At 36.2% G+C, this 72,089-nt stretch overlaps 5 protein-coding genes across 12 annotated transcripts in view; 2 read left to right on the top strand and 3 right to left on the bottom strand.

Moving 5' to 3' along the window:
* Nucleotides 1-1,399, top strand: part of LOC103717796 (cytokinin dehydrogenase 5-like) — a 4,074-nt gene extending 2,675 nt beyond the window's left edge. Inside the window, exon 5 of the mRNA XM_008806315.5 lies at nucleotides 598-1,399. Coding sequence (XP_008804537.2) covers nucleotides 598-958 — 361 coding nt within the window. The 3' untranslated portion in view covers nucleotides 959-1,399. The remainder of the gene's footprint in view (nucleotides 1-597) is intronic.
* An 11,365-nt stretch (nucleotides 1,400-12,764) lies between these two features.
* LOC103717808 (large ribosomal subunit protein eL34-like) lies at nucleotides 12,765-17,582 on the top strand. The gene is made up of 4 exons (XM_088720879.1): nucleotides 12,765-12,922; nucleotides 13,184-13,263; nucleotides 17,039-17,148; nucleotides 17,245-17,582. The coding sequence occupies exons 1-4, from the start codon at nucleotides 12,844-12,846 to the stop codon at nucleotides 17,336-17,338; spliced, it is 363 nt and encodes a 120-aa protein (XP_088577005.1). The 5' UTR covers nucleotides 12,765-12,843; the 3' UTR covers nucleotides 17,339-17,582.
* Nucleotides 17,583-19,280: 1,698 nt separating this feature from the next.
* D2HGDH (FAD-linked oxidases family protein) lies at nucleotides 19,281-53,105 on the bottom strand. Of its 6 annotated transcripts, none has more exons than XR_015978614.2 (15): nucleotides 52,927-53,105; nucleotides 50,525-50,868; nucleotides 39,395-39,496; nucleotides 36,788-36,835; nucleotides 35,236-35,306; nucleotides 34,450-34,568; nucleotides 32,802-32,897; nucleotides 32,596-32,705; nucleotides 28,793-28,873; nucleotides 25,648-25,748; nucleotides 23,405-23,513; nucleotides 22,051-22,124; nucleotides 21,728-21,813; nucleotides 21,515-21,640; nucleotides 19,281-19,523 (listed from the first exon to the last, which is right to left on the bottom strand). XR_015978614.2 is itself a non-coding variant. In XM_088720875.1 (15 exons), the coding sequence occupies exons 1-15, from the start codon at nucleotides 53,030-53,032 to the stop codon at nucleotides 19,434-19,436; spliced, it is 1,728 nt and encodes a 575-aa protein (XP_088577001.1). In that variant the 5' UTR covers nucleotides 53,033-53,105; the 3' UTR covers nucleotides 19,281-19,433. The 6 variants fall into 6 exon arrangements, 4 of the variants coding, with proteins under 4 accessions (XP_088577001.1, XP_088577002.1, XP_088577003.1 ...); XR_015978620.1 differs by having other exon boundaries at nucleotides 22,051-22,091; XM_088720875.1 differs by having other exon boundaries at nucleotides 21,986-22,124.
* A 2,185-nt stretch (nucleotides 53,106-55,290) lies between these two features.
* Nucleotides 55,291-62,749, bottom strand: LOC103717794 (chromatin remodeling protein EBS-like). Of its 2 annotated transcripts, none has more exons than XR_015978563.1 (5): nucleotides 62,568-62,749; nucleotides 62,103-62,448; nucleotides 61,020-61,088; nucleotides 57,740-60,702; nucleotides 55,291-55,706 (listed from the first exon to the last, which is right to left on the bottom strand). XR_015978563.1 is itself a non-coding variant. In XM_008806310.4 (5 exons), exons 1-5 carry the CDS (start codon nucleotides 62,638-62,640, stop codon nucleotides 55,665-55,667), a joined length of 663 nt encoding a protein of 220 aa, XP_008804532.1. In that variant the 5' UTR covers nucleotides 62,641-62,746; the 3' UTR covers nucleotides 55,291-55,664. The 2 variants fall into 2 exon arrangements, 1 of the variants encoding a protein (XP_008804532.1); XM_008806310.4 differs by having other exon boundaries at nucleotides 57,740-57,872; nucleotides 62,568-62,746.
* Nucleotides 62,750-67,767: 5,018 nt separating this feature from the next.
* Nucleotides 67,768-72,089, bottom strand: part of LOC103717793 (protein RTE1-HOMOLOG) — a 5,085-nt gene continuing 763 nt past the window's right edge. Inside the window, exons 2-4 of one of the 2 annotated variants that reach the window (XM_039134556.2) lie at nucleotides 71,864-71,967; nucleotides 68,562-68,846; nucleotides 67,768-68,279 (exon numbers count right to left, since the gene is read on the bottom strand). In XM_039134556.2, the coding sequence (XP_038990484.1) occupies nucleotides 67,899-68,279; nucleotides 68,562-68,846; nucleotides 71,864-71,872 (675 nt within the window). In that variant the 5' untranslated portion in view covers nucleotides 71,873-71,967 and the 3' untranslated portion in view covers nucleotides 67,768-67,898. The remainder of the gene's footprint in view (nucleotides 68,280-68,561; nucleotides 68,847-71,863; nucleotides 71,968-72,089) is intronic. The other variant, XM_039134557.2, reaches the window with a different exon arrangement.

The following is a 72,089-nucleotide window of genomic DNA, read 5'->3' as shown; positions in this document are numbered from 1 at the left end:
ATTAAACGGCCACTGCATATGATTGCAACCTCCTCTAGTGCCTTGCCGACCTATAAATCACAGCGTTCCTGTGGATGATGACCAGCTCTAATAGCTCCGACCAACTCATCCTCTGAGTCGTTTATCATGTCATGCTAAACCTGCTTCAAGAATTCCACTAAACGTAGCGTTTCGTGCCTCTCCTTCCTCTTTAAAAAAACATGGTGTTAGATCACTTTAAAACACTAGTTAATTCACTTGGATTTGTCCATATATGTTAATCCACCATGATTTGTTAATACCAAAGGTGTTGCTTTCATCAAAACCTAAAAAGAGTTAGGGAGAAGGAATCTCGAAAGAGATAGATTCTATTTAAAATTTGGTTGCTTTAGCTTCTTTGTATCTCACTCCAATCGATGCTCATTGAAGCCTTCCATGACATTGTCCTTCAACATTAAAAGAAGCATACATGTCTATACATATAACTTTTTTATTACCCACACTTAAAACTGTGACCTCTTCATTCTTCAATATGATCAGAGCTTATCATTGGTGGACATATATATTTGTATACGTATACATATATTAACGTTTTTGATATGGGGAAAAAAAATGTAGGTGGGACGAGAGGAGCTCGGCGGTAACACCGGACGAGGAGGTGTTCTACCTGGTGGGCTTTTTGAGGTCAGCCCTGCCTGACTCGGGCGAGTCGACTCAGAGTCTGGAGTACCTGAGCCAACAAAACGAGAGGATTCTAGCGTTCTGCGACGCGGCGGGCATCGAGGTGAAGCAGTACCTGCCGCACCACTTGACTCGGGCCGAGTGGGCTCGGCACTTTGGGGCCAAATGGGACCGATTCATTAGGCTTAAGGCCGAGTTCGACCCCAAGGGCATCCTTGGCTCGGGCCAAGGGATCTTCCCACCACCTTCCTCTCCTTTCTCCTCTTTGTCCCCAGATGAGCATTCCATGACTCGCTAAGGCAGGCATCAAGAGAATGGAAATGGAAATGTCACTACTATGCTGCTTGCATTTTTTTGATGACTTGCTATCGCTCCTTGCTTGGGGTTTTGGGTTGAGGGAAATTGTTGGGTGGTTGCTTTTTGTGTATTTAATACACAAGACAAAGGAAAGGAGGAAGGAACAGAGCTGGATGCTAGAGAGAGATAAGTGGTGGGGACCCACGGAGATTGGACCACTGACCTATGAGGACTTGGTAGCTATAGGGTGCTGGTCTTCCACTATGGAAAAGCAGCCTCCAATCAGAGAGGGTTCGTAAGGTAGGACCGTCCTATTATTTGTCTCCTATAGAAAACAATGCTTAGCCATAGATATATATATTACTTTTTGATGTCCATATATAGGTTTCTTGTACATGAAAATTTATTTGACATTATATAAAGCTCATGGATTTATTGTGGATGCCGACTGCCAAGAAATTAGAGTCTGAAGAATGTTTATTTTGATAATTTTCTTCCTATATCTCCTTCGAGAGTGAAATGGTGTTGTGGACTGTCAGACTGAGACTGCATGCAGACGTCAGCTGTTACGTATCTAATTGAAGAATGAAAAGATTTATCTTCTTCTCTGGAAGAAAACATAATTTCATATAATTTCCCCTATGCTTTATCTTCCTTTTTTTCTGGAAACCATCCATTCATCACTTCTCAAAAATAAATAAATAAATGACAGAACACTAATACCTAATCTAACGTAATAACAATATTTTAATATTTTTTTAAAAAAAAAAGTATATGACATCAACAAATTTGTAGCGGACATGAACACTATTGAGGGTGCTAGTTCTTTTTCCAAGGAAGTAGGTAGCTTCTATTTTGTGTGACAGAATTAGAAATGGATGAGTTGAGAGTACTCAAGAGAGAGGTCCATCCTGCTCCTATTTACAGGACATGAGGAAGAAACGAAAGAAAACCTAGCAAGAAAGCTCTGCAGCACAAAATAGAAATCAGACAAAATTAACCAAAAGAAATCAAAAGATCCAGCCAGCATGCAGAAAAAGAACAAGCACATGAGAGGTTGCTAGTGTTAAATCAAAATCCAAAACAAACCAATAAAGTTTGAGAAGAAAGCTTGGCATTACTACGATCGAGGAAGATTCTAAGTGCGATCATGACGGCAATCATGTTGACATCTAATGCTTTCTCCATTGTAAACAGCCACATCACTTGAGATGACGCTGCCATTGTTTTCATGCCGCGCTTTGCTCATGCCTGGATGTTGGAAGGTGGGTTCTAGTATGTGCCGACCAAAGTTAGGCCCAGAGTTGGAAGCTGTTTCCTGGTTGATTCCATGGACCAATGGAAAAATGGTCAATTTTCCCACTTGAGATGGTTGAGAAGGTAAGTCCAAAAGAATATTGCTAGGTGGACCTAACATATCTCGTACTAGTGGACCCCGAATGTGACACAAATTTGGACAACTGTTTTTTGTTTTTTCAGATAGATACAGAGAATGGGCCACCCAAGATTTACCAGAGATAATCATACAGTAGAAGGGAGTTAAACGATCAACATAGTCGAAGAAGTAGGAGAGTCGAAAATAAAACAACAGAACATCTGGATAGGTAACAGGGGTCGAAGGTAGAGTTTGAAATGAGTCATAGCCTGCAGCTATCATACGTAGTCTGGAGTTATTGAAGAGAAGGCATTTGACCTCTGAAGTTAAGGGGTCTTTAGGATGCTTATCTCCATATTTTGTGTATATCTGCAAGTCAGCAGCAAGTGTTGCATCGATTCATAATGAAAACCACAGAGACAACCAGTATGTGATGCAGCCAGCCCCTTTTAATTTGATCATCAACTTCTCCTTCGAATTTAGACTTTATCAACAAAGGCCAACCAGGAAAATATTCAGAACTTCTCATAGTATTCTACATGTCCAGAGTTTTGTAGAAATTTTGGACAGCTTAGTCATCAGCTCCATCTTCCTCTTCATCATCAGCATGACATTCGATCTACGACTTGCAAGAAAATGATATTTAAGATATATGCAAAGTAAAGATAATAAATAATTCAGAGCCCCATGACTTGGTTGCTGTATTATTGTGATCCATCTAGTATTCTTCAAGTCATTGGATGGAAACGCATTTTCGTTTCAGAATCGACAGCAGTTGGGTGTTCTGAGATTGATGGAAGGGCATGACTTATATTTGGCTGCTAACTTAAACCAGCAATATCCTTGTGAATACCTAAATGACGTGAGCAGTTGGGTTTGGATGGTGGTTGGCTGTCTTTGTGCGCCCCAGATTTTCCATTATAAGACAAAATTTGTTGCAAAACTTGGTCGTAATTTATACGGAAAGAAACTTTTATATTTCCATAAAAAAAATTATTCTTCAAGCTGGTTGGATTCTATATCTGCAACCCAACATCCTTATAATAATAGGAGTGATATAAGGAGAAATTTTTTATGTAGTTAGGACATGCAAGTTAACCCGTGCCCATGGGAATTAATTAACATATCCCTATATTTTAGTGAATTCAATAGCAAGAATCTTGACATTAGGTAAGTTTGATGGTGCAGCTAGATGATGATGCAGGTTGGTGATTTTATTAAGTTATTCTTTCCCTTTGGACTTCCAGGCTAGCCCCTAGTAAACAAATTTAGGCTCAGTGTGGCAAAATTTTTGAAGGGCCAGAAAGCATTTTCTAACTCTTCAAAAGTATTTTTGGAAGATATAATAATATTTGGTAAACAAATCGAAAAGTAGTTTTGTCTTTGTGAGAAAGCTGAAAAGATCTACTTAAGAAAAATTCTATTTTGAAGCTTCTCCCCAAAAGTATTTTCTGACCAATGTCGGAAAGCTGTTTTGATTCTAATAAAATTTTCTAATGACCAAAATACCCACTAATAAATCTCATGATTACATCTTATATTATATCATATCATATTATAATATATTATTATACTATAAATATAATATAATATATTAATATATTAATAATATATTAGTCATATTATATTATATTATTACATTATAGTAGTATAATATATCATATTATTGTAGTAATACATAATTATAATATAATATATTCTATTATTATATTATAAGAATAATATAACATATTATTACAATCATAATATTATATTATTATAATAATAATAGTTATAGTATGATAATATAATATATTATTATTATAGATTATATTATATTCTATTATATGATTATATTATAATATTATTATATTGGTATATATATTAATATTTAATAACAATATAATATTATTATAGTATGCTAAATATAATCTATTGTTAGACTTGATTTTAATCCGTTATATTATACTATATTATACTATATTATTATAATATATTATATTGTAGTAATATTGTACTATTAATAATACATTATTATATCATATCATATTATGTTATATTGTTATGCTATAGTATTCAATATTATATTATACTATATTATTATAATATTGTGTATAATAATAATATTTTAATAGATAATAATATGTAATAGTATATTGTATTATACTATACTATGCATAAATATGTAATATTTTTTATTCTTATTTTAGTTATCAAATATATGTTAAAATTTCGCAGCACTTTAAAAATATAGTTACTAAACAACAAATAGTTTTTTTGTAATACTCTACTACCAAAATCTCTATTTTTTGAAATTTCTACTTCTAAAAGGTATGGTGAATACATAACATACTGGAACGTGAGTTAAAACAAACCGGATTTGTGTTTTGCAATTGGCGCAAAAAAAAAATAAAAAAATAAAAAAATCAGAAGATGCACCAATTGGCCCTTTTCTAAAAGAATAGCCAAGAGGGACATCGATGCAAGATCCTCCATGACGCGGATCTCTTGAACGAAAAAGAGGAGCCCACTTACCTCTCTCCTGCAGAGCTAGATACAAGGGAGGATTTTGAAGTGGTCGCTAAATGAATTATTTGAAAAAGGAGAAAATTTATTGGTGTAACTATTTGGCTGATGGAGGGAGATCGAAGTACATCCTTCTTTCACAAAATTGCATCCGGAAGGGAAAGAAGAAACCCCCTTTGCCTCACTCATGTATGATGGAATTGAATGCACCAATCAAGGGGACATTGCCTCTAAGCTTCATGCCTTCTGCAAGAATTTATTCGGTAACCCTTGCAACTCGGCCATCTCTATTAATTGGAGCTTGCTTCATGACTCTACTATAGCTGACCTTTAGATTTTCACGGCTGCCTTCTCTATTGATGCAATTAAACATGTTGTCTTCTCCCTTTGCATTCTCACAGATGCTGGAATCTAATTAAAGTTGACTTGTTTGCTCTTCCTGAAATTTTTCACGTAGGTGAGTTGGATATGGCAAGGCTGAATTTTGCTAATATTACTCTCGTTCCCAAAAGGGATGGGTAGCTTGTTAACTGGGAGACCGGCTCCCATCCTAAGGAAGAGGGGAATTAAGATTAAAGAATATTAGAAGCATGAAGCTCACGCTACTTGCAGAATGTCCTTGGCAATTGTTACAAGATCCTAGGGTTCCTTGAATGCATTAGTTTTGGAAGCCTATTATTCCAGAAGAAAGGTTGGAAGAAGGTTTAAAAGATCTTCACCCACCTTTTTTCTTTAGTTGGAGAGAGATTTGCAGAGAGGTCGATGCCTTTTGGAATTGCACCTTATTCAAAGTGGGCAATGGCGATGGTGTGGATTGGTTCAGTTCCCCTATCATACCTCAGAGGTTTTCCACAGAGCTACTAAACCAAATACTTATATCATCTCACAATGGAATTGGAGAATGGTGAGCTGGAATATTAAATTTTTCGGCCCATTCTCCCCGTATGAATCAAGACAACTTGAATCTTTATAGGATTTTATTTCTACGATCAGACCCTCAAAGATTTGGATGTACCAGTGTTGGAATTTATAAATAATGGTGGTATTGTCCATCCCTACTATAATATAAAAAATTTGGAAAACCAAGGTACTTGAGAAAGTTAATGTGTTCAAAATAGGTTGCACATAGGAAAAATCCTAGCCAAAAAGAGTTAGAATGGTAAGCACAAGTTGTCCATTATGTGGTTCAAGGATGGAATCAACTCTTCATTTGTTTATAAGATGACCGTTCACCAGAAATATTTGGTCAACATTGAAAAGTCTTCTTAATGTGAAAAGATTGGCCTTCCAACATCCATGATCTCTGAAGTTTATGGAGACTGGTAGTAACAAACTATTTGTTTGATTTTCAACTTTTTATATAAAATCTTTTCTTATTTCTTTTCTCCTTTCCATGTACGTTACACTTTCTTAATTTTTTATTAAAATCAGAAAAAAAAGTTCTCGTATCCTTCGGCTGATTCGACTGAATAAAAATGATAATTTAATAAAAAATTTAAATAAATAAATAAAATGATTCACCGAGTTAAAGGTCTGTCATAGATGGTTATAATCAGACAGATTCTTTAAGAGAACAGTTGGGCGTGCATGTTTTTCATGCACACGATTTATTTTTTTTTCCGTTCTTGGCTTGGCATAGTTTTTGCACGTAACTTTTTTTCTTTTGTTTTTTTTTTTTTTTTTTTTTTTTTTTTTTTTGCTTAGGCGGGCGCCTCATAGCACACGAGTACAGACACATCCAATAAAAGCTAAAAATAAAATATTGCAGAGGTAGAAAGTTTTGGACAACTCTCCACCCTGCGTCTATAGAGTACCGCCTGAATGACTAGCCACGTAAAAGACCATCCAATTTGCGGCCTCATTGACTTTTCTATAAATATGTTTGGCCTAAAAGGTCTCTCCATTTCTGCCCATGGCCCAAATGTCTCGGACCAAGAATTTGCATATAACTTTTTAAGAAGCACATTGAGTCCATGTATATTTTGACTTTTTATTTTAGATACAGAAATAAGAAAGTATATCTAATGCATGGTCACAATCCTACTAATTATGAAATATGTAAAACTGAAGAAAAAAAATTATTATATTGTATTACTAGATATTTCGCCATGCATGATGCAGGCGTGCTAGAGGCCTTAGAACAGCTAAGAACCAATAAAATAAATGGGCTTACGGAGTGCATTAATGGACTATTTGGGAGTAAACAAAACAAGGACACGGTTCTCCAAAGTCTCATGCATGTCCCAACTTTTGATTTTTTTTATTTCTTTGGGTACATAAACTTTTGGTTTTAATAATATTAGGTCTGACAAGCTGTCAGCTTGATTGAACATGGGCCGAATAAATAGATTTGGGTGGATATCTTTTAAAGCCGGTTCGATTTTGGCTAATCCCCACTCAAAGGGCTCCCTAAAGGTGACTGGTTGGGAACATGCCGGCTTCTAGACCTAACATAGTTGAATTTTACCCAGTTGTCGTTTCATATGATTTGATTCACTTAAAAAAGAAAAAATAAAAACAGTCTAGAGAGAGTGACCGACGGAAGTCATGGGCTTTTGGGATGTAGGCTGCATTTTAGCTAGTTTCATTCTTTATTAATTTATTGCTGTCGTATATCTTAATTTTTTTCTAAATTTATGATGATTATCATAATATCTTTGAAGTTAAATTTATTTGTATTGGCTCTGATCATGTTTTCCTTTTTTTTCAGTTATAGGTGAGGTTAATGAATGAAAAGTTAAATTGGTTGGTGAGTGATTATGGATTTATGTTAAATAAATGCATTAGTATATGACAATATTTTCAACGCTCGACTAGACTAGAGGCAAATCTAACCCAATCTAACTCATTGCTACTTCTAATCCACATGAATTCCTTAACTGAAAGAAATTTATGATAGAGGGTCATGATCATTGATAAAGGAAATTAACCAAATATCTAGTGAAAGCATTTGTAGAAAGAATGCTTGCAAGTCCTTTAAAAATATTAATCTTTTAAATACCTTTTAGAACATTGTGTACAAATAAACAAATCGATAAAGCATATTCCAATTGGAATTTAAAATTAGCAATGTAATGCCATCTTTTGAACATTTTAATTGAAATTAAAAATAAATTTTGAAAGAGTGAGGATAACTCAGTTAGGAAAGCGTTGGATTGAAAAATCAATACAACATTGGACTGAAGAAATGAAGGTCACGTGTCTTCTTTATATCCATTGTAAATTTTAGATTTTGTTTCGTTTCTTCTTGTTGCCATTTTTGTTGACTGTGTAGCACCATTGATGATGTGACAAAGATCATTTAGACTGTTTAATGAAAATCATTATACACATTAACAATTCTGTGAAAGCCAAATGCTTTTCATTTTCTGCTATTATTCTTCATCCACTTTCTCATATCTACGAGAGAGTTAACATAAAAAAAATTAGCTCATCACAAAGAACATGAAATTTACAAAACTCTTACTATAGAAAGATTAGCTTTATTTGAAAAGTTATATAATGCCATACCTGCTAATGCTACTTTATTGGTCATATCCAATATCCCATTTTTTAAAGGTATTAAATAGCCTAATCCTATCCAAAAAAAAATGTCATGCCCTAAGATCCTATCCAAAAAAATGTCATGGTGGATCTATAGATTAAATTTGAAAAAAAAAAAGTTTGACAATGAGTAATGCATCTTCAATTTTTTTTTTTTGTATTAATGTCATTAAAGTGCTGAAAAAAGAATTTGATATCATGAGATTAAGAGAAAACGCAATAATTATGAATTCTTAACTTTATTTCTACTATAAGTTATAACTCTTATGAAATCATGTCATAAGTGCTCCACATATATCATGTTATAACTATTTTACAAACATCTTTATCATCATGGATGCATGTACAAGTCTTATTTCCCCTTTTAAAGTGGTAGAAAAATCAATCCTAAATTGCCTATATTAGTGTTTGTACAAGTTTAAAGAGAAGATAAATCCTACAAACAAGATTTAAGCCAATATTACTATTAGGCACATAAATCGAGAATACAAACCAATAATTGTGATGAACATATCTAGAATTCCGAATGACCCAAAATTAATCAAGTATGAATAGTTTAATCTTAAGGTTGCATTTTAAAGAACTATGTTTGGTTCATGTCAAGACTAATCAAAAACTTTTTAATTGTAAAAAATTTATAGACTCAGATGATGTGAAATTAAACCACTATGTTATAATATCAAGCTAAATAGTTATACATCTGTGTGTAACAATATGAACCAATTTTTAATTGTGTGCAGAATCTCAATTCAGTCGTAATGGAAGCTACTCCAAAAAGGGGTGATCTTGATTGAAGCAAATCTCCTCACAAACTATAGTTGCATCAAAATAATGTACTGTAAAAATATTTTGAGATGGGCCAGTGCAGATATATATATAGTACTCTATGCCTCACATATGCTTCTTGCTCCTGTTAAAACTAAAATTTTGTTCTAACTGAAAGGCAAATTTTAAATGCACTAACTACTATAGATGTTGCTTAACTACAAAAACAAACTCATCATGCTCCATCGTGGTTTATCTCGATTGACAATACGATCCATTTTGTTTGAATCAGAGATAGATTTCTATACATCGCATGCCGTCAATTCTGTTTGAATTGGAGGAAGATTTTTATGCACCACAATTGTGTACTTGTTTTCCTACTACCATAAACTCCAACGAAGGAAAGGATGTGAATTTTGAGTACGATATCCAACTCTTTCTTTCCTCCTCATGATTTTGTATGTGTTTAAGAGAACAACTTTTAGTTTTAACTGGTGATTGAAGTCTGAAAAGAGATTTTGTGATGCCATAGAGGTTTTGGATATGCAGCAACTTGCTAATCTTGTATCTATTATGATTTTTTGCAAATAGATTTTGCTTTTGCTCTCTCCTTATATTTTAGTGCAAGAAAAATCGAGGAATAAGAGACATAATGTGGCATGAAAGTTGGATCTGCAGGACAGCAAGGCTAGCATTTATATGGCTCCTGTCACATTAGATAATGCCAATCATGGATCCATACATTCTAAATCCAAAACATACTTATCAAACTATACTGAAAATTGATGACACATAAAAAATCCAATAAACTATCAAAATAGTTAGCCAATCTTCAAGCAAATGTTACATGTATGTGTATGCATGAATGGTTAACTTTTAAAGGATGTATGTGAGCTTTATCGGTCTAAAATGAGTTGGAATTTGTAGCACTCTTCTTTTTTTTTCAATTAAATTCCTCGTCGTAGCCTAATTCAAGCCAAAAAAGACAAGTAAATCCACAGTCAGGTTCTCACTTGATGGATTAGTCAAACCTAACTAATTTCATCTTGTTCACACTACATCTAACTGATTGTGATCTAAAAACCAACAAAGTAAGGAAGGTATAGACTGAAACACCTAGGGTGCAGACCAAATGGATGTGGTCTAGGTCTAAAAGAGTAAAAATTATTGGCCTATAACGAGACCTTTATGGATTGGAATCCAAGGAGGATAGCTACACCCATATTCCTACTATCCATAATGTGAGAGGAGGAATAGCATTACTTATCATGTATAGTAGTAGTTAGCCATATTGCAAATAATAGCAAGAACATATGTTCAAGAGAAGTAGTTGCACCCATCTTACCAATTACAGGAAGCAAATATCAAATTATAATGTCGAGAAAAAGGCCTTTCGATCCAGAACATATAAATAAATCCTAATTTATCTTTATTATCTTTGCATTAGTTTTACTTTATCTTACACTTTATTTACCAATATGACTCTATCTTAGAAATAGTGTTAACTTAGATCTCTTCTATCATAGCCTAGGCTACACACTATTTCTATCTAAAACTATCTTTTCTCATTAGTGATATGATGATTGTGAAAATCCTTAAAGATCGAGGTATCTAGACTCATACTACTCTTGTATCCTCCTTTTGATTACTTTCTTGCCAACTATTCTAATGCTAATATATACTTGTGGATCTATCTATTCCTTACTATTAGACTTGTCATGCAGCTTCTCTGATAGACCCGCCAAGAAACAAGTTTCTTTGGCTATCTGGAGAGACAGCAGGCAAACACATCTATAAAGGTGTCATTTCATTTATGGCTGAAGTTAGATCAATAACTAATTTAGTATCTACATAATTGATAAATTATGTACAATAATACATTGGTACACAATGCGCGCACACATAAAAAAAAGACAAACAATGCCCATCAATGTTATTAAGCCCATTGATGCACATCACATGTAAGTTGTAATAAAGAAGAAAATTATAATAAGACGAATGAGAAGTGATGATAACATAAAAACTAAAATTAACTTCAGGCATTGCAATTGATCTTGTTGATAATTGTTAATTGAGCGTTCTGCACATGCTTTCTTGTTGAACACAAACCTTGTCCCAAAATTGTTCTTAAAATTATGTAACTAATGAAATTATAAAAAGATGTAGCAAATGAACAATGAGATGATTTGTGATAGGTGAGGTTTAGATATCAACCAAATAACACCATCATGATATTACCTCTCCTTTAAATATAGGATATTATCGATTTTCAACTATTAATTAATTTTCTAGATTTTAGCAGAAACATGTCATGAATCAAAAAGAAAGCATGTCTAGTTGATAAGATTTGCAAAGTTGGCAATATCTAATCATGCTACCTAGATTATATATAACACATATCTAATTTCTGAATAGGGGTAAGATATATTTATCTACTATCTAGATATAACTAAAAGACTTGCATTATCTTTTAAAAAGACAATAACCATTAGTTATATCATTTATCCCCAAGTCTAATTTGGATCATGAACACTGGGTGGGATAGAATAATTATCATGTCATATCCTTGAACATGTCCATAGTGGATCAAATTATGGGGTGGAGTTGCTAATCCCTGGCATGGGAATCGATGGTTCCTAAGATTCTCAAAATTCCACCTTTTTCCATATTTTATCCCCTGTAATTAAGGAAATAGCAAAATGGTTTCTCCTTTGTTGAGGAAGAGTCTCAGATGTGATAGGTTAGGGATTTAATTGATCTTATATGTTTATGGACCTATCCAACTATTGGTACAAGATTTTGGGTTAGGTTAATTTGAACATGGTATCAGGATTTTTTTATGCTCCTATGTATTAATCGTCATGTCACTCCTATTCAACTCATAGGGTAAAGATTCTAATTAATCTTATATACACTTTTGGGTTGGATTTGAACATCAGTAGCAAAAATAAATTAAAAAACTAAAGGCATGCTTATCTTTTTATCCAAAAAAAAATACTCCTATGTCAAATGCATATTGAATAATTAAATCGGCATACAAATATTTAACCTAAACAAATTTTTTTTTCTATTTATCTCATGTTATCTCTATAGTAGTCATGCCTATTTATAAATATATCAAATAGTTCACTGAATGACTTACATGCATTTGAACCAGGCTCTCCAGTTTAAAAGAGTGACACATATTTTATCGAAATACTTAAAACAATGAAAATATTGACAATATATATTAATCAAATTTCATGGAAAAATGATGTATAATGGTTAATGAATTAATAAGTTAAATAAAAGCTCTAGAAAAATTAAAAAAAAGGAGGGCTTTTGACAGAAACAATAGCTGTGATATTAAGGGCAATATATATTCAGGCTGGACCAGTTCGGCGGCCACAACTCGAGCCGGAACGCAGCGAACGGGTTCAAGGATCGCCCAACCCAAAGTAATCCTGATCTAACTTCAATTCGAAACGATGGCACCGGTCTAGCATGAACCGGACCTAAACCGGTCCAATTAAATTCCAACTTCTTATTCCACATAAAAATGAAATCACGGGCACGGGATCAAATAAACGTTAACCGTCGGATCTAGGTCATTTGAGGACCCCTCTTTTTATAGTCATCCGGTGACGAGCTTCCTCCTCCTCTCGGGTTTAGTCTCCAGCTTCGAAGAAGAGAGGAGGGGAGAGAGAAGGGAGTGGAAGATGGTGCAGCGATTGACGTATCGAAAGAGGCATAGCTATGCCACCAAATCGAACCAGACCAGGGTAGTCAAAACCCCAGGTGAAGATCAGATTGCGGCGCTCTTTAATTGTTCGAGGGTTTATGAGATCTTTTAGGTTTTTCACTGTTGATTGATTGAATCTTTTTTCTCTTTGTTCCGTTTCCATTCGAATCGGAATTTGTGGATTTGTCGAATATTTCGTTTAGATCTCATCATCTGAGATGCTGGGGTTTGAGGTGTTGTGATTTTTTTTCCCGAGTGGGTGATTGTCATGCTTTATTTTTGTTTAACATTGAATGGACGTTGCTTCGATACCGCAGGTGGCAAGCTTGTGTATCAGTACACTAAGAAGAGGGCAAGTGGCCCGAAATGCCCTGTGACTGGCAAGAGAATCCAAGGGGTATGTGGTTCTTGTTTAACCATCTCTTTTCCAAAACCTTTGTGAATGCTTAATATTGAGCTTTTCCTTACGCGTATCTTTTCCCTCTCACTATTAGTTGATAGAATTTTAAGGTTTAGATGGTTGCTTTATAATTATTCAGTTTATGAGCTGGATTTTTGTGGTCTAAGATAATACATTTGTCTCGAGATGGTTAGCATGTAGCATCCCATTGACAGTGCTTCATCATTGTATATAAATTTCTGCTGCTTGTTCATATAAAAAGGAAGGCATGGATGTCACCAATTGAATGTATATACAACACGTACTGTCAATATGGTTTGGGATGTTGGAATCATTAAACATCAAGAAATTATACTATATGGGCTAAAAGAGAAAGTTATGTTAGTGTTTTGGATATAGGATGTTGGATTTTATCATTCATTTGAGATCTTAAATGTTTGAGTAACAATAATGGTTATGGTGCATTGTGGATGTGGATAAGAGATATGGACATGGTATTACAGATTTTTTTGTTATGGTGTATTTGAAAAGGAAAAGGACAATTGATAAGTTATATTACATTTTTATATGGGCGGTCAAGGGACCACTTAGTGCATATGCAATATGTAGGCTGCACAACAGGTGCTTGTGCAGCTGCTTTTTTAACTATATATAAATAAATTAAATATATGAAGTATAACAAAAGCAAAATTAATTGTAGTAATCTATTTTTGATAAATAGTAGCCATATTAGTAACAATAACAACTAAATTCTAGTGCTTATTTGTTGATACTTTATACCTAATAGTTATATTTATAACTTAATCACCATATAACCTTATTAACACTGTATGGGCCCATGTAAACCCATATGAAACCTGACCATCATTCTTAACCTAATTCATTTTCATTGTTCCGCATATATGCGGTGTGTTGTATATCACAACCACATTTAGGCAATACAGTGCAGTCGACACACCACATTTGCTTATGCAGATTCATATGCAACCCCATGAACCATGTTTTAAAAAAACAAAGGTATTTCTATGTATTTTCATGTATGTATGTATGTATATACTAGTGTATGCATATAGGGGCAGCAAAAATTGCCCCACCCTGGGGTCAAGACTTTTAGCTAGGATCAGCTACAGCTCAGATTTTCTACCGGAATTTCAATGTGTCAGATATTGGCCCAAGCTTTGACCTGGCTTGAGTCATAAGGATACAGTTCTATTTGGATAGAAATAGTTTAGGTTTGGTTGAGTCATGATCTTGGATAAGAATTTTAGAAGTAAGTAGTCTTTTTTTGGATTCCAGTTGTGAAATGATTTTCAAATTAAGCGGTAAGAACTGTAAATGTTGGATTTGATAGGTCAGCATAGATTTTTTACGAACTTGAGTACAAAATAGATTAAGTTAGGTTTAAATGGGTAAACCGAAATGACCTGTTGGTGAGTATACGTCAAGAGATCTCAACCCGATGTTGGGTTGAGTCAAGGTTTTGTATGTTCTTGTCTTTACTTGATCGAACTCAAGCATGTTCTGACCCATTGCCATCCCTATGTGCGTCTATAAACAACAAGTTGGGGTTATGTAGTTTGTATAATTTTCCTTTAGGTGAATAACTAATTAAAATTCTTGTGATAATCCTTATTCAGAATGATTATAGACAGGGTATTTTGGAAAGGAAGATCACATCACATAGATTCTATCTCCGTCTCTTTGCTTATCTTTTCCTCATTGCTCAACACATGTAACACCTAAAATCTCGTATGTTCATCTGATCCAGTCTTGACTGAATCTTTCTGCATGTGTGTGTCTACTGTGAACACAACCCACAAGTCGGCTATGTCAGAAAAGAAAACAGGTTCAAGACATTCTCTACCCTCCACTCTGATCGTGGAACATATTATAACGCAATATGAATGTTGAACATGTATCTAAGTAAAAGCAAAATCTTTGCAGATAAATCTTTGACTATACCCCCTTCTATCTATTAAAAAAATCTCAACCAAAATTTGCCGTACCGTTGGGACCATATTGTACCAGGCGTACCATACAATATCGATACGGAACCGGTATGGAGTACCATATCCTACCAATACTCGGTATATTGAATCTTACCATACCGTACCGCATACTGAAACTATAATAGAATGGTACTGGTATGGGGTCCAGTACTAAGACAACGAATCTTGATCTCAACTATGAAGAGATTCAAAGATCCTATATCTAATACATATAGCTGTTATTTTCCTTAAAAACATAAAAAGAAGGAAAATGTGGTGATCATAATGGGATTTGTCCATGATGATACCCCCCCTTCCCCTTTTATAAAAAAAATGAATCGATTTTGATTGGAAGTATTCAACATGTCCATGTCCAAGGTGTACTATCATTCTTTACATGCAGGAAATGGCCTCAGCTAGACTACAAAGACCTGTTTTGGATTTTAATGTCATGGATACTGTCTTTATTAGCATTATATTTCATATATTCATTGAAACCCTGCACTTTAACTGAGGTTACCATACATATTGTAGGAATCCGTTTTGACATGCCTTCTTGGAATATACTTTGCATTTTGTTTGTCGTTTAGGAAAACATTTTGGTTTCCATATTACATTCTTATAATGCAGTTAGTGTACTGTATTATTTGATCTTGCTTGGCAGCATTAGAGTTCAACTTTTTTGTTCTATTACCAGACGCAGATAAACTTAACAATTTCTTTGAATTTGATCAACAAACTTTCTGCTCTTGGTGTTTTGAATATGATGTGCCAGATATTTTTAACTGGTTTATATTTCTCAACAATTGCTTCTACTGGATGACCAAAGAAACGTAATTGAAAATTGAGTAGAGTGGAAATTGGTTGATGTGACATTTTGATTTTTCTTAAACGGTATAGAGGAAGAATTGTTTCCCCATTTGGAAATTGTGGAACACCTTATGACTCGCAAGTTAAGGTGATTAAGATTCTTTTTGAATCATGGCATATGGGGAACCTGGTTGGTGTTTGAAAAATTTTAAATTTCAGAAATATGATTTTCTAAAGTTGCTTTGTTGTTTATCTTTTCTCAGATAGTTCTCTGCCCTTTTTTGAATATATCATATCTAGTTCTGAAATCTAGTCATACTCCTTCCATTGGATCATATACTTAAATGAAGGATGAGTGCCTGTTATCAGGATCCTTTCTTGTACTCGAATCATGGATTGAAATTCCATTCTGTGGGTTACTTTTTTGATTCTTTGAACTTCATTAATCTAGTTACTTTTTGCAGTCTTGGTGATGAAGAGAAGAATGCATGAGAATGTGAATAGTGGTCAAGTGTGCAACTGTTTAAAATTTATAAAATATTTTTAGACCTTTTTGAGAGTGGGCTTTATGCATTAAATACCATATTAAAATAATGTGCATGGTAGGCCAATAGTCAGTTGCCTATCAAAATGCATTTCCGATGCGACAGTTTTGCAACAAATGTGCAATTGCTTAGGTTGGTGGACATTGACTTGAGCTTGTTTATCACTGTTGTCTGCCTGGGGTTTGTCTTGATCTCAACAGTGCCAATTGACTAGTACTATATAGTTTCCGCCTATAGCCTATTTAGTATGTGTATTATCTGTTGCTCTGATTTGTCATATTGTTGCATGATGTATTTTGGAAACTTTGGAAGTTTTTGAGGTTTTAATATTTGAGTGGATAACTTAAGATGTTGCTTCTGTAGCATTAATTTCTCTTCTTAATTGTTGCCTACATACGAGGAAGCATGATGTCTATTTTGTACTTTTAGATTCCTCACCTAAGACCTGCTGAGTACAAGAGGTCTAGATTGTCTAGAAACCAGAGGACCGTGAACCGTGCTTACGGTGGGGTTTTATCAGGCAGTGCTGTCAGGGAAAGGTCAGTAACCACTTCATTTGCCAGGCTTGTATCGAGTTTGATTATTTACATTGCTCTAGTCTTGTATATGTTCTAATACACTAGTTGGTTTTGTAGGATCATTCGAGCTTTTTTGGTTGAAGAGCAGAAGATTGTTAAGAAAGTTTTGAAAATCCAGAAGGCCAAAGAAAAGCAAGCCTCTAAGAGCTAAAACAAGAGAGCAGCAAAATGCTTGAATTTTGGGTACATAGAAAATTTTGACTAGCACGATGATGATTATGAGGACTTTGGCATGGAGTTTGGTTGAGATAATTGTTCAATTTACAGGGCTATGGATTTGTTCGGGAAGTTCAGGGATATCGATCCGATCGTAGACTTGGTTTGACTATTTGTTGGTTTGTACTAGCACTCGAATATTTGTTAAATCATCGGTTCGTGGTACTGGTTACTGTGCTCCTGATACTTGTTACACTGCTTTTTAAAATCAATAATTTTGCATTAGTAGGCCAAGATTGCTCTCTCTCTCTCTCTCTCTCTCTCTCTCTCTCTCTCTCTATATATATATATATATATATATATATATATATATATGTATGTATGTATGTATGTATGTATGTATGTGTGTGTGTATATATATATATATATATGCGCGCTCGTAAACCAATGTCACCTTTTCACTGGTATGTTGAGTCTGGACTCACTGGATTTGGGAGTCTGCCTTTATGAGGTATATGAAGTAACTTCTTTTCTTGACTGGGCTGTGTTCAACCTTATAATCCTGCCACTTAACACTTGGTCAGCCAATGCTTGGTTACATTTCCTGATGAATGGGCTGGTATGCTTTCTGTTTTCTCCTAAATGGTTTGGTGTTCCATTTCCTTTATATAACTTTTTCTAACCTTTATTTAAGATTATTTTACGTTTAAAGACGGACCTCTTTATTGGCGACACATGGCTTGAGCTATTCTGTGCTCCTCTTCAGTTTACAGGGTTGCAAGGAGGAAGGGAGAGAGGGGGGACCTGTTTCAAATAATTGATGAAAGGGTATAATATTTACCAGTTAATTGGATGGATGGTGTCAGCTTCGACATTTGCAAAGCACATATTATCAGCTTCGACTTTCATGAAACCCTCTGAGAGCTTTCTCCATGCCTGTTGCAGCCGTACCTACTGCCTTCCTGAATCGCTTGCGGTGCCCTGCCCTTTATCGAATTCTACGCGGGTGATCCATACCGGAGCTACTCCTTGCTGTTGGGATTAGAAATTAGAGACCCTATCCTCCCCTTGCATGCTCTGCCATTACCATATCCCGTACTGCTGGTTAGCCCATTTCCAAACATTGGAAGCTTGTGTTAATTACCCTACTCGTCGCATCTAAATTTTCTCAACCTGCAATCGCAGTTTACCAATCCTGATCATTTCTAAATTTGTGCGTGCCATTCATTTAACCACCCTTTGGATAAATCAAATTCAAGAACTGGCGTGCTACAGTCTCATCCAACCACGTCCTCTAGCCGTATCTGAGAAGTTCAAATGACAGCATATATTTGAGATGCATATGTTTGTTCGCGGCGAAAAGTTTCGAATGACAGCTTGAAAGCTCTTGGCTTACACAAGGATCAGAATCAGATGCGACTGTTACGCAACGAAGTATTGCTAGGAGCTGCCTGTCTGCAAGTGCTATATCCACAGTGGATAAGGGAGCCAGCAGGTGAAGCATTTTCCTATGCGATTCTATCTATATGCATTAATTCAAAAGGAAAGGATTCAATCATGGATTGCTGGCTGTAAACAAAATTATCCAACTGTCTAAATGTCCAATTGATTTGGTTCAACATTGAAAAAAAATAATAATCATTTAGTAAGAATGACAATGCAAATTCTAATAAAACATCCTAGATTTTTCTTTAAAAAAATAAAAAAAGGCATCAAGCAATAAGAAAATCATCCAAAAATTTTATTGATTCATTTCATTTTGTAGTATATTCATTCTTACCTTCAGTTTGCAACTTCTATTCTACCCGTTGTGGGAGCTGGTAGGATTATAACATAATAACAAATACATATCTACCATGGCTGCAGATTGTTGTGAAGAAAGTGAACAAGAACAAAACATGTTTGGCTGAAATGATCAAGAGTCTATACATAAAATGTAGTGAAACTTTGTAAAATTTCATCATTGTATTATGAACCATTTGTTTGATGACACATGACAGTAACCACTGGTAGCACATAATTAAACATATATCTTGAAAAGTCAGCATGAACCAACAAGAATCTTTCAGACAGATTTTTACTGAAGAATATTATTGAAGCAGGGATTGAGGGAGGACTTTGTAAGGGTTCAATATTCCATTGGGGTCCAATAGCTTCTTGATAGATGCCATTAGTTGCACCTGTTCGCATAGCATATACAATTGACAAATAAGAACCTCAACATTATATAATTATTAATGAAAACCTAAAATGCACTAAATAGCATCAGGCAGCAGAGGCGATTTCAAAATTCAAACTCATAAATTCATCATCATATATGCTGAAATAAAAGAAGCACATTTATACAGCTTCATAAATTCACCTTCAGGCAAGAGCACAATGGCATCGCCCTGTGGGATCAGCTGCTTACATCATTCTAATTCTAGATGAACTATCAACTGAGTCATGTATAAGATTGTATTATATTTACCAATCTATCATACTTAAGTTATGTAAAAGAAAAGGTATCAAATTCCCTAGTTTTTTCAAAGATCTTCCGGTCATCTTGAGGCATTTCAAATTTGATTAGAAGGCAAGAAAAAGTGTACACATCTTACTTTTTTTTTATAGAATTCTTCCAACACAACTAAAAAGGTTTGAACCCTCTAGATCTTCCCCAAGGGCAAGCCTATATCAGAGGGGTGCCAACCAACTGAGCTAACAACTTTTGGCTATATACCTCTTAGTTTTATAGTATAACAAATATTTCTTTTGGTTCATGATCAAATTACACTTGGTGTAACACTTATGGAGTTGCAACCGGCGTAACAAGTTGCACCTTTTTTTGGAATAGATGATGGAGGCCCTACATTGATCATTTGAGCTATTGGATGTGATCAATTACCTCTAAACTACTTATATACAAAAATTATGTGATTTTGAGACCCTTAGCCTATGTATCAAGTGGTCACAAAAAACATACACTGCACATATTATTTGAACTGCCTAATTTTTGATTATGCATAGGTTAGGAATCTCCAAATCACATAGTTTTTAGTATGTAAGCAGTTTAGAGGTACTAATTCACATCCAATGGCTTGGATCATCAATATGGCACCCCTGTCGTCCAACTCAAAAAAAAGTGTAACTCTATAATAGTTACACCAGGTGCAACTTTACCATAAACATTAAGTTCTATTAAAGTTAACATACTATGTATCTTACAATGATATCAAGATAATATGAACATTTAAATGTTCAAGTTATTCGTCTAGTCCATTAACTTGATAAATGCACAATTGTAGCAGGTATCTGTATAATCTCAGTTAAAATTTTTTCATATAAAATATGAGACAAACCAAAATCTTCAAGATTTCTAGAGATAAAAACCAATGAAAGAATTATGTTACTACACATTTAGCAGTTTCCAATTTGGTTTATCCAGCATTCAACAGTAGTTAAAATCCTACATATTGATATTCAAGGTAAGGTATTTTCAATGTCAGTAATTTTAGGAGACTTAATATAGGAGTACACAAAAGCACTCTATTCACAAAAGAAATAGTATAAATTATATATATGATAATATCAAGGTTGGCGGAACCGTTCCGAACCAGGCGGTTCCGCCCGTTCAGAGCCTTCGGACCGTAAAAACGAGACGCGTGCCGGAGCTAGAGAAGGAGAAGGAAAGAGAGAGCGAACGTGGGAGGGAGGGAGAGGGAGAGGTGGCGGAAGCCAGCGGAGGGCCGCAGAGGGCGAGGTCGCGGCCGGTTCCCATGTTTCTAACGAAACAGGGGTTCGACTGTGGCCTCACCCCCCACAGCCCTCTACCGGCATCCGCCAACCTCTGTCCCCCTCTCCCCCTTCTCTCTCTCTCTATTTTTCTCTCTCCCACGGTACCGTGCCCTCGTCGGTACAGGCCCGACACGGCCCGTACCAACTCGAGCTGCCGGAAAACCAGTATGGTACCCGGTACCGGTTCCTCCGACCTTGGATAATATGAATTGCACTATTATGGTTTTAGGAACCTAATATAGTTCAAGAAAAACAAATTTTGTTTAAGAAACTGACATATTCACAGGTTAAAGTAATTAATACCACTGAAGACAGCAATGAATTTTGAGACCGGAGTAAGAACTGCAGCAACTCAACAAATAACAATAAATTTTACAGGCAAGCTTAAGTTATTTACAGTTTCTGGGGACTTGCTGTAATGAATCTTATCTGCCTTCATCAATCCTAAACCATGTTCTGCACTGATACTTCCTCTATGTGTTGAGGTCCACTCATAGACAAAAGGTTCAATTTGCGCAAGAATCTGCAAAATTTACTGCACGTGAGACCACTGATATAGTAACTAAATATCATTCTGATATGAGCTGTTAACCACAATGAGGAGATTTACATTATCGTCATAGTGAGTTGTTGAGATATTTAAGTGCAGATTTCCATCTCCAAGATGGCCATACCCCACTACCTTAACTGTCTCGCCTGAGATGTGAAAATGAACACATACTAGGTCAAATAATTACCAAGAACTACAAATTCGTACAGCAACATTGGTTGAATTATGAAACATAAGAGAGACTAAATTACAAAAGACAGTGACAGTTTGCAAGCTACATTCACAATACTAAATTGAAGTAATAGTGAGGTTAACTACCAAGCCGTGCACGCATTTCTTCAACAATATCATAGAGATTTTCAACAGGTAGTGATAAGTCATACTTGTAGACTGCTCCTGCTTTCACCATTGCTTCTGATAAACCCTGCCAACACAAGGCTTTTCTGAACATCAATTTCTGATTAATTTAAGAACTTAGTCACTTCATTGTCAAGTCACCAATAACATTTTAAATTAAAAGAAAAAGGGGAATATTTTTATAAATGATGGTGATGGAGTATTTCAGATCACTTCCAGGTTGCCCAAGATGCAAATGACATAAAACTGAGAAGAAACAAATCAAAAGCTTAGTGTCCATGCTCCAGATTAAATTGATTAGAGTCATTAGACCTATGATCTATGTGTGGTGCAATATAAAATGGAGATATTCACATCCACAGTACATGAAGTTTTTTGGTAGAATGCTTTCCATAGTCTAGGAAAGCACAGATTCAATCCAGAATAACATCATCATCAGCAGCAGCAAGACTTTTCCCACTAATTATGGGCTTGGCTCTAAGTATAGAAGGCTCAATGAAAATATATAGGCAAAGTTTGGCAAGAGAAGGGCTTGTCATGAAAATATATGGCCAATCAAGAGAAACCTACATTATTGGCTGCAGTTCAAGTTCACAGAAACAAGATGCAACCATCCAAAATTCCCCTAAATCATTAGGAGTCTAGATGAAAGTTTAAAATGATGACTTTTGATAAATGGAGTTGCATCATCTCAAAGGCAAAAATAAACCAGAAAACCATATAAAACACTGTGCAAAATTTCAGTCCAAAATACAGACTTTGAACTATTTAATACAGCTAGCCAAGTATTATAGACTTATAGAATATTAGCTTTCATAATATTTGCAGCATGTGAATGACACCTACTAGATTATTAATCTGTCAACATGGTTGCATGTTCCCCTATGATTTTTCATATAATTTAATCTTTTCAAAACATTGAACATAGCCATATCTTATTAACTTCCATGATAGATCACTTCAAATTATGCGATGCCCAAGGTATAACTTGATGATTTTGAATAAGTTAATGATATGCATTAGTACGAAGCAAATAATTTTTTTCTTCAATATTAAAGACCACTATTTGGCATAGCATATCTTCCGAGCCAGTGTAAGCTGGTTAAACAATAAATGTGCCCCATTGGCTCCTAACCAACATAAGCAAAACATGCAATATTTTAATCCTTGTTGAATGTTTTGTTTGCTAGTTTATTTTTCTAGTCCAGCTTTAGTCCACCTTAAAATTTATGGTACCTGTGATCTTAATTTTGGATCCCACTCCAAGGAAATATCAGGGAGTGGAGGAATTAAAAGAGGAATCATAAAATTACGGCAGAGACATGGTAGCAAAACTTTCAGAAAAAAAAAAACTAGAAATATAAACTATAAAAGACAAACCTCACGAATTTGCCAAAATGAGGATGCTTGGTTAATATCTTGAGCTATAGCACCATCTAATATAAGACCACCTTCCATTGAGCGTAATAGAACAGCTTCAAGTTTTGCTCTACAAATTTTTACCAAAAGAAGATGGTAGATCTTAATACTTATGTCATACTAAATGAGAACATTGGAAATAGTGCACAACATTAGAACAATTTGAATTTTAGTAAATAAAGAATGTTAAAACATATTAAAGATATTATTTGAATTGTAGTAAATGAATTAAAAAATGAATTTCATAATGGAAAAATCCTATCATGTAATGTTAATCCCAAATGGCATTGTTAAGTCAAAAGCACCAATTAAGCTATATCCAAAACATGTCGCAGTTCAAAAGGATTTTTGTCCAGAAAGTTAACATTTACGATTTATTTTTCTTTCATTGGGCAATTCAGCTTTTTGGCTTATATCCGAAGGCATAACATATAAACTCAACAACTTTCCAACAAATTGGGTATAAGAAAATACAAACTTATAGAGTTAAAAAAAATAAAACCAGTATCTTTTTTCTTTTGAATGACATGATAAGCAGTGCTGACCTCAACCCATAATATCCCATAATCAATCTTCATTTTGTAAAACAGGAGCTAACTTCAATGTACAAGGCTCACTCCAGAGACAGGCACATGTTGTTTGGCTTTTCTCTGACATGAAGGACAAATAATGATGCTGGAAGGGTAAAAAGATAGGAGTACCTACTATAAAGGCTTATACTTATGGATGCAACTCAAGGTTTGATATTATATGAACTTGTAACTACAATATGCTGATATTTATATCTTAAAATTGCATAATTGGTGATATGGGAATTAAATTTTATAATATTAACACTTATTTCATAGAAAAGGTTTGTTTCCTTGTACACATTGCACCTTAAACAATTCATATGGAATGATAATTTGGATAAGATTAGAATTGATCAAGATGAACACTCGATTATAATTTTGGCATGACTGAATATATTCTGCTGACTATCAACACAAATTACTAATGACTTATCGAATCATGACAATTTGTGTGTCTGTACACCATCACATTAGATGATGATTACAATTTGGGTACGTACTTTGTCTCTTTATGTTAGCATACACTGACATATTGGTGCCTTGATCACCTCATGTCATGTGAGTGAGTTATTGCACTTTTAGCAGATAATATGCACACTATGTTTAAGCTATTGTTTGGGTGGCAATCCTCGACCAACCTGCCAACCCAAGATGAAGTTAATGGGTCTGGGATGGGAGCCATTGGTCTGGATCATAAATGGGTTGGCACAACTAGCCCACTTATTAACCAGGTCAGTCTGGGTCCATGTCAAGAAGCTTGAACCGGACTAACCCATTTAATAATCAGGCTGAGTTGACACAACTAACTACCCGGACTTGAAAGAAACCTATCTATTATCAAGCCATTTGACTCTATGGATATATTTGATTATATCACGTGATAAACTTATGTTTACACAAAAAAAAATATACAGCAATAGGCTAATCAGCTACGAAATAAAAATACTATTGGACACAATTACATGCCATGAATGTAGTGGATTAATAGTAAAGAAAGAAAGTAGAGCATTGATCATCCTAAAATACAAGAGGAAATTGATGCTTATGGTTAATGATGCCACCAACTTTCTCCAGTAGCATTTGTTCTGCTAGTAATTAGACCTCTTCCTTTGCCAGGATTGTAGAAATTCAGTGGTGTTCCAATTTGTGCTGATGTTATCTAATGAACTAATGTTCCATTTTCTTTGTCAGGTCATGCTTCTTTTAATACCTATTCTTATTACTTTGTGTCTTAGGTCTGCTTGCTTCCTATTCATGGTTTGCCTACTCGATATCTTTTTCTTCCAACCATAGTAATGTCGCCGAAGAGCAAAGGGCTCGATTATCATAGTGTCGTCTTTTCTTTTATAGCAATATACATGTGGTTCCACTATTTCCCAAAAGAAATTACCTACATTAGCAATAAGAAAAAACATACAAGCTTTTATACTGACATAATCTGCAAGGAGCCACCAGTTATATTACATGAGGTTGTCATTGCTCGGAAATCCAAAAAAAACATAAGTTGGAAACTAAACAAAAACAAGAAAGGATAAATGCCTTGAATAACATGATATAAGGTACATATTAGAGAAAGCATGTTACACAATAAACAGAGGTCGTGATTGTCAAATATCAAGGTGTCTGACTTACTTATCATATGACTCGTCACTACCAGTGGTCTCAATAAGAACATAGAAATCGTATAATGAGGATGGAAATGGATTGCGAGCTCCATCCAAGTGAGCTAAGACCTTCATATCCAGGTAAACAGAAACATTAGAAGTCTGATATATAAATAACACCTGGAAAATTGAGTTTTTAAACATTTTGACTTGAGAAACAGTTATGAACAGTCAGAATTACATCAAGAAGCACAAGTACAGCTTACAGATTAAGAATAGCTTCCTAAATCACCATCAAAAATCTCATATTGTGGAAGACATGCTAAACAATCTTGATGAATAAAGGTTAAGTCCAGAAAAAGTAGATGGCCAACGTGTTTTATGTCGATTATCTTCATCCCTAAGAAGCTTTCTGTTGAGAGTCACGAACACTGTAAAGAGAAGGGAGAGGAAGGCTTGGATGATAAAAACCTCAATGCATTTCGACATTGCCTTGCTAGGTAAGTGGTGGTGAAAATCTTACAAGGTACAAAACCGCCTGGGAGGAACCAGATCGTGATAAGCCACTACTATTAAAGAAGGAGATCTGCCTCAGGTTGTAGAAGTCGTCCAGTTGGTTCTAGGGTTGATGGTTGGCAGACACCTTCTGTGTACTTAATTCCCTAGGCTTTTTAAAATATGTGATAAAGAGGATGGTCTGGTCTACAAACAAGCTGGAATCAGCAACGGTAGAAAATTACGGTCTGCCGAACCTTATAATCTTCTAAATTTTGGTAGAGGATGACTTAACCCAAATTATGAAACATACTTGAAGAGGTCTGTCTTACCTCAGGGAATGTCATTTGCAGGTGGAGATGGGATGACTCTTATATTCTCAGTTAGATTCTTCAGTAAGTTTATCAACAATGGAGGACTCATTTCAGATAGTCAATGCCAACTCTCTGTGGAAGTGCCCAGTCCCAGAGAAAGTTAAAATCCATGTGGCTAGCAATTATTAACAATAAGCTGCTGGCTTGGAATTACCTATGCAAGAGGAACGGGATGGCTTCCCAAGGTTGTCTCTTTTCTGCCAGTCATTTAGAAATGGAGAGCCACCTCTTCCTTAATTGAGGATCCATCAAATTCATTCGCCAGCATTTCAAACATATTAAAATCAGCATTTCAAACAACTGCCTAGTGATCTGACTCTGCTTCAGTAGTCCTGGAAAATCTTGGAGGTAAAGTGCTTGAATTAAAAGGTACAATTCTCTTGTCTCAGCAATTTGCCAGTGCATCTGGTCAGGGAAGGCTGGGTAAATTTTCACCAAAAAACGCATCCTTGAAATCCTTCAGAAAATTCGTGCTTTGTTGTGTGATTACAACAAAAACATTCTAAAGAAAAAAATCTTGAAAAAAAAATTAGGTCCTTGTTAAAGTGTTTAAACCTTGCAGGGGATCTTCAGCCTTTTTTTCTCCTTTTCTGCTGGTGGGCGCTGCTTTGTGGGGCTCTTTGGTACTTATGAAAACTTGATTGTGGTTAGCCTCAGGAAGAATGGCAATTTCAAATGACAGCGTAGACTTATTATAAAAATAAAATTTGAATCTGAACCAGAATTTGCAGATGACAAAATGCACCATTAAATTTATGATTCATATTACAACTAATTATGGTGAATCAAGAAAACAATAAGAATTAAGAAAATAGATGCAACTGCAAACAATGAAAATTACTACAACAAAAACAGCCTTATCCCATCAAAGATGGGATTGGTTATAGAGTATTAAATTAATCAAGGACATGTTGTGACTAAGATTGAACAAAATTTTGTAACTACCACTTAACCTCATGTCAACCTTATATAAGTACACAACCACCCTTGGCTTATGCAGCTAAGCTAGTTAGGCTGTGGAAAAGGCCAACCAGAATAGGTGCCTCCTAAACTCTAATCCAGATGCCAAAGCTTCTAGTACTAGTTCTAGCACTACATTACAACTAGAACTAATTCCACAGTATGCCAGAACCTCAGCTACTTGAAAATGCAAGGTCTTATTATACCAGACTACCCGTCAATTAATTCCAATAAAAAAATTAAAATAATGACCTTTCAAATATTATTGTACCAAAATCCACATTCCAATAAGTCTAAAGCTTAAATCTCCACCTTGCTTCATCTGCGTCAACCTGCATCTTTCCATCTGCCCTATCCTTTTAATAAGATCTTTTTACTCTTAAAACCTATAGATCACCAACCATCTAGATCACCAAACATCTGGATCAGTATTTCCCAAAATTTATCCTCTATTAGTAGAGAACTTCCAGGTTATATGTAATTTTTCATTTTTAACCATATCCTTCATAATCCCTCATATCTTCATTATTGCTTTACCTTTTGTAAATGCATTTCTCTCATTGTCAAATACTTCAATTCATACAACATAGCTAGTCTGATTGCTGTCTTACTACATTTCTCCTAAGCCTCCACAACAAGCATCTGTCAAGGCTCTACCTACACAGCACAAATGATTCACACAGTTGTTGTTGCACTCTCATATATTTCTCTAATGATGCTATTGTTACATAGGGGAATAGATCTCATTTTTATGGAACACTAAATAACCTCAAATACTTTTTCCAGCTTAATAATGAGTAGTTCCTCTTTTTCACCCTAAGCGTTCCCACCAACTGTCGAGGCAAGAAAATCACCTTACCTGTTAATTAACTACCATCAGCACCCAGTCATAACCTGACATAGTGTTTCCCTCTCACCCTTTCTCACACTTCCATAGTGAAGCTAATAAGTTATTCACCACTACTTACCGTCGATTTATAATGATGCATTTATTAATGTGCACAAGTTTTGTTTCAACATTCAACATCAGTGGCTAAAAAGCCATTAATACCACTACTAAAAAACCATTAATATCCTAAGAAAACTAGTCTGGATTTCAAGCACCACAGACATATTAATATAATATTTTAACACAATGATCCACTGAAATACCTCAACTTGCATCTGAATTTCATTTAAACAAAAACAGCACAGTTGGCAATTAAAGGCATTAATGTCTTACAAAATTATCAGAAAATAGCATAAAATACACTATAGATGATGAGCAGATAGATTGAAATTTACCAGTAGAAGATGTTTCTAATACAAAAAAAAAAAAAACATTCACAGTACACTGAAACTTACCATATCCATAGAATCTCTATCCATAAATTCAAAGGCAGAAAGAACCTCACCTAGTTCCCTCTTGGCTTCCAGTAATAATTTCTGAAAGCATAAAAAATAAGACAACTAATAAGTATAGGGTCAATGGATTTTGAAATCATCAGAAATCATGCAAAAGACAAAAAAAATCAATAATAAACAAAATTACATAGGTGTTTTCTAATGGCACACTAATATTCTTAAAATCTTCTCGTAAAACAATATAGAGTACTTGCATAGATAAATCACTTTCGCATACATGTAATACAAAACAAACACAAAGATGTAAGCATAATTATAAGTTGCATCCATAAATAAACTAACCATTTAAAGAGTTTAAGCATTGTTAACAATTAGAGAACTAAAGCTTTTCCTTGAACAACCTTAGAAGCTAAAGTTGACAAAATCATAGGATGATCTCAAATATATTGCCTGACATTCAAAATATAAAAAGAATGCGCTGTAACCATTCTCAAAACAAAACCATAGCTTGTTAGAAAACCTACCTTACAATTTAGTCCACTTTGAAGGTTCCTTGGATCCCAGTTTTGAAGCCCAGGTCAGAAGATACTAATTGAATCAATATTGGCAAACATCTACTTTCACGAGTTGATCTATGCCCATACACAAATGTAGTTTCATAGGAGCCTAAAGTTGATCTTATCATTTCTTGTAAGGGTAAGTGCACCAATCCAAGATATTACGAATCAAGATCTACTGGTAGTAGTCAACCCACACTATTGAAAATCCCACATGAAACAAAAGATACATCAATTTACCTAGACAAGCAAGCAGTTATTTTTCATTCAAGGAAATTGCAGATATAAGGATATACAAAACTTAAAAGTTATAATAAAATTGATGCAAACAAATGTGTTGAATTAGCGGACTCACAAAGTGCCAAAACTAACAAGACGATTCATATAGATTTCTATCCATAGTTATGTAACTTGACAGGCAAGAGGTGGAAAAGATCTCATGTCTATGTCAAAGGGAAAGAAATTGCTCAGTTGGTCATGATTGTGGAAGACCAGTAGAATCACAATATGCAAGCAACTATGAGAGAATAAGTCGATTAAGGTAACACTGGTGCATGGGGATGTATGTCGCAGAGATAGTAAATCAAATTACAAGTATCTCAATGGGGTGGCAATGGTAAAGTGGACAGTGACCTAGGAATGCTAAAATAGGATAATAAAATAGTAAACTGAGTGGTGAAAAAGGAGAAACAAGATCATCATTTAAATTAAGAAAGACAAAATTAAAAGCCGCAAGTAATGCATAATGCATCCACAGTATTTTAACTATAGATCTCTGGGTGTAACTGCATGATGAGAGTCTAAGATAGGCTTAAAAATCAAGAAAAGGAATAATGAGAAAGCAACCACTCAGCCAATGGAAAGGCTATAGGAGAGGGTCAAAAACTACACAAACTGCAGAGCATGAAAGGTGGACAAGGTTGGTAAAGAGAATAAAAAAGAAGTTGATGTCACTAGACCCCTATATCTATCAAAGTAAATGATCATTGTATACATATCCTTCTTGATTGTACTAGAATAAGACAGTCATAGCAGGTGACCTATAGCTTTGGCTTTCTCAATAAGATAAAGAAGATCTAAACAAAAGCAACCAATGACATAAAATTAAGAATAGGAAGGAGATCAATAGCATGAATTTTGAAAAGGAGACATGATCATTTACGACAAGGGGAAGCTAATTTAATAAAGTATATCATAATCTAAGAAACCTCCAATTCTTGACTGAAGGTTTGGTAGGAAGAATCACAACAAGGAGATGATGGTACTAACTCCAAGATGTGATAAAGTTTGCTCTCCTTTTTTTTTTGATAGAAAAAGGATTCACTCAAGGCACACAAGAAAAACAAAGAAAATGCAGAGTGCTGCAGGTCATTAGACATCTCAAAGAAGTCAAAAACCGAAACTTAAAGACCTCTAGAGAACGAGAGTAAATTGATGATATAAAGACTTTATAAAACCTTAAACCTACAGACTATTATGCATGAGATGTAATCATGTAAAACAAGCATCGACATCAATTAACAAATATATTCACAGCCACTTAAAATCAGGGGGAAACTAGAATGTAGCAAATTATAAGGCAATTGGAGATGATAGGCTCAATATCGGAAAGAACTGCTGATCGATGATGACAGTAAACATGTTCAGGCCTACAAAGTGTAGATGAGGTATAAGAAACATAAGAGCCAATACAAACCGAATAGCTATGTTAAAGGTGTATAAATTGTATAAATAGCCTAACATGCAGTATTGTAGAATCCGAAGACACTACTGCCAATACTGAACAAGAAAGAAATATGGCAAGATGCTTATGTTATTAAGCAACCAGACCTTCTGTTGATCCCAATCAGCTTGCCTAAGAGATAATAATGCAGAGCTTCAGAAAGATCAAAAAGATAGTTTAGACATGACATGATATTAATATATCAAGGCAAGAAGTTTAGACATAACATGATATTAATATATCAAGGCAAGAAGTTTAGACATGACATGATACTAATATATCAAGGCAAGACACTGAATTCTAGAAATACGATAAGAGGTGATATAACCCAGCAAAAAAGATCCAAGAGTGTAAAGGGAGTGACTTGACAAAAAATAGTTAAGAGTGTGCTATTATAGAACAACCTTAAAGGTAAAAGAAGGGTCACTAATACCTGTCGTAATAGTAGAGGTATTTATAGCAATAATGGCGGGATAAAGCTAAAAGGCTGCTTGATCAAATGGCACATCCTTGGTAGCAAGAGCTTATTGCAGAGCTAATTAGTGTGGTAGGTAGCTGGAGTATTCGGTGGCACTAAAAAAAAAAGGGGGGGGGGGACTAAAAATTGATTCAAGAACCCTAAAGAATCAGTTTTGCTGTTGTGTATAGGAGTAAGGAGAGAGTGACTGTGGACACATAGTTCAATCTTCAACATAAGAATATAAGATTAAGAACAATTAATAGAGCTTCCAACAATTTATATATCATTGATCCTCAAGAATATACTTTTATAAGGATATAAAAGAAGCTAAACTCATATCCTTCAGCAACTAATATATGTCTGGATTTGGCACTATTAAGATAGCATGAAGTCGAAGCATTAGAAAAGTGCTTAATATATCATATTCTTAATGGAAAAAAATGAGGAAGTGCCATTCCAGCATCATGATCTTCCCCACAGTGCAATCCAAATAGCAGTCCAAAGCTTATGCAGAACCTGAAAAGTTATAGACATGCTTCTAGAGCTGAATGTTTAGCCACTGGAAGACAAAATTTTGCAATATGATTATTTAATAAATTTTGGAGGCCTTAGTCACCCCTTGATCAAAACAAAGAAGAGAAAAGAAAAGAAAAAATATTTTCTCCCATCTACAAATGTAGAGTTTTCCACATCACTCTTCCTTACCATGACCAGAGAGGCAAAAATCTTAGTTGGTTTTTCATTTTCCCCTTGGCTAAAATGCCTCCTTAAAAGGCTCTGTCCTCACTGCTATCACTTCTTCAATAATTCTTAATTGATACTGCTTAATTTCGAACTAAGATTGGGAGCCTATGGAACTTTACCATCAACACATTTTCCCTTCCCATCATTCCAACGAAACCTAAAAATAATTTGATATCAGTGAAGAACATTGCTACTATTAAATTCTTCACCTGGTTATGTAACCATAATAAACAAATAATTATGCATTTAAATTTTCAGGTACACTATTAAGATTTGAATTTTATAAACAGAAATATAAATATAAGGAAGAATTTCATACCTGACAGCTTAAAAAATCTTTACAGGCAAGCAGTGCAAGATTTGTTGATAATAGCTTAGGAGGGCTAAGTATTGAGACCTTCGTGACAATCCCCAAAGAACCTTCACTGCCTAAACCAGTTATATTATTCATATGCTACTATCCTCTACTACCAAAATTATGTATACACAAAGCAAGATCTGATCTTGATATGATTTTATGTGTACCAATAAATAAGTGCTTCAAATCATATCCTGTATTATCTTTGCGTAAAGTCCCAAGCATGTCAAGAACAGTTCCATCAGCTAGTACAACTTCAAGTCCTGAAATATATAAACAAGGTCTTAAACATCTAGTAGGAGAGATTATGAGTGGCAAGATATATGAGGAAATGTGCAAAACCATAACGGAATCAATAAGTAATCAAGAATTTATTAACAAATACAAAATATAGAAGAAATTAACTGAACGAGACAACCAATAGAGTATACTTTGAAATTTAATGAATATGCAATATTTCTTTTTATTGCTTTACATTTATTGGAAGATGCTGCCAAAGAAAACATCAGATAATATCTCATCTTTCCTTACAAATCTAACTCAACTTCTAATAAAATACAAATCATAGTTGAGTCACTATACAGATCAAGGTCCGCCGTACCGGTACCGGTCGGCGTACCGGTGGCCGGCCGGACCAGTATGGTACCGGTCCGGTCCGGTAACATACCGGCCGGTACGCGGTGGTTTCAAAAACCACAGCACGAGGCGCTGTGGTTCTAAAAAAAAAAATCGTACCGGTGCGAACCGGCCGGTTCGCACCGGTACGAGGCCGGAACCGGCCGGTATGGGCTCCGAACCGGCCGGTACGATTTTTAGTGGTTCCGGTACCGGTCTAGGACCGGACCGGTATGTACGGGCCGGTACGGCATTCCATGATACAGATCTCTCAATCAACGAGAAATACAACTGTACAACTCAACAACTTGAAATAATCATAACCAGTGCAACAAGAATTGCCAATAACAAGCGAATTAACCATGCCGTAAGCAGAAGCACATGCATAATTCACCTAAAGATGAAATACATCGGTGTAAAGATAACACTTTCAACTCAGATTGTTTCAGCTCAAATGAGTCATGCCATTGCAAAGGCATGCCAATATTTCCACTATGGAGATTATAAGTAATCTCATTAGGATCCATAGTATATGAGTAGCTGTTGAACAGGATAGTGTATGAACAACATGTGTTTGATGTCATACTTTAGGCCTACTTATCAGTAAGCATTAGATAAGTGAACACCTACAAAGTTCCAGTATTTTGTCTTTCACAATCCCCAATGACTGCCGTACAGCTAAAATAGAAAAGGGGAGCACAGAGTGCTCATTCACTTCATGCATCCTCTCTCCACTCCACTTGAATACTAATTTTTCTTCATTCCTCTTCTCATATTTTCTTTAATTCTTTCTTTTCCCTGTGAAGATTTGTTGCTTTTAACGAATTTAACTTTTGAGTAACCTAGATATGTTGTCTATTTATTTTGAATCACCTAATAGTCCTTATAAGCGATAAAAGAGAACAAGTACATAAATTAAATATAGTTTTGAAGCAATAATGTGTGGGAAAAGAATTAAAAAAACAAATTTAAAGGCAGTCAGATAAACAGGAGATGAAAAAAATGACACAAGATATGACTAGCACAGTGCTTTAATCACAAGCCCAGCATAAAAAAAAAGAAACAAACAAATATCAGCTATAATATAGTGATATGGGATACTGATGAAGGAACCAACTAAAGACAGTATGTGAACTAGCAGATGTATTAGCTTAAAACTCCTCTCCCCCGACAGACATAAAATTGTGATATTATGCTCACCAAGAATGTTCCCATGAAGTGATCCATAGCGTATAAAGTGTAAACCGCCGGCATTGGTTGAAACATTTCCACCAATTTGACAACTTCCTTTTGCCCCCAAGTCAAGTGGCATGATAAATCTAGGGAAAAGAAAATAATGGGAGAATTGTGAATCTGCAAATGCTTCAAGGCTAGTTTTGGTATTTCAGTCAAAACATTAATAATATTTATAGAAGTTCCATGGTTTTAAGAGAATAATAGGTTTATAGTTGCTATCTCCAATCTGATGTCCTGCTACAAAACAATGCTTAAAAAGCAACTCTATCTTGCATTAAACACAGGCACTGTTGACAATCTCATTTAGTTGAGACAATGGAAGGTATCATAGAAAAATTGCAGTAGTAGATGGCAAAGACATAAGACTGACAAAAAAATAGATAATACATATTTTTGTAAACATTTTCCATGCCAAAATTTCAAAATTATGTTACACATGCACATGGTGAGAGAATAGGGATAAAATGTTAGAAGAAGAATTTGAGCCCAAATATAATATCTTCTACTATATTCCAATGTGAGTTTCTCTCTCTTTTTCTTTAAGGCAATAGTCAATCTGTGTATAAATACTTAAGACAATACACATGAAAATCATGGCCTTATACTCTGAAAATAAAATAATGGAGGACAAGAGGGATTATTATTGCATCTTTTTGCAGTAATTATGCCCCATTTGCAACTATGACTCTTCAAACAGTGCTCTGTGCGTGTCTGCCAAACAATTTCAAATTACAGATAATAAGTTCTTACCCTTCATTTGCTAAGAATGAATTTAGGTTCTCCAGTATACATCCAGCTTCACATATTAGAATACCATTGACCTGAAAACAACATGGCCAGGTTGTTTCTTCAGAAAGATAGCATAATGTTGACTTTGGCTAAACTGCTACCATGAGAAATTTTATAATAGGAAATCAGGTGGTTTTCTACTATACGATAACAACTAGTTCATACACTGAAGGAAGAATGTTGAGTGGTGAAACAGAGAGATTCCCAGATTGCAAGAAAGCACAAACTGACTTGCCAACAACGGCAGAAACAAAGTCAGAGGGAAATAATTAAAAAGGACACCCTTAAAAGAATCCAAGGGACACAGCATACAATAATCCATCCCCAAAGAGCACTCATGATTCTTGCTTTCCTTAACCTATAAAGTCATCATCCATGAACTCTCAGAAGTGGTCTATGAGCAGCCTCCCGATCATCAGCAACCTCTCCATTTTGCATGCCACTCACGGCATTCTCCCTGATGTCCTAAAATAGCATTGGATGCCTATTCTCGGAGTGCAATTTTTGCTGTTGGCTTCAGGAAACTACAAAGCATAGGTATGAGAAAATGTCACGTAGCTCTTTGATGGTAATATAATCCTGCCCCTGCATCAATTATATGTCACTCCTAGCAATGATGCATCTATAATTTCCTCCTTCAAGCTGCCTTTTCAACAGCACATAGCATTAATATCCATCTTAGCTCCTTCATAGGGCTTTGTTCTGTGATTGTCAGATTTAAGATTCTGATGAAAATTCCATTGAGTAGCGCCTGGCACCTATAGATTCTAAATGATATCTTCAGCACATTGCTAGTCTTATTTAAGATATTGACCAAAAGATTTTCCAAATTGCAATTCTTGTGTTATTACAGTGTTAAATGTAATGTACATGATTATTTCAGTGACATATCATCCAGAACCAAATGGAGAGAATATATTAAACAAAAATCATCTATTTGGGCCATTATACCCACTCTAGCATTGCTTTCAGATAAAATTACTAGCATTGATCATCAAACATTTAGTAAAGCACAACATATCATCACCATGTTTTGTCAAGGCCAACCTTAGTTCATATAAAGTTTGATGATGTGCGTGTTTTTGCCATATTGGAAATCCACAAACCATGCACTTCTGATAATGCAGTTGCCAAATGCACTCAGCAAAAAAAAAAAAGGTGAAGAAACCACTATGTTAGCAGTTAAGCTATTTTGAATTTAAAATTATGTAGATAATTAGATGTTTCAACTATTTTAACTTCCTACCACACTTATCCCAATTTAAGCTACTTAGAGCCAAATAAAACTACTGATACAATACCTTTGATACAAACAAGCATTTATCTTTAGAATCATGCTAATATCCATTTAGATAACAATCTACAAACTTCTTAGACACACATCAAGTCCAGAATACTAAAAGAATAAAAACCGTACCAAAAAGACAAGTCAATGGAGAATATATGTGGGAATGCACAATGAAACAGGTTTTCTTTGTAAGGGATTTATTCAGAAACATATATATATACCTACCTTGTCGAGGGAAATTATCTTGTCCATTGAAGCAAGACTTATGATAACCTGCAAAGTAAATTACTCTATGATGTTGGATTAACAGAAAATAAAAATTTTTCATAAGAAAATTCGAAATGTTCTTCAAAAACAAAAGGGAAAGGAAAAATTCAAGTTGATATCTTACATCTTTTACATCTTTGGTTAAAAATCATGAAAAGATACATTCAGTAGCAAATAGCTAAATATTGAATTTTTCCTAGGTTAATAGCCACTTTTATAATTTTTGTGTAAACATATACACGTGCACACCACCACACCACATGCCCACATCCATGCCTACCTCTACCTACACACATGCATACACACACATGAACATGTTATAAAATAGACTCATATATAAAGGTTAAAATGCCTTGTTTTAAGAAAATGCATAATGATTATGGTAAGTTCTGTAACACATAAAAAAAGTAGTATATACAAGTAACAACCATAATCGAATACTCTAATATACCAGTGCTTACAAAGTTCGTTCATATTATAGCTACTCTCACAATGAGTATAGTAATGCAATCTTAATGGTACACGAAACCTCCATAGATTCAGTTCACAATGCCCGGTATTGCTGAACTAGACTACGTGATTTATGCAGGCTAATAAAGTACAGAAAAACTTAGTTATTAAAAAAAACAAAACAGATATAGGTAGGGTTGGCTTATAGGACTCAAAAGGACTATCGGGATTTGGGAGTATTTCCACATAGTGCTTAAATTATCAATACAACCTTTAGACTCATCCAAGTGAAATAAGAAAAGACAAAGTGTATCCAAGTTGGAACCAAGGCATCTCAAAAAACATAATGCCAATTGTTAACGCACCAATCAAATGAACAATATACCGATTGGCTTTTTCCATTCATATGGACAGTGATAAAAGGTGTGTTGATCATCATTGCTATGTGCTAAGACACCTAATATATCCAATGTGTATTTTAAGTTTATAACCCTACACATACATCAAAAGAGAGCGAAGCTCTATTCTTACCGCAAATATTCACAATTTCTAACAAATCGTATCAACACAGAATATAGGATCAAGATTCGTCACCTTGGTACCGGATCCCGTATCAGTACCATTCTATTACTATGTAGGTATGCCTAGTACGGAGGGCTGTTTGGCATACCGACACTCGGTACATCCCTTGTGCCGCATTCTGGTTCAGCACCGGTATGGTCAGTACACATCAGTACCAACCGGTACTACAAGACAACTCATCTAAGTTGAGATCTGAGAATCCATTTTGTTATCATGATCTACAACACTCAAAGTGCCCAAAACTGCATACTGACTTAAAATAAACATGGATTATTGATTAATAGCTCTGGTTACTTCTGAACCACAAGCAAATAAAATCATCTTGTCCTACCACTGAGAAATGTTCATTTGCAACCACTTAGTATGGTAAGAAATCAACATAGCATTTGATTTTTGAATGAGATAACTGATACATCATAGTTCATGAATAACAAAATGGATCTCAATTGTAGATTCATCGTGCATTTTACACCAATAGGATCTTGGCTCAAATCTGACCAGTAGGATCCTAGTTCAACTCAATCTATTCAATCAGAGTACCTACCTTATCTTGTTTTGTATGGTTCGTTCAAGATGATTCAAATTCACATATTACAGTTTCAAACTTCATTTTTACAAAAGAATTGTTGAATTGATTTGACATGAAATTGATTAAATATTACTTAGGTTTTGATTAACAAATCGACCAGATGATGTTTGAAAGGCATACATTATGGCAGTGTTAAAATCCACCCGGGGATATGAACAACAGAATGGAAGCTGCAAAGCTTTCAGAAAACAAATTAATTGAACGGAATCATATACCTGACAGTTTGCATGGCAGAAAAGTTCAAAAATTTCAACGACATAAAAGTTAAAGTGTTGGATAATTCTGAACATGGTATGGCATTTAAATATAATATTCACCAGAGTTAACAGGATGATATAAAACAGTTTCCAGTCTTCAAAAACTTATGAAATTCATCAAGTTGTGACACAGAAAGGAGCACCACAATAGGCTGCAATGGGGAAATAGTTAGAATTTAGTTGATAACAAAGAACTTAAGATCTCCTTAGGATCTTCAATCAGTTTTTGTAGTACTGGCTGACACCTCAACAAACAGACAAATTTTGACTCTGATAAGTGCAGAGAGAGGTTCAGCAAGTGGCATCTTCGAGTTGATGGATGATAATCAGGAACTTGATTGCGCACTATTCCTTATAATATGAAAGAAGAGAAAAATAACAAAAATGCATCATTATTTACTACTTTGGGGATGGCGATATAGGAATATAGAGCAATCATCAAGATTCTATCTTGTTATAGACAAGTAAAGAGAGTTTATGATGACACCCCAAATCTCAACGTTGACCTATTTACTTGAAATGGACCCTAGGAAAAAGAACTGCGGAGGGTAGATTTTCTCTATTTAAGAAAAAAGAAGAAAGTTCTTTTTCATCCATCCAAAGCAAACCAAAGGTATCCTGCTTGTGGGTGATAGCTAAGAAGCATTACATATCCAATGAAAAACAAATAAACTACAACAATGTTACCTCATCATAAACCGGAACACTTCCTCCTACTAGACCTGTGTTTCCACCTTGGGGGACAATGGCCAAACGTCTGGAGTTGCAATAGTGAAGAATCTTAGACACCTGGGAAATAAAGGATATATAAGAAGACAAAACTGAACCATTACACTTTGCTCCCAAATATCATCAATTGTCTATGGTCGAAGAACAAAATCACAAATCTGAATTGCGCTGGTAGTCACAAATGCAAACAAGAAAACAAATATTACAGGTACAATAATCCAAATGCCAGAAAGCAAAGTTAAGAAATTGTTGCATGAAAAAATCTTACAAGATATTTAATATGGTTCTCAGAGTTTGTAATCAAAGAAAAATGGATTACCATAGATGTATGAGTAAATCATTTCTTCAAAATACTACTACTGGAGCTTCAAAAGGTACAAATAAAGAATGTACTATACAGAGATTTTAAAATGATATCAAGGCATATGTGAAACAAAGAACAATTATTTTAGATGATATCCTCGTTATTATTGTGAAAGTAGGATGGTAGCCTATTGTAATGTACTTCATTGCAGTGCGGACATGATAAGCATGCTATGCTGACATTTATCTTCCGTTCATTGTATGTACATAATTAAGTATCAAGTTGATGAATATCGCATCCTTGGTGCGGTATATTATTGCTCATTGGACGTGATTCTTTTTAATTGTATAAATATTATTTGTGATGTAATGAGATGTATGTTATATTGGACACTTGCACATACATTTTCAAAAGTCGGAGACCATTGGATTGAGACCATCTTGAAAGTTCCGAGACCCTATTCTGGAAGACACAGCCATCATCAGGCAAGCATGCCATTATATTGAATGCTGCTGAGAGCACTAATACTAACATATATTAATAGATTAGGAAAAACCATATCCAGAGGAGACACATGCCACTACTGGGATTGTCAAGGGGCTTTCAGAGTAAAATATTCAAAATCTTTACAACATTTTAATAGGACCAATGCAAGGCCTGAATCAAAGATGTGTAGAATCAAGCAAGAATCCCAAGTTCCCAACACATCTAGAGCCTAAATCACCATTAACTTTAGAACTCAGCTACCGAATTGGGAAGGGTGCGGAAGCAGGAGCAGATTCAGGTGCAGCTGTAAGAAGTGAATCTCTCAAAGAAATTTAAGATAAGAAGCACTTAGGAAGCAGGTTGGATATGTAGCATTGTAGGTAGAAGTATTTGATTTTGTAGTTTGGAATCTAAAGAAGCAAAACTGGAGACATAAGGGTAAGGCATCGTTCACAAGTAAGCCAATTGGCATGAAAGTTGTGGGAGAAATCTGGTGAAAATTACTATTAAGTTTTGAGGATGATAGTGTTATTTTGATTATTAACAAGCAATAATCAAGAGTATGTTACAAGTTAATTCGATACTTCATTTATAAGTCTGTTACTCTCAGTATATTTGTATAAATGCATTTCATTGTTTATTTGGATGAATCTAACCTTGAGTTGCAGCAAAGTGTGGATTGAGTCGACCCCAAGGATGATTGGGTCGACCCCGACACATCAAGAAAGCATCTGGCACACTTTTGCAAAAATGGCACGGATGAACAGTAGTTGGGTCGACCCAAGAAAAGCATGAGTCGACCCAAACCTCAAGCCTCTCAAAGACTCAAGAAAACAGTTCTCTGAAAACACTGAGAGGGTCGACCCAAGAGGAAGTTGAGTCGACCCAAGCTTGAGTCGACCCAAACACTGAGAGGGTCGACCCAAAGGCAATGACAGAATACATGACAGAAAAGGTTCTCTGGAAACCCTGAGAGGGTCGACCCAAGTGGAAGTTGAGTCGACCCAACTGAACCTTGAGTCGACCCAAAGAAATGTTGAGTCGACCCAAGTGAAGGAAGGCTGAATTGCAAGTTTCTGTGGTTCTGAGAGGGTCGACCCAAGGAAAGGTTGAGTCGACCCAAGTGAAAGTTGGGTCGACGCAAGGACAGGTTGAGCCGACCCAAACACAGGCAGAAGCATAACGGCTAGTTCTGCAGAAGTACTTTTTGTCCTTCCAACAGTGAGTAACGGCTAGTTTTTGAATTCTAACCATTGGGGCTTGTCCAATAGATGAAGGAAACTATTTAAAGTGGCACTATTCATCAGAGAGAACATCCTTTTTGCAAAATATCAAAGAGTACACAAGAAAGACAAAGTGCCCTAATCTTCTTCATCCAAGTGCTTCATTCAAGAGTCAAAAGAAAGTGGTTGAGCAGATTCCAAGAGTCATTATGAGCTCCATCCACGCTTGAAGAGTGAAGCATCCTTGACAAAGAAGAGAGAAGTCACATCAAGCGATAACTATTCTCTAAACTCTTCTTTGTATATTATATTGTTATATTTGCTCATCTAGGAGCTTAAATCTTCTTACTTTGTTTATTAAACTCATTGTAAAGGTTAGTTGGTAAGCCCGCAAAACCAACGGTATAGGTTGATTGGTGAACCCGTAAAACCAATTGTAAAGGTTCGTTGGTGAGCCCGGAAAACCAACATAGGTTCGTTGGTGAGCCCGTAAAACCAACATAGGTTTTTGGTGAACCCGGAAAACCAAAGTGTAAAGGTTTTTGGATTGTGAGCCCGGAAAACAATCCAACTGTAATCCGCGGGATTATAGTGAATTCCCAAGGGGTCGCTTGGGGAGTGGACGTAGGTGTTTAGGAGAGCACCGAACCACTATACTTCTTGTTGTTTGTATTGTGCTTTGTTTAATTCCACTAACTCATCAATTGACATAAGTAAGATAGTTAAAATTAAGAGAAACCAATTCACCCCCCCTCTTGGCTTGTCACCTTGGGCAACAAGTGGTATCAGAGCAAGGTGCTCCAATAGTACTTATTGATCTCACAATCAAGAGTTAAAGATCATGACAACCCAAGTGGGATGTTCTATGAGTGAGGGGCAATCCACAAATAGACCTCCTCTATTTAATGGCACAAATTACACATACTGGAAAGCTAGGATGAGGATATTCATTCAAGCTTTAGACTATGAATTATGGTACATTATTACTAGAGGACCTCACACACCCACACTTAATATAGAGGGCACTATCATACCCAAACCAGAAATGGATTGGAATGAAAGTGATAGAAGATTAGCACAATTAAATGCAAAAGCAATTAATGTACTTTACTGTTCATTAGATGTAAGTGAATTTAATAGAATATCTACATGCATCTCTGCAAAAGAAATTTGGGACAAACTTGAGATCACTCATGAAGGGACTAATCAAGTCAAGGAGTCAAAAATAAACATACTAGTACATAAGTATGAATTGTTTAAAATGGAATCCACTGAGTCCATAACTGATATGTTTATTCGTTTTACTGAAATTATAAATGGGCTTAAGAGTTTAGGAAAGTCTTATACTAACTCTGAATTGGTGCGAAAAATTCTCAGGTCTCTACCAAGAGTTTGGGAGGCCAAGGTAACTGCAATTCAGGAAGCTAAGGACCTCAACACACTGCAATTAGAGGAACTTCTAGGATCACTCATGACCCATGAGTTGACCATGAGGCAAAATTCAGAAGATGAGGTCAAGAGAAGAAAGACCATTGCCCTAAAGTCTACCACCCCTAAACAACAAACTGAGTCGGAAGATTCAGATGATGATGATGAATTTGATGAAGAAGGAATGGCTATGCTTGGAAGAAAATTCAGAAAATTTATGAGAGGTAAGAATAGATTTCATAAAAAGAAATCCTTCTTCAAAGGTAGCTCAAGCAAAGAAAAGGGTAAGGACAAAGAAAAGAAAAAAGAAACTCCTATTTGTTATGAGTGTAACAAACTCGGGCATTATAAGATAGATTGCCCGGAATTAAAGTGGATGGCAAGAAAACTGAAAAAGAAGAACTTCATGGCTGAATGGAGTGAAAGTGAGGAGTCAAGTTCGGAAGAGGAAGATCATCAAGAGACGGTCCAGATATGTCATATGGCCAATGACGATGAGGTAGATTCTGAACTTGAATGTGATTTTACTGTTGATGAATTACATGATGCATTTTTAGAACTCATGGAAGAACATAAAAAACTAATCAATAAAAATAAAGTTCTAAAAGAAGAAAATCAATCTCTTATCAAAGATAAGTTAAAACTATCTCATAACTATGAAACATTAAGTAGGAAACTCACAAATGAAACCAAGAATCTAATTGCTGAAAATGTCAAGTTAAAAGAAGATGCTGAAAAATATAAATCCTTAGTAGATAAGTTTACACTTAGTTCTACCAAATTAAATATGATTCTTGATAGTCAAAAAGCTGTATATGATAAGGCTGGATTAGGATATAAAACAAATAGGAAACAAAAATACTTAAAGAACGTTTTTGTAAAAGCTAAAAATGAAAATATTACTTGTCATTGCTGCAATAAATTAGGACATAAAGCATATGAATGTAACTATAGAAAGTCCAGTCAAAACAAATTGAGTAATAATCATAAGCTTAAATTCAAGAAAGTTTGGGTTCCAAAAAGAACATCAAGTACTAACCCTAAAGGACCCAACATAGTTTGGGTACCTAAAGCTCTTTCTTGATCTTTATTGCAGGGGTGTCTTGCAGCCAATAAAGTGGAAAAACGATGGTATCTAGATAGCGGCTGTTCAAGACACATGACCAGTGACGTAGATCAATTTGTCACCTTGAAATCTAAAAAGGGTGGAGTAGTAACCTATGGATACAAGGGAAAAGGGTATATCATTGGAAAGGGTAAAATTTTCATTACTCCATCTACTTTCATAGAAAATGTCTTATTAGTTAAGGGTTTGAAACATAACCTACTTAGCATAAGTCAATTTTGTGATAAAGGGTTTAAAGTCACATTTGAAGCATCAGTATGCATAATCACAAATCCTAAAGATAATAGCATTGTACTTGTAGGACAAAGGCAAAAAAATATTTACATGGTAGATCTTCATGATTTAGGCAAGAAAAATGGATTATGCTTAATTACTAATGAAGAAAAGAAAAATCAAACAAGTTGGCTTTGGCATCATAGACTAGGACATGCTAGTATGGAATTAATATCAAAACTAGTCAAGAAGGAATTAATAAAAGATGTGCCAAAATTGATTTTTGAAAAGGACAATCTGTGGACCATGTTCATTAGGAAAACAAACTAAATCATCCTTCAAATCGAAGAATATAGTATCAACAACTAGGCCTTTTGAACTCATACACATGGATCTATTTGGACCCACTAGAACTGCGAGTCTAGGAGGGAAGAAGTATGGACTAGTTATTGTAGATGATCTTTCAAGATATACATGAGTTTCATTTTTGGCACATAAGAATGAAGCATTTTCAGAATTCTTGAAACTTTATAATAATATCATAAATGAAAAGAAGCTCACCTTAGTAGCAATTCGAAATGATCATGGTACTGAATTTGAAAATCAACACTTTGAAGAATTTTGTAATAAAAATGGTATCTCACATCAATTTTCAGCACCTAGAACGCCTCAACAAAATGGGGTTGTTGAAAGAAAAACAGGACATTGGCAGAAATGGCACGCACGATGTTGTACGAGTAAAATCTTCCAAAGTACTTTTGGGCTGAAGCTATAAGCACTGCTTGCCATATTCTAAATCGGGTTTTAATACGACCAATAACCAAGAAAACTCCTTATGAACTTTGGAAGAATAAGAAACCAACTGCTAAATATCTTAAGAGTATTTGGATGTAGATGTTTCATTTTAAACAATGGCAAGGAGGATCTAAGTAAATTTGATGCCAAGTCAGATGAAGGTATCTTCTTAGGATACTCCACATCTAGCAGGGCATACGAAGTATTCAATAAAAGAACTCTTGTAGTCGAAGAGTCAGTTAATATTATATTTGATGAGTCTGATAGTGAGTCTGCTAGGAAAGAAAATATTCTTGATGATGATACAGGAATTATTAACTTTGAAAAGTTGAATATTGATGACGTGCCAATTCAAGATAAGGGAGATGATTGCGTGCCACCACAATCTCAAAACTTGCCAAGGAAATGGAGGTATGCATATGGACACCCTAAAGACTTAATCATTGGTGATCCATCTCAAGGGATAAGAACTCGATCCTCTCTTAGAAATTTAAATGATTATCTTGCTTTTGTTTCACAGTTAGAACCTAAGACTTATGAAGAAGCTGAAAAAGATACCAATTGGATAAATGCTATGCAAGAAGAATTAAATCAATTCAAAAGAAGTAATGTATGGACATTAACTGAAAGACCAAAGCATAACTCTGTAATTGGAACAAAATGGATCTTTAGAAATAAATTAGATGAAAATGGGTTAGTTATAAGAAATAAAGCTAGACTTGTAGCTAAGGGATACAATTAAGAAGAAGGGATAGATTTTGATGAAACATTTGCTCCTGTAGCTAGATTAGAGACTATTAGATTGCTTCTAACTTTTGCATGTTTCATGGATTTCAAATTGTATCAAATGGATGTAAAAAGTGCATTCTTAAACGGTTTTATAGAGGAAGAAGTATATGTAGAGCAACCTCCTGGTTTTGAGAATCATGAATTGCCAAATCATGTGTTTAGACTACATAAGGCATTATATGGATTGAAGCAAGCACCTAGGGCTTGGTATGATCGATTAAGCAAATTTCTACTAAATAATGACTTTAGTAGAGGCAATGTAGATAAAACACTGTTTCTCAAAAGAAAGAACGAAAATCTACTAGTGGTACAAATATATGTAGATGACATAATCTTTGGTGCCACAAATGATACTCTTTGCAAAGAATTTGCTGATTTAATGCACGGAGAATTCGAAATGAGTTTGATGGGAGAACTAAGTTTCTTTCTAGGATTACAAATCAAACAAACTAAAGAAGGTATCTTCATTCATCAAACTAAGTATACAAAGGAAAACTAAAGAAGTTTGGGAATGAAAATCATAAGGGAGTAGGCACTCCAATGAATCCTACTAGTAAGCTAGACAAAGATGAGAAAGAAAAGAGTATTGATATTAAGCTTTATAGAGGACTAATTGGATCCTTGCTCTACCTTACTGCTAGTAGACCAGACATCGTGTTTAGTGTAGGAATATGTGCTAAATACCAATCAGATCCTAAGGAGTCACATTTAAGTGCTGTTAAAAGAATCTTTAGGTATTTAAGAGGAACTACGAACATAGGATTACGGTACTCAAGAGACTCCTGTCTAGATTTGCTTGCATACTCAGATGCTGATTTTGCTGGATGCAAATTAGATATGAAGAGCACTAGTGGAACATGTCAATTTTTAGGAAACAACTTAGTATTATGGTTTAGCAAAAAGCAGAATTCAGTGGCACTGTCAACAGCTGAAGCTGAATATATAGCTGCTGGCAGTTGTTGTGCTCAAGTACTATGGCTTAAGCAACAACTAGAGGACTATGGAGTTAAGCTAGATAACATTCCTATTAAGTGTGATAATACTAGTGCCATCAACTTCACTAAAAATCCGGTTCAGCATTCTAAAGCCAAACACATAGAAATAAGATATCATTTTATTAGGGATCATGTGCAGAATGGAAACATATGTATTGAGCATATATGCACTGAAAAATAATTAGCTGACATATTCATAAAACCCTTGAGTGAAGATAGATTCTGCACGCTAAGGAGGGAATTAGGCATATGTGATCCTTTTTATTGAAGAGATATAAAAGGGAGCAAGCAGTCTCATGATACATTCCTCCCATTTCTAAAAAACCCATGAAACATGAGTCAAACTTGTCATCTATAGATTCCTTACTCATGTATCATTGTCCCAGAAAAAATTTGTAAGGATTGGAAGCAAGAAAAAAAAATTTAGAAGCGAAAAGAAAGAGAAAGGAAAAATTTCTGAACTTGGGTCGACCCAACCCAAAATCGGGTCGACCCAACGTTGAGTCGACCCAAGAAAATTCTTGAGTTGACCCAACGTCGGGACCCCACTGTTAAAAGGGGGACCCGTGAGCTATCTAGGGCACTGTTTACACTTTGTCCTCTTCCGAAAACCCTATTCTCCACTCTCCAATCTCCTCCAATCATCTCCAAACAGTAGATTACTTCACAATCTTGGAGAAATGGGACCCAAGAGGGTGATGTTCGTGATGGAGCAGGGATTCAGGGTGATGCACCAGAGGGTGATGCACCAGATATTGGAGACCCTATCCCTGAGGATGAGGAGCATATGGATCATCCTACTGCACCTTCAGAGGCTGGACCATCGTCATTTGTTCCTGCGGGAGACACAGATGAGTTCTGGAGTAGGATGACTGAGCTTATGTCAGCTCAGGCGAGGACTATCACTGATGGGCTGACGAGCAGACTAGATATCATGTCTGCTGAGATCAGTGATCTGAGAGAGCAGATAGGAGCTCTACGGCGAGAGAGAGAGACTCATGGACCATCTGTGCCACAGGCAGCTGAGTCAGAGATTTCGGCACAGAGTCATCCAGCTCACCGTGCTCCACGCCAGACTCAGTCTCATCAGGCTCGACCTCCCCTCGCCACTTATACTAGAAGGATAAGGACTAGATCACAGCCATTAGATACTCCCTAGGCTGATATTAGTATTTCTGTTTAGAGCCTAGGATATGTATCTAGTTCTCATATGTATTTTGTGTTGATCATGTATTTTAAACTTTGATTGAGGAACATTGTATTTGTTTTTGTTTTTGGCATTAATTGTACTAAAATGTTCCTATTTTGATCAATGAAGTTTAAATGTTTGTTATTTATTGTGTCTCTTCCCATGCACCTATTTGATGATAACAAAAAGGGAGAGAAGTAAAGAAAGAGAAATAAGTTGTAAAACAAATTGAAAATTATAATGGAAAAGCATATACATTTAAGGGGGAGCAATTTGTAACAATGAAAATGATCAAATCTAAAATTTCTATTGAATTTCAGAATTTGGCACATAGAATTTCAGAATTTGGCACATACCTTTCACACCTCGATACATAATCTGAAACTCATGCATTATCTCAAATTTTTGAAGTTTCATCCTTAATGAAATATAAAAGAAAGGGGGAGCAATTCAAAAAGTCAAATTGGAAAATATTTGGATGAAATAGGGGGAGACTTCACTCTCATATTTGAAAAGCTGAAATTCAGCAACTTGAGTCCTTTTAAAACTGATTTTAAGATAAGTATCAATAGGCTCATACTCTATATTTTGTAATCATCAAAAAGGGGGAGATTGAGGATGATAGTGTTATTTTGATGATTAACAAGCAATAATCAAGAGTATGTTACAAGTTAATTCGATACTTCATTTATAAGTCTGTTACTCTCAGTATATTTGTATAACTGCATTTCATTGTTTATTTGGATGAATCTAACCTTCAGTTGCAGCAAAGTGTGGATTGAGTCAACCCCAAGGATGATTGGGTCGACCCCGGCACATCAAGAAAGCATCTGGCACACTTCTACAAAAATGGCACGGATGAACAGTAGTTGGGTCAACCCAAGGAAAGCATGAGTCGACCCAAACCTCAAGCCTCTCAAAGACTCAAGAAAACAGTTCTCTGGAAACACTGAGAGGGTCGACCCAAGAGGAAGTTGAGTCGACCCAAGCTTGAGTCAACCCAAACACTGAGAGGGTCGACCCAAAGGCAATGACAGAATACATGACAGAAAAGGTTCTTTGGAAACCCTGAGAGGGTTGACCCAAGTGGAAGTTGAGTCGACCCAACTGAACCTTGAGTCGACCCAAAGAAATGTTGAGTCGACCCAAGTGAAGGAAGACTGAATTGCAAGTTTCTGTGGTTCTGAGAGGGTCGACCCAAGGAAAGGTTGAGTCGACCCAAGTGAAAGTTGGGTCAACCCAAGGACAGGTTGAGCCGACCCAAACACGGGCAGAAGCATAACGGCTAGTTCTGCAGAAATACTTTTTGTCCTTCCAACAGTGAGTAACGGCTAGTTTTTGAATTCTAACCATTGGGGCTTGTCCAATAGATGAAGGAAACTATTTAAAGTGGCACTATTCATCAGAGAGAACATCCTTTTTGCAAAATATCAAAGAGTACACAAGAAAGACAAAGTGCCCTAATCTTCTTCATCCAAGTGCTTCATTCAAGAGTCAAAAGAAAGTGGTTGAGCAGATTCTAAGAGTCATTATGAGCTCCATCCACGCTTGAAGAGTGAAGCATCCTTGACAAAGAAGAGAGAAGTCACATCAAGCGATAACTATTCTCTAAACTCTTCTTTGTAGATTATATTGTTATATTTGCTCATCTAGGAGCTTAAATCTTCTTACTTTGTTTATTAAACTCATTGTAAAGGTTAGTTGGTAAGCCCGCAAAACCAACGGTATAGGTTGATTGGTGAACCCGTAAAACCAATTGTAAATGTTCGTTGGTGAGCCCGGAAAACCAACATAGGTTCGTTGGTGAGCCCGTAAAACCAACATAGGTTTTTGATGAACCCGAAAAACCAAAGTATAAAGGTTTTTGGATTGTGAGCCCGGAAAACAATCCAACTGTAATCTGCGGGATTATAGTGAATTCCCAAGGGGTCGCTTGGGGAGTGGACGTAGGTGCTTAGGAGAGCACCGAACCACTATACTTCTTATTGTTTGTATTGTGCTTTGTTTAATTCCACTAACTCATCAATTGACATAAGTAAGATAGTTAAATTAAGAGAAACCAATTCACCCCCCCCCCCCCTCTTGGCTTGTCACCTTGGGCAACAAGTTTTTTTCAAATGAGGTCTTAGGATTAAAGCAAATGATCAACATACGAAGAAGCCTTGATATTGATAAAAAATTGCACCATCTACATGGAAGTGTACTTACGAGCCACACAGAGCTATGACAGAATGAATGACTGATTAATAAGAATCCATTCAGAATTGTGACACCTTTTTTCCAGTTATTTAGACAGCTATAAATATGGGATCATGTGGACTTAACATATAATTCTGGCCGGTTAAATTTGACCTATTTCTGATTGATAATATAAAATTATAAGAAGGTCTTTTATCCTGTTTTCTCTTTTTGTTTATCTATAATTGACCACTCTTTCAGTTAATATCAAAATTAATTTTGTTATGCAGGAACTACATGAAAATCAACAAGCAATCATGATGAATAGTTAACATAAATTCAATATACTTGAGAACACTTACCTCTTCAGTGTTTCTAGGTAAGAGCAAAAGCTGGCTTGAACCTTTATATTTCCGCATCCAATCCACATTTGCTGCTGACAGTCTATCTTCATCCTGAACAACATTTTTATCACCTAACATACTCTTGAAGTAGCAAATGTCATCAGAATTTAATTTTGAGAATGATGGATTCCTCCGGATATTTATGGCCGCAGACGTAAATGATCTCTGATGGATTCCATAAGTTCTTCCCAAACTATAGCGAGCTTGCATTATATCACATGATGTCTGGGAATTCAGCTTCCGATAGAGTTTTAATGGTGGTTTGTACATACTTGTAGCTTTACCATGTGTATAAGATAAGCCTGTGCATGGTATCTAAAGTAAGCAGTAATAAAAAAAAAATCATGACAGCATTATCCATCAGCTGCTTACACCAATGGTGATTCCATTATTTAGCAAGAAAGAGATGTGTATAACCATAGCAATTTTGCTGATTATTTAGTGAGCATATTTATGCAGAGATAGGTTAAAAACTTAGCTTATTGTTGATGCAATGCAATTTGTATATACATATGCACAGATTTTGTAACATGTGTATGCCCATACGAACAAATAATAATGGAGACATTCATATGCATTATTTCATCATGGCACAAGCCTTGCATGAAACTGTACCAATTTTCACAATATAAATATAAGATCCTTAGAGTGGTGTCTTGCACATAGGACGTGTACCCTAAATCTGCATGCTTGGTTTCATGCTCTAGTAAGACATTCGCATGTATTGTAACATGATACAGCAAACTTAAAGATCTTCAAGGGAGCTTCGGAGGCCTACTATGAAACATTAGCTCGTCCTTGACAGTTGGATAAAAATCTTTTGAATTTTTCATTGTCAACATAGATTACCAGCATATTTTGATGCACTTTTTCTTTTACCACCAATGTTCAGACTCAAAATCCAGTCATTAATAAAGTAAGCCGCCAGAGTTTTCACCCCCTCTATTATCCGGAGTACTTCAAATGCGACACACCTCATCGAAAACTTGCCAGTGTGGCACTAGCTTGGACCTCCCCATGTTACAGCCATCACTGCTGTGTAAGGATTCATGTACTAATGGTACCCATGAATCCCAGTACTCTATATCATTCTGATGAGAAAATGGTTCTCAGGACGACCCAGGACACCTGGGGTCATGGACCGAGACATCCCAACCATCTCAATTGGTACCAATACCAAGATGGTTGCGTCCTAACACTTGGGATGGCCGAGCATCCGAGGACAATTTTTTTCCTCTTCGTTCTTATTGTGAGCAGTTGTTCCGGTTCATCCTGACCCGTCCACGTACCAAAACTTTAATGCTTGCTGTTGTGACTACGATTGAACATGTTTGGAGGGTGGAACCATAGGCACAGCATGTTCCCTCCATGATAGACTATCCTTATGCTTGACATCTTTTCAGAACCACATTGTCTAATTCTTTATTAGACAGTTCCAATAATTATTGACAGATGCTCATCTTTTCCTCCATTTACCAAGAAAAAAGTCAATAATTAGCTTATTTTGATTTCCTCTAGTTGCTAGAGTGGCCCTAGATTCCAACTTTTGACCACCCTAATAATATGAACCCATTTTCTAAGAAAATCACATCAGAATCATCAAAACTTAATACAAGATCCTCCCACATAGCACTACTAATAAGCCAATGATTACTAGTCATGAAACTGGAAATCCTCGGTACAAACATGATGTTCTTGATGCCTAGATTATCATGAACAATAAAACTGTTCCTAGTTTCAGAATTAAAAGCAATAGGTACTTGGAGCAGAGTTTCCCCTGTATTAACCGATGATAACCTGTCAGCGAACAAGAAATCCTCAGTCAAAACTCGCCCAGAAACCCATGTAGGATCACAAATAGACTAGAAATAAGACACATATCTAGGCGGTTCAAAATCAAATCCCAGTTGTCTTGATCCAATTCCATAGCCATTATCTGACCTTGCCGGGCTCAAGAATCACAGCACCACCAAGAAATCCTAACCCGCTCTCATAGCGCATTGCAATCCAACGATCTTGAAAAGATCGTGATCTTCTAGAACGACAAAACTGCTTCTAGTTCTAATTCTCAAAGATCTTAAAGATCACAAATCAAAGCCGGTAGGAGATGTTCTTGACGCCGTCATATTTTCTTGAACGACAAAATTGGTTCTCATTCTTAAAATAATTCAAGAATCATGACACCAAGTTCGGCAGGAGACGTTGTTGATGCCATTTTAGATCTTCCTAATTCTTCAATATCCTAAAGATCCTGACATCAAATTCAGCAGTAAACGCTGTTGATGCCTTTGTAGATCTTCGTGAACGGTAACAATTATTCTAATTCTCGTACGATTTGTGAAAAAGAGAAGGATTGGTACCTGGAGCGGAGATTGACGCGGGTTCTTGGGAGCAGCAGTAGCTGGCAAGAAACTGCGACGCCCTTCGTCTCGCCATGAGTCCCCAGCTATCTTGCATCTGGAGCATACATTTTTAGAGACGTGCCGGAGATACAGCGGGAGCAATTTATAGGACCCACCCTGATCGCTTGCCGATATCGTGGATGGACGGCAGGGATGGAGCGAGAACGATATTATCCCGGATGCCGGAAGCTTGGTTGATTAAATACTTGCTTTTTATCGGTTGTGCAGATGCGGTGCACGTGGCTCGTTGAGTGTAAGGTACATCTGACGGATAGTTGTGGTTCCGTCTGATCATGATTAGATGGAGTTGATTTGCCTTCTCTCTTTTTATTTATTAATCACTAGAGTTTCGCACATACATGGGACATGCAGAAAAATTGCTATCAACTTGACTTAAAAACTTTCATCTGAAACCCCATAATTAGCTCAAACCCGCGGCTTTGAGCGAGATTGTGTATTAGTCCTCGATCTCATTCTAGGGTTTGGATATCCGTAGTGTTAGTTTTTTTTTTTTTTTAGTTTTAAGTTGGTGAACTTTTTCTGAAAAAAAAAGTAGAGTCAAATACTTGGATAATTTTGATGGAAAACATTCGCACCAAATTTTTTTGATTGAAAGCATTCGCATCAAGTTATAGAGATTCTAGGCATATATATATATATATATATATATATGAAAAAAAAAAGAATGAATTTAAAAGAAAAGAAGAGATGAGCTTTCTCTCGCCTCACCTGTCTAGGCTGTTGCTCGTATCAGAACCCTTCCACAACGACTTTTATTTGAATCTAGGCTCTATAAAATCCAACATTAGCATCATATGTAGTGAGAAATTTAATCTGATTTCTATTTTTATTTTCGCTTGGTCTAGGTCTCCGGCACTGACTTAAGAATGTGTATTGAACATAAAATTATCTACAAATATATGAATAGTGAGGGTTTTACATCCATTATGTACTACTAGAATTTAAGTATGCTCTCCACATGAAAGTAGAAATCAATGGGTTGGACAAGAGCCCAAAAATGGCAAACCATGAAGGATATTGCAGCAATTATATTCAAAGTGGAGTCAAATGTTTGATCCATAGCACATCGTAATGGTAGATGTAGTTCACATTATAATAATGGATAGAGGGGATTATTGTTGCAAAGCTAAGATTGTTTTTTACAAAAATAGTCTCCATAAAAAAAAAAAAAAAAAAATCAACGTCTATTTAAATTGGAACCAAATAACTAGAAAGTTGATACTGTTGTGGCATAATGGTCATATAATTATAGAACTTATATCATTAAAGCTCTCTCTCTCTCTCTCTCTCTCTCTCTCTCTCTCTCTCTCTCTCTCTCTCTCTCTCACACACACACACACACACACACACACACACACACACACACACACACACACAAAGAGAGAGAGAGAGAGAGAAAACAAAGATCTATAGCAGCAGCAACTGAACCATACATAAGCAATTGTAAATTACAATGTCCTAAGCACAGCTAGATATCGTGCCCAGCAAAGAACAATCTAGTCATTCGGATCATCTGCCCGTTAATTCCATCCCCCCCTCCCCAGACTTTTAGCTACCATAATTTTGCTTGAAGTATCTAACCTAGAAACAAATCAGGTTGATTAGATAATCTTCACACTCATTTCTAAGCTATGTTTAGTTGGAGGGTGTTTAAGCCCTAGAATCAGGATGGGACAAGTGACTTCCATTCCAACTATTTGGTTAGAAAAAAATCCATTTCTATTTCAGTGCTGAGAAAATAAAAATGCCTCCATCCCCAAAATCCAATCCCGACTCTTTCTTAGTATTCAAATCCTATTTTAATTCCCAATCACAAACCAAATATATCAAAAAATATAACTATTCCAAATCCCATCCCACGCAACCCAACACATCCATAGAAAACCAATTCCGTAAACCCAAACTAATTTATGGTGTCATGACTTCCCTTGGTCCCCCAAAGGTGGGTTTGTACCGTTGCAATCACCTATTAACTGCGAAATTGTAGTAGTTTGCATGCCTATATTGAGTTAAAACAGAGGCACCTGGAATTGCCCGGCATATTTCAACTCCATAGGCGAATTCAGAACACTACGGACTAGCCAAGGCCCGTTAAGCGTTAACAAGAATAAGAATAATCAAACACGGGGACCAGCGTCGCCCACTGAGTGATGCTAGCGTTTTCTTTTGAGAGATACAGTGGGATGCTGGCAGTGGGGAGAAATGCCAAGCCAAACCAAGCCAAGTATCACGCTAGCAGTTCGCTGGAAACTACAAACTTGCACCAAGCAACCATACATGGCAAAGCGGTACAGCTACAAATTTCCAAATGACACTGTTAATAAGCCAGCTTTTAGTAATATCTTTATTGGCTTGTTTCATTACACATTCGATCTCAAGACACCACCTCTCAGACTTTAAAATTACAGATTCAAATACCAAAAGGAGAACCGTGCAATGACATCACACAAACCCCAATAAATATATACACAAATTGGATGAGACCAGACAGCTCTCTTCAATCCTCCACAGCTGGCTGAAGGATACCAAAGACTACATGCCCTGTACAAAGCCTGGCCAGAGCCCCATGCGACCTCTAGAATGCAGACACTGTCATCTGAACATTTACACCTACCCGAAACTGGAAGACCACTCTATACAATCCCTTGGATAAGATATATGTGCATCAATCGCATTCACCTTCTCCGCCTTTTGGATTCGAGCCTTTTGGATTCAACCTGCAAATGATAACAGGTTCACTTTTCTCAGCCTGAATAAGAAACAGTAATTGATCAGGGAAATAACAACTGATTATACATAAAAATACAAGTGAAGAAATCTCCTCGCTGCAGTAAATCTACAAAACATGAAGACGCACAGTGCTTGCCAGCTAGTAGTAGTATCATTAACAAAGCTATGCAATCAACCAATGCTGCCAGCTCATTATAGAACCTTTTTTTTTACTTTTGTAAGTGTCAGTATTTTGTTTTTTGATTTTGTTGGCCGCATTCACACTCGTCGAGTGTAAGCCGCCGTTGTCCCCAAAAAAAAAAGTGTCAAAATAACATGCTGCCTCAAAAATTTCCATATAATATTGCATGGAGCCTTCTGGAACTTCCTAAATTATTCAAGCAACTTGAGTGATACAGCACCCACGAAAAAAGGGAGAGAGACAGCATTGCTTAAAGTGAGAAAATCAGATTAGTTGACAAGAGTGAAAAGAATGACATAATGAATTTCATGATTCTTGAGTAATCAACAAGGGCAAAGCAAGGCTGCTCTTGCTCCAAGAGGGGGCAAAAAATGAACAATGAGAATTTCCTCCATGAAAGGTGTATGTTAAAAGTAGAAGGTTGCATTCTGAAAGAAGATGATTGTAATTTGCACAAAATGATGTAACCATTCTCTTCATAAAGATGCAGAAGTATCTAAATAAATGGGCTTCATAAGAAAACTACATGGTACAGATTTAGAGGGTGGCATGATAAACAAGCATAATTTACCTTCAATAGATGAAGGCAATTTTATATTCCAATACCATGACTCATTTAAAGAATCGAAGGAAACTGGAAAACCATATGCAACCATCATGAATGACCCATGGTCCAACAAAAAGGTGCAATAGTCCCAGTTCATTTATCATGTTAATTTGAGAAGGGCCTCATAGTCACACAAATATGAGATGTCTATTTCGCAAAATTACAAGAAATAAAACAAGAAAACAGCCTCAGCAACTCCCAAAATTATTGCATCAGTCAACCCTGAAACAATACTGACCACCATTGGGTTTAATTGTTGTCCCTAAAAGGCACCTACACCTTGTAAAAGCACAATTCTCACCAGAATCAGGTCAATTTGGGGGGCGGCATTCATAGTGGAGACCAAAGCCAACTGCTGCTTGCTCCTCATCAAAGTTGGGTTAAGCTGTGCCGAAATGTTCACACAGAAGTCCCATGGCTTAAATAACAACTCAAGCATCCCAAAAGAGAGTTAACCCATGCAGCGCTGCCTATATACTCATTTTAATGTCTAATACTTTATGTATGACAGTATAAGCATGAAGGACATATCGATTTATGAATTAGTATGAGATGTTTCCAAGTTTATACTTTCCATTGACTTATTACATCTTGATATGTTTCCCCCTGACTATATCTTTTGAAAAGCTTTCCTCATTTCTTTGAACTTTTTAGGCTGCCTCGACCTCCGGGTGTCAGATTAGTGTCTGCCTGGTTGCCTAGGCACTAGGTAGCCCCTTGGCTACCCATCGACCACTTGGAATCCTTTAAGATAGCATGGGGCATGTCAATTCCTACTCATTTCTCTACAATAATGGAGTAAATCAGAGCAGGTTGCTTGTAGGGGAGATCCTAGCATACAAACTAAGCAACAATCCATCTTGTTATTTGAACTTCTTTCCTACAGCCAGTTAGCATCAGCCTTCCACCTCATCCATCCAGGCTTGGGACTGATGTCAGCACTGAATATAAACTTATCAAGTCTAAAGAACTGCATTACAGAACTTTCTAACTGATTCTTTGCGAGAACATGATACCATAATTTTAGTTGGAAGACACTGATATATACACTGCTGTATGCATAATTTGGCTGCAATAGCACCTCAATATTAACTACCAAACATTATGCCATTTGATACTTCCATTTATTATTACTACCTTCTATTATGTCATTTTGGTACTTCTTTTTAATCAATACTGCCTTCTAGAGGAATAAGATTATTAGGAAATCAGCAAGCTCTGCACTGGAATACCTTTGATTCTGATTCTCTTGAAGCACTAGAATTTTCTGTCTTCTTTTCATTTTGAGAGGAGCAACCTTGACAGAAAAAGTGTTCAAGCTTCTTAGCATCCTCAACAGTCATATCTATACAAGCAGGATGGTACCTGAAGCAAAATTCAGCAAGTTTTTGAAGTTCTAACATTTAATATGTTATCAATCAACAAGACAGTTATAATTATGATGGCAGCAACTAAAAAAAGGAAACAGAAAAGGAAAAAAAAGGTCTTGCTCTGCATATAAATCATATGAAGCATATAAAATATGTTATACACAAGGAATGAATAGATCTAACATGAAAGAATTTATGCACATTCTATTAAAGAAAAAGATATTAAATTTCCCTAGATAACATAAGGCATCCATGCAAAAGAGATTTTTACTAGAGCAGGATAAGGTTTGCAATCTCAATAACAGACCCCGACCAGTACCCAACCAATACACCCCACACCAAGTGTTGGTATGGTACATACCTCAACACCAATACTCGATACAGAGGGCGTACCTAGTCTTGCTACCCTACTGGTATGGTATGGTATGCCCCCATACTGGTTGGTCCTAGACTGCAAACCTTGGAGCAAGATATTTTAATCATGACACAAATCAAGTACCCAAATTGTCAGCATTAAACCAATGGCCTCATTTTTTGTTTTCAGAGTCCTGAAAATTTTCAACATTCAATACAAGGGTCGTAATATGGATGAAACAAAAGAAAATTAGCATGTGATTCAAATGAATTTATGTAGATGTGCACATATTTGTCTAACAAAATGAGTATGTACATAGGAATGGGGGTGTATCCACATATATCAAAGCATCTGTACATGGGACATGTTTCAATTGATGAATGACAAATTTATCTGCAGACCTTTATAAGCATTATTTTTGCAATGTAAAGACATCAGCATAACTGAACAAGTTGATTAGCAACTGTTCATGCATTGCATAAAATTTTAAAGTATGTCATCATATAAAGAGTCGTCTATCATCTACAATACAAACAAACATAAAAACATACACGTGCATGTGAATGCATGCGTCAGTAAGGATATCACCGAGAATGATAAATTCATTAAATTATCTCATCTTTTTTAACACTTGCTCGCTGAGTTTTACAATACAAAAACGTAAAGATCTTGCACTTCATAATGTCTATGAACCTATTATGAAGATTGGCTCATTCTCAGATCTTCGCAATTGGAAGATAAATTTCAGGTGTCCTTGCCATGTTCATGCAATCACAAAGCAGTCAATTACAATTCAGCATCAGGCCATGAATGGTTCTTGTACTCAAGAGAAACCATACAGGTCGGTTCAAACCAAACCAAGAACCTTAGATGCAGGGTCAGTCGGTCAGACCATAGGCACCATCCATTAATTGCTAATTCTAAAACCAAATTTCCAGAGAAAATAGCAATGCATGATCCTATACGGAAGCACATGTGAAGATATTAGACCACCAGTTTATAGCTCTTACACAATTATGCTACCATAAAGCTTGTTTATAAAGTGATACCAGAGTCCTATCAACACTTCCATAACTGCCCATACACTTAATAAAGTTGCTTTAGCAAGGCCCAATCAATTTCCCCAACGGGAAAGGCAATCATACACTCACCTTGCAAGATAAGTGGTGTGCCTTACCGTGCATAAAGGGTATCATCCAAGAAATACAACCACAGTTCACTCAGCCCCTTTCAGTGATATAACACTAATTTAGGCCACTCTACTTTGATGAAGTAAAGATTTGATTCTACAGTGATTATCTTAAGAAAATTAAATTTTTACAAATCACAATACAATGCCAACCACACGGATAATTTCCTATTCATTGAGGAATTTGGCATAAGTAATGACCAACGCACCCAGCAGAGTTCATGGTAATTAGTTTCTGGACCAGTGAACCATGACACAACCAAAAATAGTAAAATACACTTTGATAATTATCTTATTTTACCAAATAGTGACTAGATATGGCATCAATTCTCTAGCTTCAAAAGTCCCATCTTAAAGCAGTCAGATGAACAATCGACGCCTCTCAAACAGTTAAGATGTCAGGCCCTGTGGGAAATGGACAAAGACTCTAACCATTTAAGCAAAAAGTAACAGAAGTGCACAAATTGCACAAAGATTAGAATCCTTTGTCTTTTTGGGTGTAACTTCTTGCATATTACCAAAGCTGATCGCTCTAATTCTCTTTATCTGGGACTAACACAAGTATTTTCCAGAAATGTTAGCAGTTCCAATTGCACAGAAACCAAATAAATAACGGCAGGAAAAAATGGGTACCTCAATATCAAGAAGGCACTACAAGTGTAAAGGGTGGTGTCATGTCAACTTTCATGTCCGAAATCATGACCCAGTCAGAAGGGTAAATTTAAATTTTTTAGTTGTCAGAGGGTGCTGACAAGGAAGTTTGGGGTAAGTGTGATCCAAGGTAACAATATTCAAAAATATCATATATTTCCACCTCTTATCATACATATCATATGACAGTACAAGAATAATAATGCGCATGTGGGAAAATTCTAGATAAAATGCATCCATCTTTGTAAGTATGGTTCGATCAACAGTGCTGCCCAGAGTTGAATTTACAAACTTTGGATCAATTATGGTTGAATTCTTTTGAAAAAAAGAGGAGTAAGGATGACTCGGGCTTATCTGGATTTATTGGGTGGGATTGAAGTCAATCATCTGAAGCCTTGGGTTCAGGCTTTGGCTCAACACCAAAAGAGACCATCCCTACACAATGGCATCCTTTAATCCAGCTTGGCAGCATGAGCAAGCAGGTTGCTAAATAAAGTTTTAGAATCCCAATAAGCCATGTTTATGTAGCTTTTAACATCTCTGTAACTCAGCATTCATCAATGTCAGAACAAGGGTTCGATATCACCCACTCTATATGATGAGTCCTTCCTTTCGTTTCCCTCCATCTTGCTGTGAAATGCATTGATTCTCCTTTTATACATTTACTTAGACCTGATAGCCGTGCACTTATAATAGCAATTTAAACAATAAAAAGTCTATAAATTATCATTTTTTCCATACATTGGAAATATTCAACATAAAACAAATAGATGATAATATTATTGTTTCATGCATTCAGGGTTCATGTAGAAATACTACAAAAAATACAAGTTGTGTATACTTTACACAGGTGATATCTCTATCAAACCCAAGAACTCATAGTCTGTGATCAGAACATCAATAGAAACAATACAAAGATGGTTAATATTAACATTAAAGAGGCTTACCAGTCAGAGCAGCCCTCACACTGGATCATAAGATCATCAGGGTTGTAAGGCATCTCGCACTTGCAAAAACTGCCACATATAATAATTGATAAAAAAACAACTATGAAAGAAACAAAACTACAATAGCTTATCAAACAAGTTATTTATGGCATTATCTGAGGAGGAGGAGACAGAGACAGGTAGAGACACAAAAATACACACATGCACAAGTGCTGGCGTGCACACACAAAGAGAGAGAGAGAAAGAGAGAGAGAGAGAGAGAGAGAGAGAGAGAGAGAGAGAGAGATCACAAGATTCAAGTTAAATAAAAAGAAATGTTCTGTGCGAAGGGTGCAAGTTATTTAATCAAAATTCCCAGCCAACACTTCTTGTTGGACCTCGACTCATCCCCTCATAACATACTTTCTAGTTTCTCTCACTACGTTTCTTTTAACACACAAATGTTGACGTTGGAAGAAGATCTAATAACATAATATGTGAGCAGGATTTCTCCTGACAACTCAAATGGTTTCTTAGAAACTTAATTCATTTGAAAATGGAAGTGGGAAACTAAGCCTTAATGAATAGGCAAACATCCCGCCATTATAATCAGTTAACATTTTCACTTTTCAGGCAGGTCAGCTTTTCTAGCAGACCATCATCCTCCACCGTCAGCTATAGGATTGAAATAATTTCTATGAGTTCAGAGATACCAACCAAGAATTTTTAGCATCCAATTGATTGCAACATTCAAACAAATGCAAAGTCCACAAACCACGACTCCATCAAAGAAAAAGAAATATTTAACACCAAGAACAAATCCTTCGACCCAACAAGTGATCACTGGTCACAAGGGAACATCAACTCATTATTCCAAAACTTAAAGAACTAATCTAGACACTGAAAAGTTGACTTTGGGGCATAATAATTCCAAATGCGTACAAGCCTACTAGCTGATGCCAACCAAAATCAAACATGAATCTATTAAAGCCGTCAACTTTAAACCAATCCAATCTCCTGAGGACTATAATATGTAATATAAACACCAAAAATATAACAAATTATAATTAAAAGAAAGAAGGAATTGGATGGAGGGATTCATACACAGCGATTCTGTCGGGAATAAAACTACCAGTCGCGGACTTATACTCGAACCGGCAAAAGTAATCGTCGCTGCCGACAGCGTCGAGCTTGGTATAGTTCTTGAAGCTGTGAACGAAGCACTTGCCCTCGATGGTGTCGGCGCTCTGGATGTCGTAGTGGTCGGAGAGGAACACCTCCTTTGCCCCGTGGAACTGGCGCCGCCCCCCAATCGACTCCTCCGGCCGGTAATACCACCGCACCCTCACCTTCACGTTGGACCCCCGCGCGCCCGCCTCGATGCTCTCTACTCTCGCCACGTAAGGCAGCTTCGATGAGTCCGGCGGCCGCATCAGCACGCAGTCCCCCGCTGCCAAATCCCCGCCGAAAAATCACAATTCCAAGCCAAATTTGCACCAGAAAACACAATCAAAACATCTAACTCTAGGTTTTTTTCTACAAGGACTGGAGAGGGGCGAGAAAGATTACGTTTGATGATTTTGTTGGAACCCTTGATCGTATAGGAGTCTAGGGTTCGCTTCGCCGGCCGAGGCTTCGCCATGAGAGAGGGTGAGAAGGAGCCAAAGAGGGTATTGGGAGAAGAGGGGGGAGACGAAGAGAACAGCAAGAGAGAAAGGAAGAGAGATATTTACTTTTATTTTTTGAAAAAATTAAGGAGGTGGTGCGATCTCGAACAAATCTATATTGCATACGAGTGTACAGTGTTTCTATGCGGGAGCTTTTATCTGCCGTTCATGGCTGGCCGTCGCGCTGGCTGCCGCAGTCGCGTTCGGCATGTACGGGCGGACAGGCTGGGTTTAGAAGGTAAAACGGACGGCGGATTTGCAGCCCGTATATTGATTTGTATGCGAGAGGAAGAAGATTGGTTCGTACGCACGTCGTCTTCTAGAAAAATTTCCCGCTTGTAAGCAGAAACAAAAATGGTGCGGACACTGTGCGAGGCTCCTATTTTACCATAATTTTCTCTGGCACATATCTTAAAAAAAATCAAAAATTAAATAGTGACATAACTTCTTCCATCGGTCAATCCCATAACGTAAGAAAAAACAAAAAATAATTATATGCGCAAAACCATCTGTATCATTTTCCTTCTTCATGGGGTCTAATCTTCTTCCTTAACATGCCATTTATCCCACTAGCTCCTCTTCATTCTTTATGAGTCTTTTTCTTCTCCTCCAAATTTTTTAAAATTTTTACACTTCAAAATTTATAAAATTTAAAAAATAATATATATATATATATTATATTAAACAAAGATAAAAATTTATATACCAGTACTAATGAATACCATATTTTAAAAACTATATATCGATTTACCTATATTTATGTATTAGCTTGTTAGACGACCAATTTACTTGATGTGTATCACCTAACCATATAGTGTATACAAATAAAAAATATATTCAGGAAACTATGTATTGATTTACCTGAAAGTATATATTAGATTATTACTAGATATATATCAAATAAGCTTACAGTATGTATCAAAAAGTCGTCAAGTATGTATCATTGGTAAGGTAGTACATACCGATGAGCATATATTTTGGGAATTATGTATCATTTTGCTTAGAGATAAGTATTAGATTACTAAATAGCTAATTTGTTAAGTATATATCATCTAGTCATATAGTGCATACCGATGAACACCATGGTCTAGAAATTGTGTATCGATTTTATCTAGATATATGTATTAGCTTACTAGATATCTAATTAGTTTAGTATGTATTGCTTAGCCATGTAGTATATACCGGTAAAGGGCATGTTTTGGAAACGAAAAAGAAAAAGGATGTCACACATGATTTTTTTTATATTTTTGATTTTTTTAATGAAGAAATTAACTACTCTAACATATGGCAAAAAAATTGGGTTTTTTTGCAGATATACCAGTCTTTAATGCCGACATGGCGATTGACTGGTCGAAATTGCGAACCTCCCATGTGGCCGAGGTAAAGCAATTGATGTAGTCTTTTAAGGATTCTCCCTCCTGTTTGATGGCGAAGAGGAGTCTGAGATCCGGCGCTGACACCGGCTAGCGGCAAAATGGATGGCGAGCTGCCTGCCCAGCTGCTCGAAGGAGAGAATCGAGTTGGGCTTTAGTCTGGAGAACCAAAGATGAGCTGCCTTACGGAGAGTCACTGGGAAGGCTCTGCAGAGTAGAGCGTCTGTGGCTTCTTGGAGTGTCATAAGGGCCTTGTAGCTCTCCAAATGATCCAGAGGATCGGATGAGCCATCATATGGCTCAATCTGTGGCATCTTGAACCTCTGGGGGATTGACTCATCCATGATCCATTGAGGGAATGGAGACTCTGTTGTAAAGTCGAGGTCGGCATCTCGCTTCGGAGCTCGGTCTCGAAGCATCTGTATCTACCGCTCCAAGTCCTCGACTTTTCTGCCGAGCTCGGGTGGGGCTCCTGTTGCAGCTCGGCATGGGGCAGACCCCGCCTTAGATGGGTGCTCCTGTGCTCGAGGCATCAGGCTTTGGCACGAGCTCTCAGGGTAATGGATGCGCGACAAGCCCTTCCGGCTTAAGGGTCGAGCTCAGTGGGAGCTTCGATGGTGGCGATGCTCTACGGAAAAATGACGTCGCGAACGGCGTCCTGAGGACTTATGCTCGTGAGGAGGGAGTAGAGGCTGGTCTTCTACTTGCTGCAGGCCTTGAACGGCCGCAGTGAGTGCTTGAACTTGTTGGACAAGCAGGTTGAACTGCTCTGGCTGGACTTGAAAATTTTGGTCTGCCGGTTCTGCAAGAGGTGGACTTTGGAGCGAGTTGCCGAGAGCTGATGCCTGGCTTCTCAATGCATTTGAAGCTCCTTGACCCCTCAACTTCATGTTCACGACTCAGGGCCTTCCCTTCCTTTAGCGCCAAATATATTATGGTTCAAATCTGGCCCGAGGGTGACCACGCCGGATGAGTCGGAGGAGCTGTCGGAGTGTGGAAGGAGAGAACGGAGGCCACCTCCTGCGCTGCGATGTACCTGCACAAAGCCTCACTAGTGGGGTTCCGGTGAAGGTCCTCCGACGCTCAAGTTCGAGTGGGGTAAATTTGGTCTAGCCAAAAATTCCTTAGAAGTTACCTGTTGGGGTTCTTTATAGTCCCGGTAGGAGCACTTAGGTGGCGGAGGTATGGCCCGTTCCCATCATGAATAGGAGTGGTGCGCAGCCAGAGCTTGCTTGTGGCGCACAGTGCAGTCCGTTCTTGGCGACGGTAAGGCGTTGACAGATGTAGCAGGGCATGGTTGGGGCAGCAGGGCATGGCCCCTGATTGATATGTCGTGGCGTAGCCAAGAAGCAAAGCATGGTGCGATGAGACTGCTGCAGGGCATGGCCTCAGCATGTGGACGACGAGGTTAGCCTTCTGAGGTCGGCTCGGCCTTCTAAGGTCGACATTCTGGGGTTGACCTCCTGAGCTCGGCCTTTTGGGGTTGGCCTCCTAAGCTCAGCCTTCTGGAGTTGGCTTTCTAAGCTCAGCCTTCTGAGCTCGGCTTGGCCAAAATTGGGTGACTTATGCCGAAAAATAGGACGATCCATTTTGCCCCCCATCAGTACCTATACCATCTAATACTGTTTAAAAACAAACAGTTTAAACTTACAATGACTAGAATACCCTTATGGGTAGATATGCAAAAAAAATTATGAGGATATATAGACAAATAACAATTTTGCAAAAATATTCATGTAATTTTTTATATTTAGAAGGGTATACATTCAAAAAGATCAAAACTCAGCCGAAAGTTGTCAAATCTTTCATGATTCAGTTGGATCGGCAAGTCAAAAAAAAGCTAAGTCACATTATCGATTTTCTTTGTTTAAGATCTTAACTCGGTCAAGTAAGAATATTAAGTAATCATTTTGGTAATGCTATTCTCCATTAGATTTTGATCTAACTATCATTGTTGAGTCTAAGACATCCATATATTCTTCATTATATTTAAAAGATCAATGCATATCGAATTTAAATTAATTATAGATGCTTAGATTTGTAAAATATTTTTAGTCATTCGTAAATATTGAATTGTTGCTTGTTTGTTGAAGCAAAAAATTCGTAAAAGCAACATGATATTATTTTATAAAAGTTAATATTCATATGAGATCATGCGACATGATAATATTAATATTTTTTTATCATCTTTTTCTACCAAGAACAACTAAATTATCTTTACTGAATTTTGATAATATTTTATTAGATTTTTTTAACTATATATCCTTCTAAATATATGAAATTATATGAAAATCCTCATAAAGTTACAATTTAAGTGTATATCCTTAATTATTTTTTTTTGCATGTCTATCCATAAAAATATTCCAATCATTTTAAATTTAAACCATTTATTTTTTAATAGCATTTGATTGTATGAATACATATAAAATATATATATATATATATATATATATATATATATATATATATATATATATATATATATATATATATATATGGGGATTGATAACCTACTCTCTGTTATGGTAGGTTATCAATCTACCTATTTTTCATTGGATAAAAAATACCCTTATGTAACTTTTAAGGGTACTTTATGTCTTTTTACAATCTCACATTAACTCACCCTCTCAACCCCCAATTAATGCTCTCTCCTCTCTCTCTCTCCGGTGTGTGTGTATGTATATATATATATATGTGTGTGTGTGTATGCATATATGTATATGTATGTATGTATGTGTATGTATGTATGTATATGTGTGTGTATGTATGTATGTATGTGTATGTATGTATGTGTATGTATGTATGTGTATGTATGTATGTATGTATGTATGTGTATGTATGTATGTATGTATGTATGTGTGTGTGTGTATGTATGTGTATGTATGTATGCATATGTATATGTATAAGAGAGAGAGGGAGAGAGCATTAATTGGAGGGGTTAAGAGGGTGAGTAAATGTGAGATTGTAAAAAGATATAAAGTAACCTTAAAAGTTATAAAAAGTAAGGATATTTTTTGTCTAATGAAAAATGGGTAGATTGATAGCCTACCCTAACAGAGAGTAGGTTATCAATCCACTATATATATATATATATATATATATATATATATATATATATATATATATATATATATATATATATATATATATATATATATATATATATATATATATATATATATATATATATATATATATATATATATATATATATATATATATATATATATATATATATATATATATATATATACCTCTGCTGCCCGCCTATGTCATTTTCGTTCGCAAAGCAGGAGGTGGAGCGGTGGGGAGGTGGACTAAACGGTGGCTTTGGCGGTGATCTCAGAACGGGAGCGCTACGAGATATTGATGCCACGGCGGAAAATTCCCAGTGACATCAAAACGGCGTTTCTCATGCGGCCGCAGCCTTCCCTTTCTTTTGGTAGAAATCGGCAAATGTTGCAGATGACGTATTCTCCCCTCCCCCCCCCCCCCCCCCCCCCCCCCCCCACACACACGCACACGCACACAAAAACCTCTCTCTCTGGCTTCACAATCCATGCAAGGCTAACAAACAGCCCTCGCCCAAAGAAAGAGCTAACAGCTGGTATCTCCTCAAACAATAGTTCAAGGGTTATTTAGTTGAATATAATAGAGATGGACAATTTGCAATTTTGCAATGGCCTGGAATGATGAGATAGCTAAACAGCAAGAATGGCACAGCAAAACTGAAAACGAAATAAGAATACCTGTCTTATTTAACACAACCAAGAGCATTGGTGTTTACACAATCAAGATGTTAAGTTACCATCTAAAGTTGCACATCCCATATAACCGTTGTCCTGAGGATGCATTACAATCTACAAGTGGATAAGATTCTTGAAACAGTAGGTACCCATCAGGAACCAACCAACTAGGGCAAGTGTGAAGATGAACAAGCCTATCAAAAAATTTGTGCCACCGAAGATGAGTCCAGTGCAGAGTACCACAACAAATGGCAAACAAGATCTCAATACTGATTTTTTGTTAACCCAAGTACCCCTCAGAAAAATCAAAGCTGCCAGGTTCACCACATTCCATTTGCTGTGACCGCGATAAAGCAATCTGTTCAGGCTGTTTGCAACAAAGGAGTGGCAGTTGCAGGTAAACAGGCTGTAAGATCTGTGCTGAAACTCTTGGGTGCTTTCCTTGAGTGTGTTATCCCATGTCATGTTTCCATCAGGCTCGATCAACTTATAGCACTGCCAGGTGTGAGAGCAAAACAAATGAATTAACTGTTACAGATGATGAAAAAATAACAGGATGAGATACTTTGCCTCCACCAATCACCAAAGCACAAAAGAAAAATGTCCTCATAGTTACCACTGTTAGTGAGTCACCCTAATTCTCTTTTTTTTTTAAAACCTAATCCGAACTTCAGATGTTAAGAACAACCATATTAGGGAGTGCATGGAAGTATTTCATCTAAAAATGCTCTGATGAATAATAAGAGAAATCAAATTAAATTGAAAAATCAAAATTACCTGTTCTCTGTTAATTTGCATGTAACGGGCGACTGCTCCAAAGGTAAAGTTGTCAACACAAACAAAGTTGGGGCCAGCAAAGTCCAAGATCACTCCATCCTCTCTGCAGATACCAATGTGGCCAATGAAAGGTATCAGCCAAGAGATGACAGGCAAGGGGGTCCAAACTATGCAATACGGAAATCGAGCTCTCCTTGGATCTACTGGCCCAAGCTGAACATTCCTGTTAAGCATCAGTTCATCTGCAAAGATTGCTTCTGATTCCATAGCCCTATAAGATGGGTGCTGAAGAAAAGGAATTAAAAGCTTCAATTAGGGTAAAATTGCAATTAAAGACTAGAAAAGGATTTTTTTTCAGGAAAAAAAAAAATCATGTTGGGAGATGGCTTCCCATGTCCATTTGAGATGTCATCAGCAGACAAGAAGAAATAAAACATATTAAGGGAAGCCTCTAAACATTGACATGTTTCAGAAACTCTTATGGTAAAACTTGAAATATAGAATTATAATTATCCGCAATTTCACTAAAGATGAATTTATTGATGAACATTATCATGCCCGAATGAAGAAATGAAAGCCTAAATGCGCATGCATGTATGTGTACTTTAGAAGACCGGAAATAAATATGGAAAAACAACAAACTAAAGGTAAACAAAACTGTTGTTTTCAACAGAGGGTTTTTAATACCAAACAGACCTATAATGTCAGTAAGAGCATTGATCTGACAACAACAGTTCATGTGTCCCCTTTCTTGTCCGTAGCAATCGATTGCACTCAGGGGAGAGACTGTTAAGTCAGAACCTAAAAAACAGACATAATGAGGTTATACAAGCCTGCTACTCATTATGGCACGTCTCTTTGGGGTAATATATTCCTCGAGGAAAGACGTAACCATAGGTTACATCATCAACTATGTTAAACAGACAAATCCCTGCAGGTCCAATGTGTATGTCAACATCCACAACACACCATTTAGCCTGGGTCTGTTGATGGATTTTATCTGTAACCTATATTATTGTTCAAGAAACCCCCAGCATTTCTAGTCTCTATTTCACTCCATGATCGAAAGTTTCCAAAAAAACCTGACTTATCTGGGTCAAGCAAAAAATAATTTTCCTTGATGATTTTACCAGGAATCTGGTAATTCAATCGTATCTCAATTCATCTTTATCACATGTTTTTTTTGTCACATTTAGGCAAAATGACAGATTCAGCTTAAGTGAGTACATTGGATGACTAATGCGTATTTAGCAAACAAAAATTAAGAATGCACAGCAATTACTTATCGGACCCCTATCACTGCTGTGAGAAGTAATGTCAAGTATGAGACCCCTATCTACACTGGCGACACCAATTTTTATACTCTGTGTACATGATGAACATCAGTCTGACCATATTCCAGTTGAATTCTACAAGACTGTTACAAGGTGCATGAAAGCTTCTTAACAATTCATTATAATTGTTACAAAGTAAAAAAAAAACTTTTTTCATGGGTATGCTAGATTTATCGCATGTTCCTTAGGCTCTTATATTCTTGTGAAGCAACAAGCTATAGAACTAAAGTCCTGACTAAAAGAGTACTTATTGCTAGAATTCCTGGGCAAGGAGGTATACTTTCTGAGCATAATGGACTCTAATACCAATATTGTGTGGGTGGGCGAGTGCTGGGGTATCTGGAAACACAATTTTTATTATCAAGAGAACAGCTTTCATCTGCATGATAGAATCTTCGAATTCCGACAACTTTCTTACTTTCTCTAGCCCGCAAAGTTTCTGATATTACTTCCATTACTGATTTTGTTTCCCAGGACATTAATGAAGCATTAATACAGAAGAAAATTCTAATTTCATGAGCATTTATCCTATCAGGATTCCCCTGTATTAAATCTCAATGCTCAGATAGTGCCATGCACCCAATATACCGCACATATAATATTTCTTTTTCTAGCTTCATGCTCCTCTTCTTCTATTATGTGGAGCTTGCCCTAACCTTTGAAGGCATGACTCCCAAAATTGTAAAGCAAATCTTAATATTAAAATCTACATGAAACAACAAAGAACTAAACCACATGTTTTAAAGAAGAAATACAAAATTTCTAGTATCAACAAGTTTAGATACAAATACATCAAGACCATTTTTTTTCTTTCAGGTGACCATTCAGAAGAACAGGCCAGAGATGTCTGCATGATCCATATTGATAGCTTGGTACTTGTGCCCACAAAAGATCCTTGATCTTCTTGCAGTGCATGCAGCATGAGATCCTCAATTAAGAAAGGGTACTTAAAGAGAAAATGCTCCTGGATTCAATATCTTTAGCAATAAGTGATCTCACCCATCAAGGACCCTCTCAAATTTGTGGATTCATGAAATGATTTAGTCCCTAATGTCCATAACAAAGTGCAGTTGGGATCCTTCCTGCTGTACAAGCCATTACCTTTTTTAAAATATTTGGAAAAAAGAAATGTGAACATAAAAATGAGAGCCTACTTCATAGCCATATAAAAAGGTTCTTTGGAGGAACATTAGTAATTACAGTTACAGAAGAAAAATCTAATGGTTGATCAACAAAAGTATTTAACTCAGCCAGAAGGTTCGCCGTACCGGTACCGAACCCCGTACCGGTGATGCACTAGTATAGGCGTACCGAGTGTCGGTACGGTACGGTATGCGGTATGCCAGACGTACCGATACCGGTACCTATCGATACCGACCAGTACGGACCGGTACAGCATACCATGGCCAGAATAATATTCACATCTTGTATTAGGTTCTCAGCCAATTAATAAGGGAACCTTAAAGCATGAACCAACCATGCACCACCACCAGATAATCGATAACTACGAAAACTATCAGCTTGTTTTTCAGATTGATTCTTTTTTTTTAATTTCTTTTCTTTTTATTTCTTTTTCTTTTCTCATCAACAAAATTTGAGCGACCTCGTGAAGTGCTAGGATGTGCAATGAGATAATAGAAAATGAGTGAATATTTTCACCAACAAGGGTAACATCCATTTGATCATAAATTTCTCCATGTCTGCTCCAACTAGCCATGCTGAAATATGATTTCTGACAGATCATTGAGGAAACGGATTTTTTTTTCTTATTTTCAAGATATTACAAGCAGTAATTGAACTTGCAAAACGTCGCTTTTATAAGAATTACCATACTGTCCGATACTACCAGGGCAAAGATGAGCAAAGGAATAAATTTTGTAATGGTACCACAAAACATCTTGGCTATAGAAATCTCTAAGAACAAAGTGAGTCGAAGCGACTAAAATGCAAATCCATAAGTTCTCTAACCTTTCGCATATGCAATATTCCAGCTCGGAGCTCTGTGACATTTAGGATATGCAATGTCTAGGTCACCACCTCTCTTCTAACAAGCGGAGAAATTGGATGAAATTCTAAAGATAAAATGGCAAAAACGTGTCATAGAAGATGACAAACTGTCTGATGAGATTATAGTAACTGCCATAGAAATTATACAAAAAGAAAGAGATTACAGTGAATAATTATCCAAAGTTTA

Source organism: Phoenix dactylifera, chromosome 1, assembly GCF_051530095.1.
Source record: "Phoenix dactylifera cultivar Ajwa chromosome 1, Ajwa_hap1_PhDact_Kaust_v1.1, whole genome shotgun sequence".
Lineage (NCBI taxonomy): Eukaryota > Viridiplantae > Streptophyta > Magnoliopsida > Arecales > Arecaceae > Phoenix > Phoenix dactylifera.
The sequence above is the reverse complement of the archived record's forward strand: the minus strand, read 5'-3'. Positions and strand labels throughout refer to the sequence as shown.

Bases quoted from the DNA above. Each gene is read 5' to 3' on its own strand.
- LOC103717808 (XM_088720879.1), top strand. From the start codon at position 12,844: ATGGTGCAGCGATTGACGTATCGAAAGAGGCATAGCTATGCCACCAAA. The intron at 12,923-13,183 runs GTGAAGATCAGA...TCGATACCGCAG, and splicing joins CAGGGTAGTCAAAACCCCAG to GTGGCAAGCTTGTGTATCAG. The intron at 13,264-17,038 runs GTATGTGGTTCT...TTGTACTTTTAG, and splicing joins CTGGCAAGAGAATCCAAGGG to ATTCCTCACCTAAGACCTGC.
- D2HGDH (XM_088720875.1), bottom strand. From the start codon at position 53,032: ATGCTCCAGATGCAAGATAGCTGGGGACTCATGGCGAGACGAAGGGCG. The intron at 22,125-23,404 runs GTTTGTCTTTTA...TAAATTAATCAG, and splicing joins CATTTTGGCAAATTCGTGAG to AAATTGATGTTCAGAAAAGC. The intron at 21,641-21,727 runs GTAAATCTCCTC...TAAATTTTGCAG, and splicing joins CAACTCACTATGACGATAAT to ATTCTTGCGCAAATTGAACC.
- LOC103717794 (XM_008806310.4), bottom strand. From the start codon at position 62,640: ATGGCGAAGCCTCGGCCGGCGAAGCGAACCCTAGACTCCTATACGATC. The intron at 62,449-62,567 runs GTAATCTTTCTC...GGGATTTGGCAG, and splicing joins TTCCAACAAAATCATCAAAC to CGGGGGACTGCGTGCTGATG. The intron at 55,707-57,739 runs GTATTCCAGTGC...TATCATTTGCAG, and splicing joins CAAGAGAATCAGAATCAAAG to GTTGAATCCAAAAGGCTCGA.